This window comes from Pithys albifrons, chromosome 2, assembly GCF_047495875.1.
Source record: "Pithys albifrons albifrons isolate INPA30051 chromosome 2, PitAlb_v1, whole genome shotgun sequence".
Classification (NCBI taxonomy): Eukaryota; Metazoa; Chordata; class Aves; order Passeriformes; family Thamnophilidae; genus Pithys; species Pithys albifrons.
The window spans coordinates 102305529-102366525 of NC_092459.1; the positions used below are offsets into that span (position 1 = coordinate 102305529).

At 43.6% G+C, this 60997-nt stretch overlaps 1 protein-coding gene across 3 annotated transcripts; it reads left to right on the forward strand.

The window, feature by feature from the left end:
- Positions 1-26466: 26466 nt before the first annotated feature.
- On the forward strand, positions 26467-59664 carry FOXN2 (forkhead box N2). 3 transcript variants are annotated; one of them, XM_071580293.1, is made up of 6 exons: positions 26467-26523; positions 39613-40163; positions 47069-47193; positions 51369-51433; positions 54240-54308; positions 54756-59664. In XM_071580293.1, exons 2-6 carry the CDS (start codon positions 39627-39629, stop codon positions 55271-55273), a joined length of 1314 nt encoding a protein of 437 aa, XP_071436394.1. In that variant the 5' UTR covers positions 26467-26523; positions 39613-39626; the 3' UTR covers positions 55274-59664. The 3 variants fall into 3 exon arrangements, with proteins under 3 accessions (XP_071436394.1, XP_071436384.1, XP_071436403.1); XM_071580283.1 differs by lacking the exon at positions 26467-26523 and adding an exon at positions 26789-26831; XM_071580302.1 differs by lacking the exon at positions 26467-26523 and adding an exon at positions 26789-26831 and having other exon boundaries at positions 51372-51433.
- The last annotated feature ends 1333 nt before the right edge of the window (positions 59665-60997 follow it).

Genomic DNA, 60997 nt, shown 5'->3' on the forward strand with positions numbered 1-60997 from the left:
ACTTCTGCACCAAGGGCTGCAGCACTTTCTGTGACATGACTTGGTACATGCAGGGCTGAGCAGATGTTCGATTGCTTATGGGAACAATGAGAATACCCCCAGTTATATCAGATGAGCTGCAAACTAGATGTGAGGCAACTGCCATTAGTCAGGATTTCAAAGGAAGCTTCTCTGGATGGGACATTCCCTCTTTGCCTGTTTTCAGGCTTTGAGTACATAACCTAAATCCTCAGCTATGAAACCTGTCAGTTTTTGTTTTGGCTAAAAGCATAGGATTGACTCAGTGCACAGATTACCCTGTTTGGTATAGATTCTACAGAGACAGGTAAAATATTCGGACATTCAAATATTTTCCATGAAAATCACTCAGTTGAGGTTATCTTTGATCAGTATGTCAACATCCACCATCACATAGATAAACAGTGACCAAGCAAAGATTTAGACAGGCCGCATCCCTGCCTGTCCAGCCATGCTCCTCTTGCACTGATAAAACATTCCTGCATCTTTACAAGTTCAAAGAAATGGATAAAGAGTTCATATCAGCAATGTGGGTTTAGTCAGATGGTTGTGAATAGTTTAGGTACAGGATCCAGACCATGAGGTCTCAGTTTCTGAAATATTTGCACAAGCAGAATATCAGAACCATTTCAAGTTTGGGTTTAGTGTCTCAATAATGAGGCACAGTGAATTTTTAGACATTTTAGAGATCTATCAATAATAACATTTCTCTGAGTGTAAGTGTGAGTGAACCACAGAGCATTGATGATGCTGGTGTCCTTTTCCAGCACATGCTGCCTGCACTCATAAAGTGGACCAGTGTGTATCTCCTGAGGATCAAACCAGGCTATCTGCACATAAAATTCCCAGGTCTAGCATTCAAGTTTGGTTATATTATTAGCACAGCCTGTTTCTTCTTTTAGCATAGCTAATTGAGAAGCTGAAGCAAAGCTGTCTTTTCCTGCATTCCTAAAACTGTAGAGGTCCTTTTTCCTTTGCAGCATTAATTGAGAACATGTAGTAAGATTGTCTCTGAGAGCAGTGAGTTATTAAAAAGCAGGTTTTGTGACCTATAGCAATGAGTACTGAGTACTGGTTTTGTGAGCTATAGCAATGGTAAAGGGCAGACAGGTGAGTCTCTTATGTAGAAACCTCAGGCTGAACATGACCTGTTGCCAAATGCAGCTGTTTTAAACTCATGGATGTGCCTCAAGTGTCTTATTCTAAAGTCCTCTTTATGACTAGGAAAGGGGCTTGTGCAACCAAACTGATGGATAATTTTCTTTCTGTGTGGGTAGTTGCTTTAATAAAAGGTGTAATATCTTCTTACAAACTTTGTTTAAAGAGCTGCTACACAGGTGGAGTTCCCATGTCAGCTCCATACCTGCAGCCACTAAAAATGCAGGTTGTGGAAAGGGTGCCGTCATAGAATCACAGAATAACCTGAGTTGGAAGGGACCCACAAGGATCATCAAGTCCAACTCCTGGCCCTGTTTCAGGACAGCCCCAAGAATCACACCACGTGCCTGAGACAATTGTCCAAACACTTCTTGAACTCTGTCAGGCTGGGCTCTATGACCACTGCCCTGGGGAGCCTGTTGCACCGCCCTTCACTCTCTGGGTGAAGAACATTTTCCTAGTGTCCTAGTTAAAGCAGCCAGAACCAGTTTATCACTTTGCGGGTGTAACCAAAACTGTGTATTCTACACCCTCTACATAGTTTCTTATAAACAGTTAATAATGGACCATTTGCATTAGCTGCCTAGGGCACACCTGACACCTCAGGCTACAAGCTGGGTGTTAGAGAACCCTGGGAGATAAGGGACTGTTTCTTTATTTTCACACCAATGTGTGATAACTCCTCTCCAGAGAGGCATTAGCACTTCACACCCAGGCTGAGGGGTCATGTCTACCAATGGGCCATTAGGGACTGGCACAATAGACAGTTGCAACCACCTAGAACCGTCAAAGATTCCCAAAAGATCTCATGAGTCAAATCACCCACTGTGAAACTCCCTGCCCTGGGGGGAGGTACTGGGCATTCCCACCTGAACCTGAGCATATATAATCTTCAGGGTTTGGGACTTCAGATACCACTAGTCAGATCCAGAGGAGGACCAGAACCTCAACAGGGCTGCGACTGCCACTCTCAACAAGACTGCAACCATCATCCTCACCAACAGGTTTTCCTTTCCTTTTGCTTTGTACTGAGGGGGACCATGTGGCACTCAGCACAGGGGATAACAAACACCATTCTGTTCATGCCCCAGGGTGCTGGGTTATACATCTGGTTTTTGTGAGTTAAAACCAATTTTGCTCTGTATCACTGTATTTATTGTAATCTTTTTAAGTAAATTGTAACTCTGACTTGTAGTCTCTCTTGAGTCAGGTTAATTTCTCCTGTCAGTTTACCTTTAAACCAGCACACCTAGCCTGGAGAAAAAGAGGCTCAGGGGAGACTTTATCACTCTCTACAACTGTCTGAAAGGAGGCTGAGCAAGGTTGGGGTTGAACTCTTCTTCCAGACAACAAGTGACAGGACAAGAGGAAACGGCCTCAAGCTGTGCAGGGGAGGTTCAGGTTGGACATTAGGAAGAATTTATTCACTGAAAGGGTTGTCAAGCATTGGAATGAGCTGCTCAAGGAAGTGGCGGAGTCAACGTCCCTGGAAGTGTTCAAGAAATGAGGGAATGTGGCATTTAGTGCTATGATTCAGTTGTATGGTGGTGTTTGGTCAAAGGTTAGGCTTGATGATCTCGGAGGTCTTTTCCAATTTTAATAATTCCATGATTCTAATATCTAACCTAATCCTCCCCTGACACAGCTTCATGCCATTCCCTTGGGTCCTGTCACTGGTCACCAGGGAGTAGAGGTCAGTGTCTGCCCCTCAATTTTCCCTCATAAGGAAGCTTTTTGCACGTGACCTGGGACAACTCTCCAAAGACTAGTCTTGATGCAGGATGAAGGTGCAGTTTGTGCACCAGCCTTCTTCCATAGTGCTGTCAAGTTGAAGTGACTCATCCTTCCAGCCCACTACTACAAGAGAGAAGGGTTTTGGTTAGTCCTCACCTGGTCATTTGAGGGTTTGGGTAAAAAAACTAAAATATGAAAACAGCAGCAGACCAGCCTGGCAATGCCATCTGTACTTGCCACCACTCACCAGCTGGGATCTGCACTACCGTCTGCAGCCACCATCTGCTGGGGAAACTTGTGAGCTCCAGTTTCAGTATTATAGAGAGAAAATGACTATTGGAAGGAAAAATCCTATATCAAAGGAACCTCAAAACCAAAACAGGAAAGAGGGTGTCACCTGGAAACATTCTGAGTCTAAGTGGGCTGGGAACCAGACATCCAAGCTGAATGGATGGAAGTTGCAGCACTGCCTTACTTGTGCTACCCAAAGGTCTTGCCTTAGCTCCTGAAAGTGACGCTACAGATCACTCCAGCTCAAAGTCTGCAAGATGTGACTCTTGAAAAATAAGGGCAGCAGGCTTCTTTCCTTCCATGAAGTAGTTTGGTGGCTTCATTGAACCTCTGGAGGTATAGCATGGGTGAAGTTGACTCCTGTGTTTAAAGTCTTCACCTTACCGTTAAGATATTATAAATCCCAGTGCCAATTAAGTGTTTTGATAATCTTATTCTGATTGTGTCTTCTCCGAGTGGCTGTTAATTTAAAAAAAAATTAGTTTTATTATAATTGTCCTTGCTTATCTTTCTCACATGGAATCAAATCCAACTCTTTCCTCTGGTTATATTACTGAGCACTACTATAGGAGGTAGTTAAGGTTTTTTAACTGGCAGCTACAGAATTATCACTTTGATTGCACAAAATGTGCGATGGACATCAAGGACACTTTCAATTGTTGTTTGCCTTGTTTGATTTGTGTGTCATAAATGTAATGCCATCTTTACAAATTATAGTAATTATTACTTTCTCTTGTATTATGGAAACAGAATTAAGAGTTTTTATAGAATATAACAACTACTCTTTCTCATGTCCCATGTTTTTCAATGTTCAAACCAAACATCACATCGGTAAAAACATGAAAAACAGCTTCACTGTTACAGTCATTATTGAGAATACGTAGTTTTAGTTGTTGAAAATGTGCTATCTGCATTAACATACATCTTAGTGAATGTCAAAAGAATTTAGTTAAAAGGACCTTGTACTTTCAAGCAACTGCAGTGTTACAAATAACCACAGTGGTGATAACATGTGCATTTGCTTCTGTGGTCTCGGCTTAAATATACTTTCAAGATGAATGTCTGAATATCATCAGATTGATACAGATTTTAAATCTGTATTGTCATAAATGTGACTATAGTTTGGCTTAGCAGCTGGGAAAACTATTTAAATAGTTTATAGCTGGGGAAAATATTTAAAACTGAGAATAAATTAATATGAATAAGAGGATGTGTGAGGGAGCTGTTTAATACTGCAGGGAGCAGAAAGATTGAGTCTCTTCAGTTATACAAACAGTACATTTGCATCCACATCTTAAGATAGGGAGACAGAAGTAACTAAAGGTTATTGTATAGGCTTTCTTTTTGGTTGGGTTTTATCAGCAAAGATTGCAGTAGAGACAATGCTTGTAATGATAAAATTCCTCTTCTTGCTAGAGAGCTAAAGATCCTCCAAGCAATGTAATAAAAAGACTCTACTACTGCTCTCTGTTCAGCATGTGTTGGGGGCTACTTTGCCAGCATTGTTTCACCAGTGGGAGAGCGTTTTTCTTGCCCTTGGGGCTTATTGCTGGAGCCTGGCACTGCATTTGCTCAGTCACCCTGAGACCAGGGTGAACTTTGGTGGGCAGAAGCATCGGGAGAGAAGCAAACACTGCTCATGGGGAGAGCAGCAAGAGACACAGAGTAGCATGTTACACTGTTATTTGTCCTTGGTGTGATATCTGGGCAAGTAAAAGCCTTTTGGCCAGCAATTCTGCCTACTCATGAGAAAGACAAGCCCTCAGCCTGGAGTTTCCACAATACTATAATCTGGCATTGTCTATCACCAAGAAAGGCAGTTCCACTGCTCTCCCACCTCTGTGCTCTTCTAGTCTCTGTTTCACAGCAGGTGCATGTTTGAGTCCACACAGGACAACACCAAAGATAATGATTTGCTCTCAGCCTTTAGTTAGGCTGAGTTTCCCATCAAGCTCTTTGTTGTGTTAAGTGAATCCTAAGAAACTTCAAAATAGGGGAAAGCCCCACCAAGCAGGCTTCCACTGAGTCCTGTTGTCCAGTGCACATGCACCACCAAAGACTAGTTTCAAAGTGTGGCTTTGACCATGGAAGTCTTCACCTGAGCAGCCTGGAGGTGGCTGGGTAGAGCTGATGCATGGTCACTTTACTGGGACAAAAATTTAGCTGCCTAAGTCTGAAACATTATTAAAAGTGTGATAAAGCATTAAGCTTTGTTTTAGTTATAAAACTTAATGAAACAATGCCACAGAGGTGTTTCAGGAATCCTGCTTGCTTCCCTTGCTCTTCATAAAGTTCCTAAATGATCCTCTGCTTTGGTTTAATTCTCATGGGAAAAGCTTACCCTTTCCGTTTCTCATAACTCATTAAATGCTGGTAGCTGGCATGACATTGTATAAGACATGGGAACAGAGAGCAGGAAAATTCAGAAGAAACATAATGGAGGATGTACCCACCATGGTAACTAGAAAGCAGCTTTAAGTGGTGAAATCATGGGACTTGCATCAGCCTGATGCTTCTTGGATAAGTAAAATGAAGCTAATTTACACCAATGAACAAACTGCATTTCTGCAGAGTCCTACTGCAAAGTTTCCATTTGCCATCAAAGTCAGCATCTTGGACTCATACATGTGATATCCCCTGAAGACGGGAGACTCAGATAACTGAGCAAGGTCAGCCTTACTTTCTTTGTGAGCCAGCCTGTCGTTTCACAGTCAGACTTAGAGCGGTGCTGGTCCTGGTGAGGCTGTGGTGGCACTGTGATGTCATCCTCTGCCGCTCCAGGGGCTGAAAGCAGGCCTGATGCACATCGATAGTGTTGATGTTATGTCTGATTTGTCACATGTAAGTAACTCTGCCCTGCTCGTCCTTGCATCAAAACAGTCTCTCAGTGTGACATTTCTGGACTCTTTTTCAGACTCCATCCATGGAAGCAGTAATCTAAGGAAGCTGGGAGACAGAGGTGAAGTTGATGCAAACACAAATCCTTCTAATGAGCTCAGTGGAGCTGAACTAGTTATATCAGCAGAAGAATTTTCCCTTTCTTCCCATGTCAGAAATTGCAGCCTGCAGCCTTGCTCACCCATACCCAGCCCAAGTGCTGTCATTTGCTCACAGAAACATGTTTTCTGTGTGTTAGAAAGGGATGGTGGAGGTGCTCGGCCCAAGGGAAGAGCTGGGGCTGTGGTTGCATGGTGGATAGGAGTTACAGCACCAAAGAGAGGAATGCTGTCAATTAGCCACCTTGGGAGCTGCTGGGTTTCTTCCTGGCTGGCTCCACATGGCAGAAGATGAAGCACTGACCTGGTCTCCTGTATGGCAAGAACACATGGTATCAACCAGAAAAGCCTGGATATATGTAATCCTTTACAGCTCATCCATCGTCTTCTTAGTAGACACTTGGCTTTTCTATTATAGGAGGTAATAAATAAATAAATAAATAAATTTATATTTTTATATAATCAGCAACAACAAAGCTTTGGAGATTTCTAAGAATCTGAAAATCTGATTGTAAAAACAATCAAAAAGTACATCTCCTAAGGTTAAAACTCAGGGCTGTTCTTTGAACTATGGCCACATTTTTTAAACAAAGTCATCAGCTGTGATTGCATACAATTTGAGATCATTGCCATAATTAATTTTAATTAAAGTATATTTAATTTCAACGTTGTAAAGGGTTTTTTCCGTGTCCTTGCATAGCACTGATATTCATGTGTGATAGAACATCACTCACATGCAATTTTGCAGTTTGATATTGACTCATAGAGCACCTGCTAGCTTAGCCAGGCTTTGAAAATTCAAAATACGCTCCAATACAATGGTTACATAAACAGAGGAATCTACTGGCATGTGTAACTGCAATTTTGTGAAATACCACATCACATGTGTCCTCACACATGCCAGTAGATTTTTATGGCATACAGTGGATTGATTCTTCTGTACTCTTATCAATCTATTCCATGAGGATCTCGGTTTGAGGTGGTTATGCAGGGTGGACAAAGCTTTGATCCATTTTTCCAAAATCTCTATAACTCTGGCCGTTTGCCTGGCAAATTTATCTCCTGCTCTCCCAAACAGGAGCCACCTTTAAGCAGTCGCTGGCTCCCAGCAGCTGCCAGCCTCAACTGCTGTGTCGTTCACTTTTGGGAAGCTGTGATAAACAATGAATAAAGCTATAACTGACTTAAGAGTCAGAAACATTTGGCATGTTAATAAAAGTATTCCTGGCAGAACAGAAGAGGCCATCCTAAGAGTTAATTTGCTTTATTCTCACTGAGTGATATCTACATATTTCTTTGGTAACAGGCTGCAGGGTTCCAGCAGGAGATATTATTCTCTTCAGGCCTCATATAAGGAGATCCTGGCACAGAAATCAGAAAACAAGCAAGTATGTAAAGATGTGATGCTATTGATTAGCTTATGAAAATACCATTTGGATTTAGTAGAAAATGAAACAAAGTATTTCTTCTATATACCTGAAAAAAAACAAAAAAACCCATAGACAAAGTAAATTATTTACTATACAAATCTCCACATAAGCGGGTCCCTGGGTCTAGATAAGGCTGAAACTAATATTAATTGAAAAATGCATGCTCCTTTTCCTGAAATTTACTGGCACCTTGAATTAGTATTCCTCATGGTAAGTGCTTGTCAAGCACATGGCCAATAAATAACATAGGTGGTGTAAACACAGTTATGTGATCAGAAAGTTAAAAAAGGTTTGCTAATGCTTTTGGGGAGGTCTTCCTGTTTCTCAGACAAAGAGTTTTCCTGCCGAGAAAAGTCCAAGTTATCTGTATGAACCCATGCTGGCTCAGCCAACAGTTCACCTCTGTTCTGCAGATTTTAGCCACATGAATCATTTCCAGTTCCGCTTTCCAATTGCCACCAATTTTCAAAAGGGAGTGGGTATAATCAAGAATATCCAGTGTTACTATTGTTATTGCTAAATCAAAAGGGAATAAAGTTGAAAAAGCTCTTGAATGGCCTCCTGGAAGCTGCTGTTTAACTCCTGTTGTTGAGAAATACAGGTTTTTCTACACCCTGGTAAGCATCCAATACTACTCTGCATCAGAATTGCTAAACAGACTGGACTTTGAGATTGAGCCAGAAGATTAATTCCTACTTTCCTGTCACAGCCTCCTTCCTCTTGCAACTGGAAAATGAGCCAAAACCCCTAAGCAGTGTGTCTGGCCTTTGTTGTTGGCAGCCCATTGGCTTGTCCTGGGATCCCCTGCACCCCATTCCCATCCCTGGCTGCTCCTCACGTGCCAGCTCAGTGTCCCTGTCTGATCATGGGCCTGCAATACAGGATTACATCATTCACCACCAAGCTGCTTTCTGGTATGGCCTCCTGTTCTCATTTCTTGGGAAATCCACCTTAGCTTCCCTTTGTTAAAAAGCAAAGTTTGTTTTGGATCATTCAGAATACTTTATTATCAGTATAACTAGGGAACTGACTAGCCTTTCTCACATAGATATGGTCTTTACAAAGAAGGATGTTCTAATTTTGTACAGTGGACAGGGTGGCCTATACTCAACTGCTACCAAATTATATGTAGGTTAACAAATAAACCAGGTTCAGGACAAAAGGAGGTGGTGCTCCATAAAAGAAGTGATGGACTTTAGGACCTCAGGAAGTCTTTCCCAAAGGATGGTGTTTGGATGGTGTTTTATGAGTTCAGAGGGAAGATGGCAAAGTGCTTGGAGGAGAGACCCTTTGATTACTGAAAGACAAAGTGCACCAGGCTCCAGAAGCCCTCGCTCCACCTATGGCCAGGGCAGGGTACAGAATGATGGGCCAGAAGGGTCTTTGATTGAAGTGACTGTGACCTTCTTGTCACCGCATCAGGGGAACAAAATGCAGGCTCTGAATGGTGGCTCACAGGCAGAAGTTACCCCCTGCTGAAGTTCCACCTCTGCAGAGGACAAATTATTGCATTTCCACGCTTACTGATTTAGTCTTCAGAATAGCATGGTTTGGGGCAACACTGCTGCCTTCTTGTGTGGATCCTGGGCAACATGAAGTGCTTTGTTGATAATTGATTTGGATGGATTGCCTTATTGGTGGCTCAAACTTTGGGGTATAAGAACAGTGAGTAACAGCAAATTTTAACTTTATTTGACTGAATTTTTGCTTAAATATTAAATACATCCATCATCTTTATGAATTAGAAGTGATCTTTCAAAGTTAATAGAGCAAAATTGCTTGTTGGTGGTGGGTGTACTTATAGATCTATGAATAAAGTTCTGCACAAAAGCCTAACCCTACTTTCATTGCGATTTTACTCATGTACATTTCTTTAGGTTAGAAGTTACACAAAATAAACTTGGTTTGTCTAACTTATCCTTCATAGGTTCCTAGAATAGTCAAATGAACCCTTAAAGAAGGAGTATCAATTTCTATGCTTCATCCTGATCCATTGAAGCTCCAAAATCAAAGTGGAAATAAAAAGGAAAAGCAACAGCATGGTTTCATGCTGCCTCAGAGATGCCAGTGGAACAACATTATTTCAGTCTTCTTGATCATCTTGTTCCCTGTTTCCATGTCAAATCTCACTTCAGAGAGACATCAATTCAAAGAGAATTAAATGCAGTTTTTGTTAAATGTGATAATCAATTAAAACTGTTTTTTCTCTCAGTCACCTGAGTTTGAGATTTTTCTCTCAGACAAAGAGGTCATGTCCGGAACTGATGTCAAAGTATAACAATGTAACATGAAATGTTAAGGATTATTTGCATTTTATTTTGGTTTTCACCATGTTTCTCATCAGGTTCTCATCTCCCCACTGACTTTCGCAGGATGAGTGTGTACTCTCCATGTGGGCTTGGGGCTTTCTTCCACCCCCAGGTTTTGGCCAAGGCACCTGCAAGTGTCTGCATGCCTTGAGCCCTCTGCAGATGCAATTTTATCCATGCAACATCCTTTATATGTATTAAACAGAAATAGGTGGTTCCTGAGCTATTGAAGAGGCTATCCCCATGCAGATGCCAGAAAGTATTAGTCCTTGGGACAGCTGTAATCGGGTCCAGGCAGTAATCCCTGACAGCTGTTTGCACAGATGTGCCTGTTGGAAGCATTTATAATTGGGAAAACTCAACAAGCACCATCTAAGAAAATCCTCCTCTTTGCCCAGGGCACAGCCTGCCCCCCATGGGTTGTAGTACCAAACTCTGTTGATTTCTAAATAACGCTGTAAATAATATGAATCTAAAATATTTCTGGCAATAAAGTGCAATGGTCTATTGAAGTGAATAGCTGGTTCATACCTCAGAGTCTGATTTTAAGTTATGCTGTCCAAGTTATGCTGCTGTGATTCTGGAGCAACTTTCAAAAGATTAAGAGAGATACAGCAGAGAAAGGATGCAGGAAGCAACCCACTGAACAGGTACAGCTTGCAGGTTTGCCACCAGAATTGCAGAGTAGGGTCACAGCGGTGGCTGCTTCTCTGCAGATGAGTTGCATGGTTTTATGGCAGCTGCTCCTGTCCTGTGGGAGAAGGACGTCTGAAAGGTTCTCTAGTAACTATCCTGGGACCCCAAACTTAGACTGACTGGGTGAAAGGGTGATGAAGCCTGAGGTCTGGTCCCTTCTGTCTTCTTGGAAGGGACAGAGAAAGCCCCTCATGTTGTGCTGGCAGAGGGGATCCTCACCACACACAGGAAATAGGTGTGCAGAAGGTTCTTTTGACTTTATGCACCCAAGTGGGGACATTCTCACAGAGCCCAGATGGGAAAGAAATTGCTCTGAGGCAGATTCTGTCATCCTAAACCAAGCAGGATGCTCAGAAAAAATCTGGAAAATTTACTCAAATGAGGATTATTGCGCTTGAGCCCAGTCATTTTTCACTACTCTTCTTCACCTTGTTGCAACCCCAAATACTCTAAACCTGAACACAGCCCATTCTCTTGCTGGACTCAAAGCATATCTATAACAAAGTAGATTTATACTGAATATTTAGTGTACTCTTAAGAGTTAAATTTTATATATATATATATATATATATATATATATATATAAAATATACATCTATTCACATGTAAAATATATGTACATACATGTTGCAAATAAGTATATATGTACACACATATATACAATCATCTAAACTTCAAAAGACAAAACAATTTAGAGGTGGAATTCAATCAGTAACTCACAGTGTTTCTGAATGCCTTATATGAGGATAATCCTGGATATGTTAGACAGAACAGCTCAGGAACACCAGCTTTGATGTTTTCAGTGGCATATGGAGAAAATTTTCTGCAATGATTAAAAAGTTGTCAACTGCTGCTGAGCAGTAACCAATGCTACATGCAAATGCAGTAATTGCTTGTTAAGTATAATGTTCAGTGATAAGTGTTTTGATTACAGTCATTTTAGGGAAATCTGATATATGGCAGCAGAGAGGTTGGAGGAATATTAATCCCACCTTGGATCATCTCAAGCCTTGGGTCCGGCAGAAGATAGAGAAAACCTTTTTCTCCTGGATAGCTTTAAGTTTTATACAATTTTAAATTACTTTGTTTTTTACAGGTGAAAGATCAGAACATCAAGGTTATTAAAGCCTGTGAAAATCAGAGTGCAAAACCACCCCCGTAGCAGCTGCAGGCATGGAGGATACACCAGAAGCTCTCCAAAACTCAGCAGGCAGCTTCACTGGCCAAAAAGTAATCTTGCACTAGAAAAAGCAAGGGAAATCCTAGTCATAAACTCCCAACTTTTTTCCAAGGATATAGAGGCAACATTTGTTACAAAACTATTTTTTCTGAAGACATTGGAGATAAGATGCAAAGAAATGCCTTCTGATGAGGGACTCCACAGCTCATGAATCAAGCTTGCTGGAGCACAGTGCTAAATCTTCCTCCTTGGCACCAGCTCTGTGCAAAATGTCCTCTTAAAACTGGCTTTGCACAGATTATGTACTGGAGGAGAGTCTATGTCTCCTCCCACCCTATCTGTTCTCCCAACCTGGACGGAGGCTTGAGGGCCTCTTACCAGGCAAATCCCAGTTATCAGATGCTTCTGATCTCTAACTTTTTAATTTGGATTAGATCTCTGTGCTGGTTTAAAGGTGAACCAGCAGGGGAAATGAACTCACCACGAGAGAGATAAGTCAGAGCTAAAATTTAATAATAATATTACAATAACAACACTGACACAAAAGGGAAATTGCTTTCAACTCACAAAACCCCAGCAGTATAACCCAGTGTCCTGGGGCACAAACCCAAGGGGGTTTGTTTGCCCTTGTGCTGAGACCCTGTGGTTCCCCCAAGTCCAGAGCAAAAGGAAATGAAAAATCTGTTGGTGCAGGGGAGGGCTGTGGTCTGGGTGAGAGCGGTGATCTCCTCCTGTCGAGGTCCTGCTGCTCCTCTGGATCCAATGAGAAGTTCCCAAGGTCTTCTTACCCACCACTTATGTACCCACAGAGAGCACCCAGTCCCTCCCCCTGGGCGGGGACTCACACAATGGGTGATTAACTCTGGGAGCCAGGGGGTATTGAACTGTTGGCAGCTCTGCCCCCCCCAGGCTGGGTGTGAAGGTGATAATGGCTCCCTGGGCAGCTGCTGCTAATGGTCCATTGTCCTTGGGAAATGAATAGAGGGGGTAGAATACACAGCTTTGATCACCCTCACACAGGGTTAGCTGGTCCCTCCTGCTGAACTAGGACAATCTCTAATTCAATCTTCTTTTTTTTCTTCCCACCACAGATTCTTACAAGGACAAAACATTTCATTTTTTAAAAAGTACAAATGAAAAGTAAGTAACAGAATGTGAGGAATATACATTGCTAATTCCTGAGATTTTAATTAACTCAGTGGTCTCATCCCTTCACTGAGCAGCTCTGGTCAAAGCAGCCAGCTTAAGGCAATGACCAGTTCATAAATGAATCTCAAACAACTTTTTTGTGGATTTGCATTTTTAACCCAAACTGTCTGCCCAGTGAACAAAACAAAGGGTTTAAGGACTATCTTTGACTGGTCACCAGTATTTTGTCTGCCCCTAAAGAGTGCCATCAGTAATAACCCAGGAAAGGAGAAGGAAAATGACTATTCTTTGGATCCTGACCAAAACAAGCTTTAGATGGGGATGTCTTAGTTTGAGAGAAACCGAAATGTTTACCAAGACCAGAGAAGAGGATTCCTCCTCAATAACCCTGTCACCCCTTATTAAATTTAGAAAAAAACAAAACTTCAGTTAGAAAATGTATATAAGAAGGATAACTGTTCTTGACTACTATATATAGATAAAGATATAACTATGAACAGATCAGAGCAAACTACTTCCCCAGCACAAAAAAAAAACCCCAACAACCCCTCAAAACTGTAGGTTCCTCCTGGTGCAATTATATTTACGGACAGTGTCAGTGTCACACCTCAGCTGGCTGCAAGGTGAATTCTCAGTCTTTTCCCAGCAAGGCAGAGACAAGGAGGTTGTAGGACTCATATGGTGCAAGATGGAGCCTTTCCCATGGGGGAAGAGTAGACTCTCTCTCTTCTTGTCCTTTGTTCAAAAGAAGGAAATGCTGGGAGTTGAGAAGTGGTGGTAATTCCCAGAAATCTCCTTGCAGCTGAAGTTGATCCCCAGGAAGAAAAGGTCTGCAGTGTGTCCCTGTCACATGAAAGGGAGGAGGGAGACAGAAATGCAAAGATTTGTAGTCTTAACTGTATTAATTAAAAGTTATTAGCCGTAAGTGCTTCCAGACAATCAGATCCTTATAGAATCATAGAATCGATTGGGTTGGAAAAGACCTCAAAGATCATCAAGTCCAACCCTTGGTCCAACTCTAGTCCATTTACTAGATCATGGCACTCAGCGCCACGTCCAATCTGCGTTTAAAAATCTCTAGGGATGGTGAATCCACCACCTCTCTGGGCAGCCCATTCCAATGCCTGATTATCTCTCTGTAAAGAATTTCTTTCTGATATCCAACCTGAACTTCCCCTGGCAGAACTTAAACCCATGCCCTCTTGTCCTACTGTATGTTGCCCGAGAGAAGAGACCAATCCCCACCTGGCTACAGCATCCTTTCAGGTAGTTGTAGAGAGTGATAAGGTCTTGCCTGAGCCTCTTCTTCTCCAGGCTAAACAACCCCAGGTCCCTCAGCCTTTCCTCATAGGACTTGTGCTCAAGCCCCTTCACCAGCCTCGGTGTCCTTCTCTGGACCTGCTCCAGCACCTCAATATCTTTCCTGAACTGAGGGGCCCAGAACTGGACGCAATACTCAAGGTGTGGCCTCACCAGTGCTGAGTACAGGGGAAGGATCCCTTGTCCTGCTGGCCATGCTATTCTTGATACAGGTCAGGATCCCATTGGCCTTCTTGGCCACCTGGGCACATTGCTGGCTCATGTTCAGCCTCCTGTCAACCTAAACCCCCATGTTCCTTTCTGCCTGGCTGCTCTCCAGCCACTCTGTGCCCAGCCTGTAGTGCTGCAGGGGGTTGTTGTGGCCAAAGGGCAGGACCTGGCACTTGGCCTTATTGAACTTCATCCCATTGGAATCAGCCCATCTCTCAAGTCTATCCAGGTCCCTCTGCAGAGCCCTCCTGCTCTCCAGCAGGTCGAGACTCCCTCACAGCTTGGTGTCATCAGCAAATTTGCTAATGATGGACTCAATCCCCTCATCTAAATCATCAATAAAGATGTTAAACAGGACTGGACCCAACACAGACCCCTGGGAAACACCACTGGTGACCGGCTGCCAGCTGGATGTACCCAACACTGTCTTTTAACTGACAGCACACAGGATGGAAGGGGTTCTGATCTCTGATGTGAAGCTTCACTTCAGCCAGGGAGAAAATTATTAGCAATAAGTGCTTCTAGAGAATCAGAGCCTTATGTTCCCCAACACTGTCTGTCTTTTAACTGGCAACCCACAGATTAGAAGGGATTCTGACTTCTAATATGAAGCCACACTTAAGCCAAAAAAGAACTTTTCTCACAACAGCTCCCAAAATAACATTTATTAATACAAATGTGTGACAGTTATTGTGGGTTCTGCTTTGCCGGTGATAATGTTCAGCTGCAAGATTGTAAAAGACCCCAAAAGAAACCAGCATAAAACACATTCTACAAACACACTAAACTCAAGTTACAATACAGCAATGTATCCCATTTTCACAACAGACAGAAACCAGCAACAAAGAACTACTAACTAAAAACACAGCCATCTAAAACATTTATCCAGACACTCTCTCAACAACATAGGACAATAAAATATCTTGCACATCACTCTCTCTGTAATACAAAACAAAAGGGAAGAGCAGAGCTGCTTCTTATCAACATACATGTTGAAAAAAAAGAAACTACACCTTGAAAGTGAAGCAAGTTACTATAGAGCAAAACAGAGCTGGTCTCATAAAGCAAGGATAGCAAAAAGCAATAACCAATATAAAGTAGCAAAGTGTGAAGGAAGTTACTGTTAATAGTATTAAGGTAGCAAAACACATTTAGTAAAAGAAATGCTTATAAAGTAAGAATCAAAGTGAGAAAGAAAGAAAGTAAAGTTAAGAAAATAAAGTTAGAAAAAATCGAAAGCACATGGTCTCCTCACCCCTACATTGTTCCAAGAGGAGCTGCAGCAGTTACCCTCACAGAGACATTGGCATATTTCCCTCTCCTCTGCTGGAGTTTAAACTCGAAACACTTTTCATACCTTTTTTTTTTCTTTCCTGTCGTTTGTGTGTCTCAAAGTCAATCTGTTGGGGAGAGTGATTGTGATGCAGATGCCTGAGGTGAGATGGCTCCTAGAAGATATCACAAAGGGAGGCCATGCTATTTCTTAACACTTCACCCTATGTTAATATTATCAGTTTGAAAGCCTTTGTCCTCAGACAGGAACATCCCTCCAGGGAGCTGAGATGTCTCCCTCAACCCATCAGGCCTTATCAGAGCCATCACTCTACAGTCTGGAAGCAGCTGTAACCCCTCTCTTTCTCCTCTCTCTAGCTCAGGGTGCCCAGAGATGGAGGGGGGAAGGCGAAGAGCAGAGCCAGAAGGACCTTTCAACAGCTCAGCAAAACAGTGGCTCGCTCTCAACAGCTGCCCAAAATGAAGTGAAGCCAGCACAAGGAAAAGCCTCTCCCCCTCCCAGGTGCATTGAGTCTGTTTTCTCACCTCTGCCCCACCATTCAGTCGGAATCTGGGGCCATCAACCACTCCTTTGTTCTCAGTCCTGGCACTTCAACTCCCAAAACCTTTGTGTTGGTAGGGTGAGAAAAATTCCCTGAAGGAACCCTTTGACAGGGGATTAGGACATTTTCTAGACATATGTGTGACCTTGCACAGAATTGCTTTCTATCCCTTCCATCCTCTATCTGCTTTTTTGCAATTTGTAAATTCCCATTCACATCTGGAGACGTCTCTGGGGAGCTTCCATTTGCCACTTCTTGCTGGATGCCATGGTGATCTGTGTCTGAGAGGTTCTGTGTTGCAGAGGGACCTGCCAGCCTCCTCGAGCTGCCAGCAGGTGCAAAACTACCCAGCTGAATAGCTGGAGATGCCATTTGAGTATCTCAAGGGCCATTCCACAGCAGGATGTATTAGCCTGTGTAGAGGTCTACACCACCAATTCTAAAGGGCATCATTATTAGCACAACTGCTTCAGATACCCAGCAGATCCATGATCCACAAGCTTAAGGTTGGTAAACCAGCTGTAGGTGCTTTGATAGTGAAGTGAATTAAAACCTTGACAATCCATGAGCGAGGGGTATTGGAAGTGTGCCTAAAAGGTGTGGCTTCCAGAGAAAAGGCTTCCTATACTCGACCAGGACCACTGGTATCATATCACATGTTTTGCTGGTCACAATGAACACATGAATACGTCAATCAAACAAAATGTTGTGTGGTCACTATGCAGTGCTTAATCAACTGGAAGGTGCCTTCCTGAGTGCCACAGAAAAATGCACCAGCTGGTGTTAAATAGGCTTTTTTCTCTCCAACTACGTCCATAATCAACAGGACATCTGAGTCCAGATAATTTTCCAAGACCTTATCCATCTCGTGCTCTGACTCATGAGATTCTACACACCATCATTGCACTGAAGAGAACAAATTTGATTGTGGCTAGGAGTTTCAACAGAGCTAATCCTTCTGCCCAGCACATCTTGCTCAGGCAATGAAAGAATGAAATAGTATTTTTTGTCTACAGAATAAAGAAGCCATTTCAATCACCCTCTTCTCCCATGCATTTTATACTCTGAGTGATAGCAATGTCACAGGTTGATACCTTTATCTACTTGGTATGCCTTCATTTCATTACTCCACAATAGCCACTCAGAAACAGCCAGCAGGAGCCTTGCCAGCCCCTAGTACTTGGTGATTAGGACTTCAGTGAACCATTATCTATTCAGCCTGGAGCAAAGGATACTGAGGGGAGATCACAGTCTACAACTTCCTCGTGAGGGGAAGAGGAGGGACAGGCTCTGATCTCTTCTCTGTGGTTGCCAGTGACAGGACCCAAGGGAATGGCCTGAACTTGTGTCAGGAGAGGTTTAGGTTGGATATTAGGAAAAGGTTCTTCATCCAGAGGGTGATTGGGTACTGGAACAGGCTGCCCAGGGCAGTGATCACAGCACCAAGCCTGTCTGAGCTCGGGAAGCATTTGGATGATACTCTCAGGCACATGGTGTGACTCTTGGCAACGGTCCTGTGCAGAGCCAAGGGCTGAACTTGATGATCCGTTTTGATCCCTTCCAACTCAGCATACTCTGTGATTCTGTGATCTTTCTAATTTTTCCAGCCAGAGCTCCTGTCTGAAATCCTTGACAGGAACAGGCTGCAACTTTTCAGGCTTGGTGATGGAATATAATCCATGTGAGAGTGACTTTTCTTAGCTTGCTTGAAAAACGAATTGAGAATTGGTTTGCAGGTATCAAATCAGCCATTGCTATTTGCCTTGTAACAAGGACCTTATCTTTAGTTTCTCTTGTGTGGAGAGATTATCAAGCAACTTCAGGAATGGAGGGAAATTCAGACAAAGGGTGAATTCCCTGCAGAACCAGGCTGCAAAACCACAATTATCAATGCAACTGGAGTCTCTTTGAACTTTCCTCATAAATTCTTATAACATCATGAAGATGTTGGAGCTGGTAACTTGCACTGCCTTGATCAACGCTTCAATACCAGTGACGGTGTAACTCTATAGCAATCTCTTGACATAAAAGCATTGCGCAAAGTGCCTCATATATAATATATATACATAAGAAATATCTATAGGAAATATGCACTCCTGCTTGCTCCATCTATAATCCCACTTCTTGTCTCAATTTCTTTTCTTCACCCTTTATACATTTTCCCAAACATTTTGAACTTCAAAAGAATAACATGCCGGTTCCATGTACAATATTTCTGTCTGGAATCCCTTAAATTACAGGTTATGGACAACAAAGATGGAGAGTCAGGGAGCTATGCATGCATGTCAAGGCTATGTCCTTACTGTCATCAGAGCCCCCATCACTGCCATTCCTACTGCCTCTGTCTCTTGGCTGAAGATTAATTCATCCAACATCAGAAGCTGCTTATGGAGACTGGTGGTCCTTCCTTCCCTCAGACCTAGGCAGTACCTATTTCCTCACCTTTGCAGTGCCCAAGAAGAATAAAGGAATCGGTAGGCTGATCATTGTTGTCCTTATCTTGTGGTAGGTGCCCCTTGGTTTCTTAGTGTCATGTACAAAAGGGGACATTCAGAGAGCATCTCCTAAGGCTGTCCTCCCAACAACAGCTTGAAAAGCTTGTGCAAAAGTACTGTTGGCTGAACATGAGGATGGCATCACCTGTAAAATGAGTCCAAAAATATCTAACAGTAGAACCACAGCTCTTCTCTGCTATTCCTAATTCAGTCAGAACACATGGTGATCGGATAAAAGAAAATCTCTTTGGGAATTATTTCAGAGATACTGAACCCCAGCCCACCACTGTACAATGATGAGATGCAGTTCCCATCTCAGCTTCCCCCTGTACTAACCCACCTATCTGTTAGAGGAGATTATAATAACCTGCTGACTCAGTTGGTGTTTTGAAACTAAGCACTTGTAAATGCTTGACGATAGTTATATTAAAGATAGGCTAAGGAAAACTGGTATGAGAAGTTTTCCTAGTTCAGCAGCCAGGACCAGTTTATCACTGTGTGGGTGTGACCAAAGCTGTATGTTCTCCACCCTCTATGTCGTTTCTCATGAACTGTTAACAATGGACCATTTGCAGTAGCTGCCCAGGGCACACCTGTGAGATAGGAGCTGTGATAACTCCACTCCGGGGAGGCATTAGCACCTTCACACCCAGCCTGAGGGGCCATGTCTGCTAATGGGCCATCAGTGATTCCAAAAATACCCTGTGACTCACAGAGTTAGATCACCTGTTGTGGAACTCCTCGCCCTGGGGGAGGTACTGGGCATTCCCACCTGAACCTGAAGGTATATAATCTTGGGGTTTGGAGACTTCTGGGACCACTGATCAGATCCAGAGCAGGAGCAGAACCTTGACAGGACTGCGACTATCATGTGCACCAACAGGGTTTTCCCTTCATTTTACTTTGGACTCAGAGGAACCACAGCGGGGGGGGGGGTGTCTCAGCACAAGGGCTAATGAACACAATTCTGTTTGTGTCCCAGGGTGCTGGGTTATACTTCTGGGTTTTGTGGGTTAAAACCAATTCCTCTTTGTATCATTGCATTTATTGTAATATTCTTATTAAATTGTAACTCTGACTTATAATCTCTTTTGTGTTGTGTTCACTTCTCCTGCCAGTTTACCTTTAAACCAGCACAGAAGTAAAGCTTATAACATGCAGGAAGATTGGGGCTAGCTTTCAAGTTTTTCGCTGGGCTTTAAATCATACTTTTTCTCTTGAATAATAATGTAATACCATAAAACTTTGTTACTGAGAGGCACCCTAATGAGTATTTTGCATTGAAATCAAAATACTTTCTTTTAAAAGTACTCAAGCTCTCTTCAAACTGCCAAGTCCTTAGTCAGATATTAACCTCAGATCAGAACTTGAACTATTGGCATTTGCCTGAAAATTTTAAGCATCAGGATAAAAGTGAACCACAAATAAATTCATTTCAAGTACTGCTGAACATAAGTTGAAAGTCAATTGTTAAACAAGCAAGTACTCTGCTAATCACAACAAAGAGTGCCATAACACAAGGTGAAAATAAGCAGAAAGCAAACAGAATACACCATTGATTGAGTCCTTCATTATCTAGGATAGCTTTTAATGGAGGAACCGGCCTGTGTTTCATTGTTGTTATCTCTCCAAAGGCAGTAGGCATACACTGTAAAAATCAGTCTCTTCATTTTCTGCTTGAAAAGATCATTGTGAAAAAAAAGTGTCAGGGAGTGGAGGTCATGCTGATTTATTGGCAATTAAACCTGCAGGATTTCTGCACTCCTTTCAAAACAAAGTATCTCTGGGTAATTCAGACTGGCACATTACATAGTGGGCTAGATGCTAAAAGGCATGAATCTTTTTGTTTGTGCACAACAAAAACAATTGACTTGGTCTTATTTAGGAAGTTGCTACTATTTTCTGTAAGGTATTTGTGTTAGTCATAAAGACAGCGAGCTAAGTTACCTCTTAACAATGCAAGATTCTTTCCAATAGTAAAGATGCAGATTTTATTCCTCATCTATAGTTGAGGATAGCAAGTCTACAGATAAACTTTCTCCCATTTAAGAGTAAACAGATGACATTGTTCAATACATAATGTGTTGCAAAGGTAGACCACATTCGCTTTACTCCATGGTTGATTTGTCCATTCTTGAGTAAGTTCCTCTGCACAAGCTTTCATACTAGGCTGAATTGGCCTGGTCTCCTTGTGATTATTTTCCAGCTATATCATTTAGAAGTCTGAAAAAACCCCAATCCCTCATCTTCAAGTGACACAGCTTAACTGGCAAAATGTTCACTATTCTCTTTTGGTGGAACCATCTCATGCAGGTTTAGGATTACATCATTTGCTGAGCTAGCCTAAGGCATACCCTACAAACAGGTGCAATTAGGATTGATATTCCCACCCAAAGTGTTTCCCAGGGTAGCAATATGCACAAACTCTTTCTAATAACTTCTTATCTCTGCAAACGTTTTTGGATATCCAGTATTGAAGAGTCTTAATGTTTTGATGGTAACTCAGTGAATTTAATTCAGTTCTTGGACGCGCAACATGTGGTGTAGGAGGGATACTGCAACCAGCACTGAATATTTTTCCAATCAGTGGTTGTATGGTTGAGAAATCATCTAATTATTAATTTTGCCAGGTAACATTACCCCCACAACTTCCTTTTTAGTTACCTGCTTGTCTGAGATCTGGATCTATACTGCAGAGATATCCATGGAAGAGTGGGTCTCAGGAGATGTTAACAGATCCCCCCCTCTTAGGAGGAGCTGTTAAGGAGAAAAGAAAAAAGCAGAGAGCACTTCAATCCTTAAAATAAGGGACTTTGGACCTGCCTGTATATAGATACAACAACAGAAAGAACTTCAGGACCGACTCCAATTCAGGATGTAGTAAGAGTTGAGAGAGGGCAAATGTGGCAGGCAGCAGGATGGCAGGAGAAGAAATGCTGTGAACCACATGCTGCACAGTGTCCCTCCTGGTTTTGCATAGCATTAGAGAAGAGATCAAATGCTAGACTAGACTGGTGGTAGGAGAAAACAAAGCAGGAGACATTCCCAGACAAAAACTGCAAGCAGAACGTTGCAGTGTAGGAGCTGAGCAGGTAGACACACCAACCTGCAAAAATAGGAAGTCCTTTTGAAGTTATTCAAATGGGTTGTCAATGCAAATCAGAGATGCTGCTTGCAATAAGAAGACCTAGAAGAAGCAGGTGTTCAACCAGCGCTGGGGCAACATTTCTCCCACAGCATCGCTGGGAAGAAACAAAGGTTAGCCAGAGCTCTCAACAGCTGCCTGATTTGCTCCTGTGGAGGAGACAATACCTTTCCTGGATAGATAAACCTGACAAACTTTTCTTATGCCAGCTTTCTGCAGGGTGATATACCAATTGTAGGTCATCAGGATCAAAGGGCCTCTGGTTTCATGATGAACAGTGCTGAGACACCATGAAACCCAGCTGACTGTTCACACTGTGACAGAAATCCCAACACAGTAACTGGTACTCACTGGCTCTCATGCCACACATCCATGCCACTGAACCTCCTGCACTCACCCCTCTGCTTTTTAGCTGTTTCTTTCTTGCCCTTCTCTGCTCTCCATGCTCTTTGATGCATGTTCAGTGCTCTTAGGTTGCACTAAACTAAAGAAATAAATAAATATACAATGGAGGAACTGGACATCACACACAGACCAATGTGATTGAGTGAATGCTGATTTATTATACACCATACATGGTTTATATAGGGTTAAAGCTCCACACCATTGGCTAAGTTAAAACCTCACACCACCAGGATACAAACTTTAATTGCTTATAATCCATATCTCACAAGTCCAATGTTTATATTATCTCATGCTCTATGTTTTCAAGCACCTGCAGAGTCTGTGAGAAACTACTGTGTGAATTCCTAGGGTGTAACCTCCTCCCTACCACCTAGCAGCAGCTGTGCTCCTTGCTGCTTCTAGTTGGTTTCAGTCTCACGGGATCCCACATAGATCTGAATTGCTCACTTTTCATTTTTCTATAGCAACACCTAACTTTAGATGACAGGTTGGGTGAGGAAGTGCTTTCATGGCATGGGAGATGTTCAGCTAATGCAGCCCTCAGAAGGTCCCCACTGTGCCCTCTCCTCTCAGAGGAGGCAAATTGCAATTGCCAGGAAGCATGTGTCATCTTCCCAGTGGGCTTGTCCTCCACATAACAGGTTTGGATGACCGTCCTTGGTGCCCAGGGAAAGTCTTCTCCCAGGATGCACATATAAATGCCATTTATCATCAACACCTTGGATTGAAACAAGAGAGAGGGTCTGAGCATATTGACTCTGACATGGGAAAGGTGGAAGAGCCTCTTTTCTGCACAGAGCAGAAAAAAGCCCAACAAAACCACTTAAGGTTTTTCTGTTTGTTTTCTTGCATTTCACCACCTGTGGTAATGGCAAGTCACCCAGAGCTGTAGCTGCGCCCCAAAGAGGAGAGGACAGCCAGGCTCTTACAGAAATCATGCAGAAGCCAGGAATAAGGGCTGCAGTGATGTACAGCTGCCTTGGCAAAGCAGGCACCGCATGTCCTTCAGTGGGCAGTACATTCAAGGACAGCCTGGAGCTAGGCCAGGAGGCACCAGCAGCCTCTGCTAAGTCTGTTTTGGCTCAAAGCAGGAGGTAGCAAGGGTAGGGTGGAGGGCACCTCCTGCCACCTCCTGAGCACCTGACTCCAGCTCTGTAGCCCATTTTCCCCATGCCTCCTGCCTGGGGGGGAGCTGCAGGAGATGCTGCATGGACATTCTGGGGAACTGTGTGGAGAGCTGCAATGAGTACCATGACTAATACCTGTCCCACCTATTTTAAAGGCCTGTATTAGAAAATAGCACCATGTCCTTGTCATATTTATTGGATGAGTTCTAATTTTCTTGGTCGCTGTTTTGATGTAGGTTTCCCTTGTAATTCTGGTGCTTATGATGTCTCCAGTAGAAAATGGACATGGAGCAATAGGGAGACCAAGACGATATGTGGGCTCAGAGTGCTGGCAACCACAGGCCTCCATTGTGGGACAGGGTATGTTGCAAAAAAAAATTGTTTAGTGCCTTCAGTCTGAAATCTGGGAGCAAGCAGCTTTCAGGGATTCTGCACAAAGCAACTTGGCAGGGCATCCTCCACGCCATGGCTCTCCAGCTCCTCGGGGGTGAAAAAACACCAACAGGATGACACCAGTGGCCTTGGCTTTGCCTGATGACATTGCTTCCAGCCCTCCACCACCTGCTCCCTCTTGCCCTCAGAAATGGCATGCAAGATATAGCAGGCAAACTGGATCACAGTAAAGAAGTGGGGGGCAAACTGGATCACAGTAAAGATGTGGGGAGCAAACTTGATGTGGACACTCAGCAGAGGCAAACGCAGTTGTCTGGATTATCTGTCAGCTGCCTGATGCTGCCTGAGGCTGGTAGTCAGGAGTCAGTACAGGCAGGGCCAGGCAGAGCAGGCAAATATTAGGAGAGGTGTTAGTGTACCCCAGAAAGCCTGTAGTGGAAGAATGTCCCTGCCTGTTCATGAAAGAGGCATACCCTTCTCTCTGGCTATGTGTTTCATGGGGAACCAGAAGGCCTGGAGTTCTGCCCTGCCCTGGCTCCTGTGTGAGCTGCAGGGATGGATCTGGGCTGCTGCTGAAAACAGGGTGGAAATGAAGTATTGCCCCCGGGTACAAATTGTGTTTGGGCAGGAATGTGCTGAGCTGCTCCTGGGGCCTGTGGATGGTGGGAAAGGGAACCCTCTTGAGGAGTGACTCCCATCTCTGCAATACCAGGGATTTCGAATCCTGGATCTGTGGCACTGTCCGGTACCTGTCCTGGCAATACCCACTCAAAATGGTCTGCACCCCAACTGGACTCGGTTGGCTACAGGTCCTCTAACAGTGCACGGACGAGCTGTTGCAGGACTACAACCACACGTGCCCTGCTGGGAGACGTAATTTTGGCTGCTGCATGTTATGGACGTAAGTACAACATAAGGCAAAAATTTTAAACCTCTCTAGGGGTTGTGCTGTACTTTCTTTTGTCCCCTGTCCCCAGATGCACTGCTGTGGCCACTGCTGACTTTACAGGCTGAGTGAAACTTACTGTGGTTGGACTTGGAGGTAAGGGGGAGATGCAGGAGGCACTCCAGAAAGTCTCAAATCTTGGCCACTGTCTTTATTGATGCAAAATCGATGGACTGTGAACAATGTAACACAGTTCAAAGCCAAAAAGACCTAACATGGGTATGTTGAGAATAGTCAGGACCCAGGAAGATAAAAGTGACTGTTTTTCAGGAGGTGTGGAAACATTTCACATGAAGTGTTGTGCTACAATTTCTTTTAAATAAAATGCCAATTCAAAGTCCAAGTTGGATGGGGGTGGGGGTGGGGGTGGGGTGGGGTTGTGGGTTGTGAAGGGTGACGACTTCAGGGCACTTACACCTTTTACGTTTTTAATCACTGTTTGGTTTTGTGGTGCATTTTGTCCTACCACTAAAGTATAAAGGGTGAGAGAGTGTGTTCCTACTGAGCCCAGATTGCATTTTTAAGGGGTAAATAGAAAAAACCTGTAAGCAGACCTGCTTTAAAGGCCAGGGTGTAAACGCAGTCAAAGGTTGAGAATAGACACCACCTTCTGTGGCCCACGCTGAACCTTTCACATAATAAGTTGAAGCCGAAGGGATCCTAAATCCAAATGTCTCTCTTTCAGGTTGCCGCCCAGCTGGGCAAAAGTCAGAGCAACACACCCTGATCCCAACGGGCAAACAAGGCTCAGCTCAGCCCTGCTCCTCCCTCTGCCAAAGCAGCCGAGGTGTGGAAGGCACACTCATGCACTTTCTGGAGGATAGGATTTTAGGCAAAAGAGCCTCTTACGGGCAAAGCATTGCTAGTACCAGCAGTCTATTTTTAATGATTTAGGAATGAAGGGTGCTTTCAGCATTAGATGGCTTTACTAATACATAATTAATATAAGTGCATTTCTGTTGTCCACCCAGTGGGTAGGAAGGCCCTGGCTAACTTCTGAGCTGTAAAAGGAAAGGTTGAGAGAATCATAATACATTCAATCTGTGGAAATTAGGTAGGAGCTAAATGAAAGTTGCTGAGAATAATTTATTCTGATCAAAATTGTATGGTTAGGCTCTGTTTCTGAAGCTGGTCATGCTTCATGGTGCAGTCAAAGGCACTTCCCTGCCACTGGATTCCGTCCTCTGCCCTTGGGGGAATATTCTGCCAGCTATAACCCTGAGCTTGATACACCCTCACTCTTAAAAAACCCAAAAGGTTGTACTCTGAAATTGTTTCAAATAAAAAAAAATACCAAACCAAACAACAACTGGTTCTTCCTAACGTGGAGTGGGGGAATTTCCTTTAAACACATTCCCATTGCTTCTTATAAATAAAATTACTCTAAGTCATCATGTGGTAATCCACCATGTCCTTCAGAAGGTGAGGAAACCTTCGAAAAGTGAATAAACTTTTTAGCAGTCGAATATCAGATCCAAAACAAAATTTCTCCCTGTGAGCGACTTCCCGAGGTCCTCTTTACGATGTTCTAAAACCGCAAGTGCCCGCAGGACTGCACAGCCCCCTGAGCAAACAGCAAGCGCTTGCCCTGGGAAGCTGAAAGCCGAAGGCACGAGTGGAGGACAATGCGATACAAGGTAGAGCAAACACGGCGGCGGCTTCATTTTTGTTAAGAGGAGAAAAAGAGTAAGTGTAAAGAAGGCGAGAAAAGGGAAGCGACATTAAAGGAGGATTTATGTTTGAAATTTTGTATTTTGGAGGGAAGGGGAACTTTTATGAGCCGGCGAGGATGCTCGGGGTGGGATGGCAGCCGGCGGCCGCGGTGCCAGAGGCAGCCCCGGCGCCGGGGGAGCGGGGGCCGTGCTAGTTCCCGGTTGCCATGGGGAGCTGGGGAGGGCGGCGCCGCCGCCGCTGCGCAGGGAGCAGCTGCTCCCTGACACATCCCCCCGCTGCCATATTGTGTCCGCCGCCGGCCGCACGGCTTCATGACCGCGGTGAGTGCAGCCCGCTCGACCCCGCTGCCCTCCCTCCCCCGCACCCCCACGCCTGATTTTGTTGCTCCTCCCTCCTTTTTGGGTTTAGTTTTCGGGTTTTTCGTGGATTTGGGGGATGGGGTTTTTTTGTTTTTGACGCTCCGGCGGGTTTCCGTGGGGGAAGGGGAAGGCGCGGGTCCCGCCGGGGCGGGTGGCGGGTGCCCCCCTGCCCCGCGTGGGGACAGTGCGGGGGCGGCGCGTAGGGAGCGGGTTCGAGGGGACCCCCTTTCCCCGCGGACCCGCTCCCCGCACCCCCCTTCGCGGCTCCTCCTCCCGGCGCGGTTCCTTGGAGCTTCGGCACGCGGGATTTACGCGGGTGACCCCCATCCACCCGGCAGGGCAATCCCGCGCTTCCAGGCGGTGATGGAGAACGGGGCCAGCCCGGGGTCGGGACCCGGGAGCGTGGCCCCGACGTGCCCCTCGCCTCCGGGTCATCCCCATGAACCCCCCCCACCCGCGCTTTACTTAACTCAGTAAGGACCCTTTCGGCGTTGTCCGCTGTCCCCAGACCGGCGGCAGCCCCGCGGGTGTGTAGGGGGGTTGTGGTTTGCAGTGGGAGAGGCGACACGGGGTTCCCGCGTTTTGGGTTAAAATCCAGGAAACGGCTGATGAGGGGCCCAGGGTGAGGGTGGGATCCGCACGTGGCCCTGGAGTTCTTCATCTCTTTCGTTTTTTTTTTTTTGGTGAAGTTGGGCAATGAGTTGATGGCAGTAGAGGGGCAGCATCTCACTGCCCTCCCGCCTTATTCCTGCTTGAACACACCAACGTGCTTGGTTGCCCACGTTTGATGGGAGTGGAAACTGGCTTTTGTTAGTAAAGGCTTGGATTCTTACAAGGCCCAAAGAAAGAGTAAAGAGGACAGAGTAAAACCAGAAAATAAGGGGTAACCTTGAGGGGGGCCCAATAAACTCACTTTCCTGCTGTGGTGCCTGCCTAGGGATGGATGCTGTGTGCAAAAGGTGAAGTTAAAAATGCTGAATTATGGTGAACTTAAGTGCTGAGAAGGTAACTTGATTAGATGTGTGGCTAACGTGTGAAATCAAGCTACCTATATATAATGTACTTTGTGTACATGTATTTATACTCTCCATACTCTTATTATTGGTAGACTTGTATTTAACAAATTTAATAATCATTAGGTTGTAATATAGTGACATGTGAATCAAATGATCAAACTTCTGTTTGTTTTGTGTTTCTTTTCCCTCTTAGAAGTCTGGTGTTACGCTACATCTCTTCAAGAAAAATTAATCTGCTGTTATCTATGTCAGAAAACTTGAACTAGTTTGCAGGTTGTTTGGTTTTTTGGCAAATGCCAACTTGCATTTCCCAAGCTCCACAGAAGGTACACAACTCTGGACTGAAAGCTCTATAGTAGCAATTAATGCAGCACAGAGCTTGAGCTGATGAATTTAGCCAAATGCCAGGGTATGTTATCTCTGAGCTTGCTGCCACAGCACTTCAGCTTCTGCTGGGGACTCATTTGTGTCCAGCGGTGTGACTTGACTTTTGTAGAAATAGAGAAGAGATGTTTTTATCAAATGCTCCCCTACACTGAACAGTGCTACTGTACATGGTGTTTACACCTGCGGACTGTGGGGGAGATGCTGGGATGGTTGCCCTGCTGGTCCTGAGGGGAGCTGGAGGTGCTGACCCCGTATCAGTCCAGGCATGTGGCCCTGAGCACTCTTAGGGACTTTGTTGAAATAAAACTTTGTTGATATCTTTGTTGGCAGCATCTAGACCAGAGGATGAGGTGGTGACTTGATTTGGGTGCTGCCACTGAGACTGAGCTGAGGGAGCTCCTCAGGGTTTTTTCAGCCCAGAAGTAAGCTCCAGCTACCACAGGTTTTCTGCTTGAGGAGCCTTCCCGTGTCTTCTGGGGAGCTCCAGCATGGGCAGCAATTACCGCAGTCTCAGGACATGTCAGTCCAGTAAGTAATGGAGGAGGTACAGGAATGTGTAATGGTCCCGTTGAAGGAGAAGTGCTGCCTAACGAGTGAGTGTAGTGCCTGGGAAAGAAGATGGAGGCTTAGGGACATGTCAAGCTGATCGTTACCGTCTTTATTAACCACCGGCTCTGTCCACTCTGCAGTGGACTTGAAAACCTGATGTGTTGAGCAGAAGCAAACTTTTGGTGCATGAGATAGTTTGGCATCTGAAGATGCTGTGTATGGATATAGTTTAAACTAGTAAAAAGCCACATAGTTCTTGGGCAGAAGTGTTAGTTCCCATAAGACCAGTGGAAATTTTTATGTTGATTTCGCTGGGGTTGTAATTCCACCTTCCTCTCCTGCTGTTACTTCTTGACTACTCATTGTTGTGGTTAAAAGGAGCTGATGTTTTAGAGGAAATATCCCAAACACTCAGAAGACTTTTTCCATGTGCAGGTTTGTGATACCTTATCAGAATGAGCTGCACAGCAGAATTAGAGACAGGGAGGTGGCAGAGAGTATGGGTGTTGGGAGGAGTGATGGTGTGCCCACGGCCACCACTGCCATGCATCCTTTAACACTGTTCCCCTGCAGTGGGGTAGTCTTACTGCACTACTGTGGTGCAAAACAAGCTGTGTGAAACACAGGTTTCCTTTCCTGTCTGCAAAAATATGAAAAGCAGCCTTTAGTGCCCATGAGTAACGGCTGTCAGCAGTTTGGATGCATGTTCACTACCTATTAGCACAGGTGTAACTTCTGGTTTATTTCTTTTGGCTACCCAAGTTTTCTTGCTGTAGCAGTTGCTGTTCCTCCCCTCCTGATAAATGAGTGTATTTTGTTAAGCTGGTGTATAGGATGTCACTGCACTGATGGTAACCTTGAGGGAAGTAGGTGGAGGCAGTGAGTGCCTCATCCCAGTGTGTGTTGCCACTTGAGACAACTGCAATGGTGTTGGGCAACTTCCTGTGCTGAGGCACTGCTGTCAGCAGCATTGGTGACTCATGTCAGCACTCGATTGTGCCTTGACAAGTGCATACTTGCAGACTGCAAGCCCTGTCCATGTCCTGTTGCAGCACCAAGAGGTTCAGTGTGGGTGCATGTGGGGTGTCTCTTCTCAGATCAGCAGCTGTCTTTGGCTCCCAGAGAAGACACACACAAGTAAAACAAGAAAACCCAGAGATGCTGCCTGGCGCTTTTTCTGGCTGGACCTTTATGTGTGACACATGTGTATTTGTTCCCTGTCATTTTACCTGTGCCTTCTGACTTAGTGCACATTGTGTGATGGTGAGTTCTACATCCCATCCTCACCAGGAAAGGTAAAAGCACGCAGTGATGGTCCAGGGTACTTCCAAAATACAATTTAAGTCAGCAAGTGGGAGACAGCTCAGCTGTGCTTTGGTAATAATTACATGAAATGGAAGTGGTGCTGTCTGATGCCAGCCAGTCTTTATGACCCCTGGTACTCTGCCTCCTGCCTGTAAAACATCATGGCTGTGGCAGTGTGAGCGTTGGGTCACTCTTCCATTTTAAGAGTGCTCAGTGCCAAGTGCCTGCAAGCCTGCAACCAGGAAACCTGGATGTTGTGTCTGGGACAGTAACACCTGTGTTACCGAATGATTGCTGAGTGGTACCAGGACTGTTTTAGGATAAGTCTGGAATTTATGCACCTAGGAATATTTATACCAAAACTCAACAATGTGGATTTTGACTTTTTTGGTTTTCCTAATGCATTCACTTTTTTGTGCCATTATGTTCAGTCTGGACTTGGAGCTCCCCACTTTTTCCTCAAAGGTTAGGGTATGTTAGCGACTCCACTAAATTGACTACCGCTGCTGCAGAAATCATGCCCCTCTGCTGCCCTTCTACACACTCTGTAAGGATTAGATTATCATTTGGAAATGTTTTACCCAGTTCCTTCTGGCAGAACACCCTAACATGATTTTCTCCGGTTAGTGGCACCTGTGTATGCTGACTGCCTGGCAGGATGGTGGTTGTGGTCTAAAAGTTGCTATCACTGTTTCACTGAAGTTGCTAATGGGGTGGGTTTGAAGTGCAGTGCTGGGCTGAGATCAGGTCTACAGTCTCGAGCTGCGATGCTTTTGGCTGTCTGCTGGCCTTCTGCTCTGGCCAGCAGCAAACTTGGTCTCTGCACTACAGCCACAGACCCACACACCTCAATGGGCCTTTGAACAGCACCGTTGATACTTTGACTTTATCAGCTTGACTGCATTTTCCATCAGTTGAGTGCTGGATGGGTGGTATGTGGGTGATTCTGCTCCACCCTTGTGGTTTTTTGCTTATGCATCCCTGTGTCCCACCAGTGTGTGTCGTACAAATTGCCATCATGTTTTTATTGTGGGCTTCCTGATGTGTGACTGGATGTATTGCCGAAGCGCATGTCCTGGAGCAGTGGAGCAGCTTATCTTGATGCCACGCTGTCCTGCTGTCCTCGTTCCTTCTCTTATGTTATGTTCAGTGCATTCCTATCTTGCAGTTTGTAGCTACTTTTTGTTTCCTGGTTCGAGTGCAGTCCCCTGCTTGCTTTAACTCTCACTGGATTCCATTGTGCTTAGATTTGGGGCAAGTACATGGTTGCCTAAAACCTAGTTACTGTATATGGAGAGAGTTTAGTGTCTGGAGAAATGGCACAAAGTAGAGCTGAGGGAGTGGGAGTTTGGGAAGCTTGCAGCCAAGCAGCAGCCACTCATCTCATCCTCTGGACCATCACCAGATCACTTATAAGCCAGTTTGGTTTTAGTTTAGGGATGTTGAGTAGTCAAAAGTAGGAGCTTTTTTTCTTTTAAACAACCAAGTTCAACACTTGTGAAGTAAAATTAAGAGCAAGTTGGCCGGGGGTGGGGGGTCAGCATGGCAAAGAGCACCGCTTTGCCTTTCCTGGAGCTGTGAAGGAAAACTTGCATTTACGGAGCAGGAGTTGGGAAACAACAATTCACAATCACAAGGGTGTATCAGTAATGTGACGGTGGCTTCGTGATAATAGCTCTGATGTTGCTTTCAAATTAAATCTTGCAGAAGGGTCTCTTGGGGTGAAGATTCAAATTGTTGGTTTTCAGCTGAAAATTGGGAGTTTTGGTACTTCAAAGCTGAAGTAGGCAGAAAAGCTGGATGTAAAAGATAGTATGTTTTCTAGCATTAGTAGATTGGTATTGACACCAGCTGCAATGTAGCTGTATTCACTTCTCTCTCAGGAGGGTGGTAGAGAAACACGTGGGTTACCCTGGAAAGAGAATTAGCATCAGAATAATTTTGCAAGGCATTTGCTCTAATGGCTCACTCCTAAACTTATCAGTGGCTTACATTTTTTTGCATGTCAGTCCATTTAGCAGGCACAGTACTGAATTTAAAGAACATGACCTGTAGGCATCTTTTGAAAAGCCACTATTGGCAGAGAAGCATTTTTCTTAAAAGCACTTATTCCACCCCTACTCCTCCCTTTCTCTGACAGCAAGGGTTTTTCTTAATAGTTTAGAGTTCACTGCTGGTTTGGTTTTTTTTTTTTTTATTTCCCAGTTTCTCTGTTAGATTGTTTTCATGTGCATGTTTTAAATCTGAGGCACAGGGAACCACGTCCAACAGTGACTGCAGCCTTTGGAAAGGTGTCATGATTGCAAAGTCTCTGAAGGCAGTACTGGAATAAATGTCCCAGAGGCTTTGGGCTGTGCACAGGATCTGGTTTGAGGTCTGGGCATGTCTAAGTTCACCTGTCATTTCCGTTTCAGATACTTATTTCAAACACAAATCCACTTGTGTGTGTGTGTATATGTGTACTTAATAAAAAAAAATAGAAATTTTTTCATCCACGTTAGATCAGGTGAAATCTTTCTCTTGCTTCCTGCCCTTCCTTGGGCTATGATAAGGGTTTAATACCTTCCCTTTTTAAATTTTGCAGCATTTCTTAACTTTTCCTAATACTCGACCTTTTAATTGGTTTTAGTTACCTTCCTCCTCATTCTCCACCTTTAATTATATCACAGGGTGCAGGAGAACGTTGACATTAAAGGGCCATTAAAATGAGAGAGGCTTAGAGGTATCTCAACAAATCCCTAAAAAACCTCTCTTCCCCTTTGAGCCCACCAGTGCCAAGTTTAAAACGAAATCCCTGAGCTTGTGGCTCGTCCCATCCTTTGGGTGGTTAGTTTATTTTCAGGCTGGATTTGAGAAGCCAATAACTGCCATTTTAATGTTTTTTTTAAGCAATTCTTTTTAATTTCCCTCCACTTTGCAAGCCAGGAGGAGCAGGAAGGGCCCTGCCTGTTGTAGGTGCTATCCCAGGGAGCATCTCTGGGTGCCCTTTGTCACCCGGGGGTGCAGCTGCCTGCTCGTCTCCTCTGCAGACAGTGGGCCCCAGCCTGCTAAAATCTATGGATGAGAGATGGTTTTGTCGTCAGGAGACTATAATGCCTTTAGTTGTCTTGGATACATGACCTCAAATAGCATTATAATCAAATATAGGCCTTTCTCAGGGGGGAGAAAGGATGGGGTGAGGATTTCAGCTGACTTCCAGCCCACTGAACATGGGTGTGAGATATGTATGTATAGATATGTATGTAGGGTATAGAACAGGGCAGCCTGAGACATAGGAGAGGGATGGGGGGTGGACAGGTTGAATTAATAGGGAGGAAGATGGAAAGAAATGGTCTGTTGTCATGCTTTTAATGCTCCTGGTCAAGCAGATATGGTGCTTTTTATTGATGGCTTTTCACTAGTAGTACCAGGATCTATTTTTTTTGTTGCTCTTCCCTCTAACATGCAAAGACTTGTAGCTGGTCCTGTTCTGTTTGAATGTTGGGTAGGAAGTTTATCCCCAACTTGTGTAGGTGAGCAGTGACAGTCATTTATTTGTGTAACTCTTGGGCTGTTTTAATAACACAGTATACACACTGATGGATTTAAGTCTGGACAAGCCCTGGTGTCAGTAACCTCATCTATACAAGGGAATATGAAAATCAAAAGAAGAGGCTGCTATGGGAATAGGTGCTTGCATGCAAAAGCACCTACTGGTCATTTTAAATAGTTTCACAGAGCCTGTTTGTGTTAGTATAGAAGTTGTGTATGAAGCACACAGGTGCCTGGCTCTGTAACCAACAAGCTGCATGCCCTGAGCTTGTTGCAGAGAGGGCGAGTGCAGAGCTGCTGTCATTAACCCAAGTGTAATATGGCTAAAAATCTTTTTTCCTGGATCAAAATTATATTCTACTCCTCAGACTTGGACAATGCATGGTAAGATTTATGTTTTTATTTTTCTAAACCTGGAGAGAAATCACTGTACTGTTGTCAGGTTCCAGATCTTCCCACTATTAGCAGAGGTGACCTGGTTCATACAGAAATAAATAGGTGCATTTAGTCGTGGAGAAGGTTGTCCTAACCAGAGGCTCTGATTTTGTGCAAGTGCCAAATGGCACCTTTCATCTGATGCCACTGTAGAATAAAGAAGGATCAAGCAGCAACAGCAGCTTTGTTCTCATACTAACTTGGCACGGACAAGGCTGTGGCATCTTTTAACTAAAAGGCTTACTTCTTTCTTGCTGGGTCAGTGAGTCCAGGCATGGTGGCCACAGTATTAAAATGACATTTGTGCACTTATACCTGCAGTGCTGCTTGATTTGGAGGTCACCTTTGGTGATGGTGACATCTGCTTCAGCTTTGTCCTTTGGACCTGTACTCTGCAGGAGCTAAGGCCTCTTTGAGAAGGGCTGCTGCAAAGCAAGCATGTTTCCCTGCTTGCCTGAAGATATGCCCAAGTGAACTTCCAGTTTTGTTAAACAGTTGGACTTCATTAAAGCAGTTTTGTCTTCATGAAAAGCTCACATAAATATTCGTATCTGTGTCAGAACATATCAGTGCTCAAGGTCTTCCATCAAAATGAAGTTGTAGCTGGAGATGCACATGGGGGCATACAAACCTGGTTTCACCCCAGGCATGCTCTGCTAGGGTGAAGATCTTGCAGTCCCTGCAACCTTTCCCAAAGTTAGCTCTTCAGTGAGTTTTAGAGAAGACTGCAAAAAATATCATCTTGTCTTGCAGCATGGAGATACTGAGTCTTCTCCAGCCTGCGTGCTTCTCTGAACCAGACTGCTGCCTGAATACACCTGCAGCCTTAATCAGCCCCTTTGGACCTGGGCTCTGCTGTCCGGGTTGTGAGTGGCCTGGAAGAGCAGGTCTTCACTGGGATTTCAGTGCTGGACTGGCACATATTAGCAGGGAGATCTGCTCCTGGCTTTTATGTGTTCTCTTAAGTGATGCCAAAAATCACAAAGACTGCTGGAAAGAAGGTTGTCTCTCTTGCCACTTTTGTCATGTATCCAAACTTTTATTTGAGCAACCTCAGTTGACTTTGCGGCCTTTTTAATCTTCTTACCCCAGAATCATAGTCCTCTGTCTATAATTACCAAGCAAAATAATGCGCACCTCCACTGCGATACTTGGAGGAGCAGATGTTTTGGTTGGTGTTTCTTTTGAAGGTGCTTACAGGAGATAGATGCTTGAGTTCCACAGGGTTTGGATGCATTATGTTCTGCTTTCAGTTGCTGTCACTGTGTACTTATTGATAGGGTAAAGCACATGGGTCAGAGCACAGACTCTTCCACATTTTTCAGATGGGTATTATTTTTGCATTTACATGGCTGGAGTTTGCCTTCTAACTCTGCTTGTGGAGCTGGGGCTGTCCCCATGGGACTTGCAGCAAGTCTCTGGCCATTCAATGCAGAGGTTTGGTAGATGGTTGCCATCTACCATCCTCCTTCGGTAAGAAGTGGATCTGGGAGAGCCATAGTAGAGGGATGAGGAGCATGTCTCAGCAGCCGAGGAGGAGGTGCCTGTCATTTGTAGGTGGTTTTCTTGCTGCTCCTGGAGTAGTGGAAGAGGCAAGGAAGGTGACAGTAACGGAATAAAGGAATGGAAGGTGAATTTCACTGGGTGGCCTGGCGGTGCTTATGCTCACTCTTAACCTTACCTTTTGGCTGGGTTTTCCTCTCCCCTTCCTCCCTGTTTTCATGTTGGTTCTGCTAATTCAGCTTATCCAGGAACCCTGTGGAGAGCAAGTCCTAGTGGCGACCTCTAACCTTGTTTGCATCAGCTCTTTGAGCTGGTAACAGTGAGAAATATTAGGAAAAAAGTCTGAGAGTCCAAGCATATATGGTTTTATCAAACCACCCGCACTGGAGTGATTCTTCTATGCTCTTTTCTTCTCACAGTCTGCTCTCCTTGCTCTTACTGTGATTTTCCTGCTGGGTCATCCCTGTCAACCAAACCCTGCCATCTTACAGCAAAGATGGCTTTGGTGAATCCGTCGACCTTTATGTAAAATACGAAACCCCAAATACTGGAAGTGGTAATCTTGAAAATGACAGCTTGGAAGCTGCATGCTCACAATCCCATCTGCTTATGGCCAAGTAGAGCACATATGGAGAAAAGAGTTGTGAATTTTGGGTGTGATTAGGGGTTTCTGTGAATGAAGAGAGGCTCTGGAGGGCACGCAGGCTGACCGCTTGTGTGCCCTCAGATATGCTGCAGTGGCACTGGTGTTGCTCCCCACCAGGCTGCTACAGGCAGAAAGCAGTGCTGTCTCAGATGGTCCTGTGTTCTGTGTGGCCCTTGGGTACTCGGGAAGGGAGGAGGTGCTGTGCTCCGCGTGGTCCTTGGATGCCTAAGAGGCAAGACAGACATTAACATGTTTTGGCTAACGACCCCTTTGGGGTACTCCTTGGAGTTGTGGTTGTTGATCTTTGTCTAGGGGAAGAGCCAGCTTTTGATGACTTGCAGTCGGAAGTTTGCCAGTGTTGATTTCTTCTTCATACTGATGCAGCAGCAGGCCAGAGTAAACAGGACAGAATTAGAGGTTCTGAGGCTATATTCTTTATTCTGAGGCTGAGGTGATGCTGTCTCCAAAAAAGCAGTGTCAAAATGATCAGCTGATGGTTCTCAGTGTCACCAGTCTTGTTACTGTCATCACAAGGGAGTTAAATTCTTCATTAAAAAGACTTCACTGTTGCATACTTTGCTATCTCTATATTTCACTTATTCTTGATGCAGCATTCAGTGTAGACCACTGGAGAACGCCCTTTGAAAACTGCAGCAGTTTTGGAACTGATTTTATTTTTTTCCTATTCATTAGTTGATTATAATCTAAAAATGGCCTTTATAGCTTTCTAGAAAAAATATTTTGACTTCTAATGTGTTCATGTAGAAGTTGTGCAAGGTGGTGAACTAGGCACCAAGAAGGTAATGAGATGGGTAAATTTTTGTAACACATATACTAAGAGAAACATGACACTAACCTGTATTATTTACTGTAAGTATATTACTTGCAAATAATATTTTTTAAAAGTAGGCTGTTCATTATTCTAATGATTCTCTGCTAAAACATAATAGCATGCAAACAAATAGTCATTGAAACCACAATGATACTTGATACGAAGTGCTGGTTTAATAAGTTAATATTTTTTTCCTTCTATATTTTTGAGCGTGCCCAGGCCATGTTTGTGTTGAAAACAGACTTCATTGCCCCTTTTCACCTAAGAAATAAATACAGTGACCTCAAACTTGCATGTGTGCATGTGCACATTCTTGAACTACTGTGCTGACAGAAGATTTCCAAAGGGTATTTCATGCAACATGAACCAAGAGCTAAAATTACCAACACAAGGCTGTGAGGTGTAAGCTTAGTATGTAGCTGGCTAAAGAGGTGCTGAACAAGGAGGTAAAGTTAATCTTTATAAGGAGAGCGGTACAACTCAGTTTGCAGCAGAGTTGGAGTTTGTTTCTCTGTATGAATTTTATCACTAACTCTTTGTTTGGGTTTGGGTTTTTTTAAATTCAAGCATGGATTGAAGAAGTGACATAAGCATATGTATATATGGTTGTGTTTAAAACCAGCCATCACTGACTGCCAATATAAATCTGCTCTGATGGCTTGTGGGGGGGAAGTAAATTGTAGGGAGAGCAAAGCTATTTTTGACCAGCTATTTGAGCAGCTCACTTTGCTTGAATTTTTTTTTAATAACTGAGCTGGTAGTTAATCATGTCTGTCCCTGCATTGAATAGAAATAAAAAAATAGAAAACAGAAAATTTGGGGTTGGGCATGGTTTCCAGCACTGCTGCTGGTAGGCATAGGTGTAGGTGCTACTGTTGAAACAGCTTTGTAATTGCTGGCACAAGAGCATATAAACAAATAAAGAGAGGAGCTAAAATTGCTGATGGGAAACCCAGTTTGTTTTCTGGGGGAGACACAAATTCTGCACCCAACGACTGCCTGGCACCAGGAAGGGGCTGACAGGACTCTGGGCCCTGTTGGGGAGCGTAAAATGGATGTATCCTTTCTAGGTCACCACGTCACTCCTCCAACACACACATCACTCTCCTACTCCCAAGTAAGAAGGCTGGGCATGTCCATCTGCAGCAGGCTGGGCAGGGTACTCCCATGGATGTGGTGAGGTTGTCGGGTTAGAGCTGGTTAGCTCAGGTTTTGTAGGTGGGACAGCCAGGAGTTGTACATAGGCTGGCCAACTCCTTGCCTCTGCTTGAGGAGAAGATGCAAGTGCTTGGAGCTACATGTTTACTGAAAAGTGCTGTGAGAAAACATCCAGTAACTGCACAGAGCTGTCTGGTGAGATCTGATATGGAAACTGTCCTTGTCTTGCAGTTGAGCTCTTGCACTGGGGGTTGACGTGTGAGACCAGAATGATAGCACATGCTGGGACAAGCAACTGGATTGGGTTTTGGGTTTTTGTTTGTTCGGTTTTGAGGATTTTTTTATGGTTAATATGAACCTCAGATTTGCTGGTAAACTGCATCCATAGTTGGAGCATCTTATGTCTACAGTATATGTGTGTAGGTGTGCACAACTCACATCTGTGCAGTGGTTTTGTTGGTCTGTTCTTCTCGTATAGCTGTTTTGGCCAAAGCTGTGGCAACAGTGAAGCTCTAACATGGTCACATCAGCATGAAAAAACTAGCTGTTCCCATAACATAGTTTGCTAGAGGATCCTGTTTAAAACTCTACAAGCAAGGTGGTTTTTGTTAGTGTAATGCCTCTAAAGCATGAGTAGCCTGTTAGATCATGCATTCTGGGTGACAGGTTTTTATAGATAATATTTTCATGGTTAGGTTTTTAATGTTTTTTTAATCTATGCTCTCAACCATTATTCTTGCACCAGGTCTGAGCTGCCACCCCAGTGGATTGTCTCTTCCTGTTGAGAGCTGGTCCCACCACCCTCTGTTCTGCAGGGGAGCCCAGGGTAGGGCAGCAAGCCCCTGCAGGAGGGGAAGAAGATATTTTGGGCCCAGGCAGCAATGTAGAACCCAGCTGATGAACTTGTAGGGGCTTGTAATGACTTCATTTGCACTGAGACCACAAATGGACTTTATGCCAATTTAATTTTTGTAACTTTTTCACTCTTGGGCACCAAAGGCAAACATTTCTAAACAGGGTCAATTTACAATATACTGAAGTCTTAATGTGATAGGTGAGTGGATTAGATCCTACCTATTAAGGTCTTTTCCAGATTTCAGATGTTGACGTGAAAATAGCTGTTCTTTCTGTATCTGATTTGGTGTTTAAGGTGGATACAGCAGTTTTCAAATGCTTACTGTGAGCTCTGATCACAAACTGAGGAGCAGTAACACACGGCTTATGAGATTACTGGGAGGCTCCCATTGGACTCTGACTCTCCTCAGGAACTGGCAGTATTCTTCCACAGCATGGGGATGGTGCTTCCCTTTGTTTGGGTTTGGTGGGCTGAATGTGATTTTGATGATTTGCAATGATTTCTGACCATCTCCTTTGTTGCAGACCAATAAAGCTAAATGGGTCCAGTCACTGGAATGACTCCGGATAAGAAAGCTGAAACAGCAGGAGCAGAAAAAGCTGCAGGACTACGGCAGTGTCATGGGGTGGGCAGCTTGCCCGATGCAGGCGATGCCGGCAAACCAAAGGCCACCGTGGTGGACAGAGATTCAGCAGATGATGAGCTCACAAATTTGAACTGGCTGCATGAAAGTACTAACCTTCTAACAAACTTCAGCCTCGGAACTGAGGGCCTTCCGATCGTTAGCCCCTTATATGACATCGAGGGTGACAGCGTGCCATCCTTCTCACCATCCTGTTACCAGAACCCTGAAAAAAAATCCTCCACTTCCAAACCCCCTTACTCTTTCAGCCTTCTCATTTACATGGCAATCGAACAGTCCCCCAATAAGAGCTTGCCAGTCAAAGAAATCTACAGCTGGATCCTGGACCGCTTCCCCTACTTTGCCACAGCCCCCACTGGCTGGAAGAACTCGGTCCGACATAACCTCTCCCTGAACAAATGTTTCCGAAAGGTGGAGAAAAGCCATGGCAAGGTGAGACCTGGCAGGAGGGAGGTGGAGTGAGTTTGAAATTCAGGGGGAAATGGAAAAGATTCTGTTGTTTTCAAGGATTTTTTTTTTAATCCCTCCATGTCCTCTAACACTTTATTTGCAGCTGGAGATGGTTTGAAAAAGCTGCTTGTGGCAAATCACAAGATGACAAAAGTCACTTGGTTTTGTTATTTATTGCTGACCTGGGTCGAGCTAGCTGTGGTGCATAATTTTTAAATCTGGCAAATATGCAATAGTAAAGGACCCTGTTTCCACTTAGCGTTTTGTTAGCTTGCAATAGCCAGACTGAAATTTCAGATGTCTCTTTTAGGCTGTCTTTCTGATGAAGCTTCTTAAATCAATGCTCTCTTTTATTTTCCAATGCTGCAACTTCGGTTTATGTTCCTCCATCCCTACTCTTTTAGCATAGCCATGTCTACAATCACACTGGCAAGTAGGAGAGATTGGGAGATGCCAACCAGCTTCCCTGCTTGGCTAGCACAGGTGTTGCCCCTCTGGGTGCAGATGTGGTCATCTGGAAGGTCCCCTTAGGGGCACACTATATAGAATCATAGAATCAGTTGGGTTGGAAGAAACCTCTGAGATCATCAAGTCCAACCCTTAATCCAACCCCACTTTGATTACTAGATCATGGCACTAAGTGCCACATCCAGTCTCATCTTAAAAATCTCCAGGGTTGGAGAATCCACCACTTCCCTGGACAGGCCATTCCAATGCCTGACTACTCTCTCTGTAAAGAATTTCTTTCTGATATCCAACCTGAACTTCCCCTGGCAGAACTTAAACCCATGCCCTCTTGTCCTACTGTATGTTGCCCAAGAGAAGAGACCAATCCCCACCTGGCTACAGCATCCTTTCAGGTAGTTGTAGAGAGTGATAAGGTCTTGCCTGAGCCTCTTCTTCTCCAGGCTAAACAACCCCAGGTCCCTCAGCCTTTCCTCATAGGACTTGTGCTCAAGCCCCTTCACCAGCCTCGGTGTCCTTCTCTGGACCTGCTCCAGCACCTCAATATCTTTCCTGAACTGAGGGGCCCAGAACTGGACACAATACTCAAGGTGTGGCCTCACCAGTGCTGAGTACAGGGGAAGGATCCCTTGTCCTGCTGGCCATGCTATTCTTGATACAGGCCAGGATCCCATTGGCCTTCTTGGCCACCTGGGCACATTGCTGGCTCATGTTCAGCCTCCTGTCAACCCAAACCCCCATGTTCCTTTCTGCCTGGCTGCTCTCCAGCCACTCTGTGCCCAGCCTGTAGCACTGCATGGGGTTATTGTGGCCAAAGTGCAGGACCCGGCACTTGGCCTTGTTTAAACCTCATCCCCTTGGAATCAGCCCATCTCTCTAGCCTATCAAGGTCCCTCTGCAGAGCCCTCCTTCCTTCCAGTAGGTCGACACTCCCTCACAACTTGGTGTCCTCTGCAAACTTGCCAATGATGGACTCAATCCTCTCATCTAAATCATCAATAAAGATGTTAAACAAAGCTGGGCCCAACACTGATCCCTGGGGGACACCATTGGTGACCGGCTGCCAGCTGGACACAGCCCCGTTCACCAGCACTCTCTAGGCCTGGCCATCCAGCCAGCTCTTAACCCAGCAGAGAGAGCCCCTGTCCAAGCTGTGGGCTGCCAGTTTTTCCAGTAGTATGATATGGGAGACAGTGTCAAAGCCTTTGCTGAGGTCCAGATAGACCACATCCACAGCCTTCCACTCATCCACCAGGTGGGTCAGCTGATCATAAAAGGAGATCAGCTTGGTCAGACAGGACCTGCCCTTTCTAAACCCATGCTGGCTGGGTCTGAGCCCTTGTCCATCCTGAATGTGCTGTGTGATTGCACTCAGGATGATCTGCTCCATAACCTTGCCAGGCACCAAGGTCAGGCTGACAGGTCTGTAGCTGCCCAGATCCTCCTTGCAGCCCTTTTGTGTGGATTGGTGTGACATTTGACAGTTTCCAATTATCTGGGAGCTACCCAGGGAGCCAGGACTGTTGGTAGATGATGGAGAGTGGCTTGGCAAGCTCTTCTGCCAGCTCCCTCATCACCCTAGAGTGGATCCCATCTGGTCCCATAGACTTCTGAGGATCCAGGTGTTTTAGTGTATCACTAAATGTATCTTTCTGGAATTCAGGGGGCTGTCATTTTCTATCAGCTCCAAAGGCCAGTTGTCCTGAGGGCCACCTGTCTTGGTGAAAACTGAGGCCAAGTAGGTGTTAAGTACGTGGCTGAGTGTTTCTAGTCCAACAGCTTTCTTAAATATTAAACTGAGTCCTTCACTTGTGATCTCCTGTTACACTTAGCACAGCTATAGCTTTCCAATAACCATCTCAGTTCCTGCATGTAATGTACTCAATGCTTTAGTCTATTGTAACATAACAGTGTATTTTCTGTACCAGTTTTTTCTTCTTTTATGATTTTACTAGTGATTGTCTTCCTCCCTCTCTCATTTCCCATCCTGTTCCTCTAAGAGCTGGCTCTGACTTAAATAAACTAACAAACCACATACTAGAAGTCCACGAACAAATCCTGGAGCCCTATGTTTGGAGGTCAGCCTCAGTGGTAACACTCTTGTTATCAGAAACGCCTGTTACGCCTGGCATGCTTGACAGCCTGTTGCTGTAGATAGTGGTCCTGGAGCTGAGTGGGCATTGGGAAGGACTGCCTTGTACTGATAAGACTGAACACCACTGCTTCTCAGTATTCCTGCTTTTATGTTAAATTGATAGGGTGCTGTTTGTCCAAGCAGCAGCTTTGCCCTGAAGAAGTGACTTTTTGCTGCAGTGTGACTAGTCCAGTACCTCCCCCATCACCAAGTCATGCTGAGTGTTGGGACAGGTTCTTAGTGTGGCTCCAGGTGCTGTAATGGAGTCACTGAGATCCTGCAAGCTGTGCCTGTATGGAGGACTGGATCTGAGCAGGGACCACACGCTGCTGCAGGTGGCACAGGTGCCCTTAAAGGACTGTGTGGCTCTGTCCAGGAAGGTTGACATGAGTTTCAGAAGAATTAGAGCAGGAAAGAGAAATCTAAGTTGGTATATGATGTCTTGCAGTCTCTGGATCTGCCCTTTAATGCTCATCTGTTCCCAGCCTGGAAACTCACAGGGGTTAGGAGTTACCAGGCAAACCTCTTGTCTTGGCATTTGTGTGGCAGGAGCTTGAGACTGCTTGGTCCCCTGCGTGCTCTGGCATCTCCACCAGTGATGCTGGGCTCAGAAGATGCTTGCTGATCGATGTGACATCTCTGGTAGGAAGAGCAAAATGCAGAACTGCTACCACTGCTACCAGCAAGGTGATGCTGATGTGTTCTGTCAGTGTTTTTCCAGGGCTTCAGAGGCCGCACAGCTCTCTAATTCTAAAGAACAGAAACTGCATTTACAAAAAAAAAACCCAAAAAACAAAAAAAAAACCAGAACAGCCCCTCCTGAAACTTTGCTGAAACTTCCTCATTTCCAAATTACAGTGGTTAAATCTTTACCCTATGCCTTGCTTAGTGAAGGACCAGACGAGGGTACTGCATCATGCACAGAGTTCATGGGAGTTGATGTGGTAGATGATGGAAATGCTGCAGACCCCTTTGGATAAGCTTCTCAGGTGTCACTTCTTTGAGCAAGTAGCAGCGGCTTATTTTGCTGACCCTGTTGTCAGTAACCGTCTGCTGACTGTACCTCTGGGTGCTTCCCTTAGACAGCAAGATAATTTTGTAATTTTTTCCATTTTTTTCTTTGGTAATGGCATTTTGTATCTCAAAGGAAGGGAGCATGCAGTCAGCTTTCTTTTATCCCAAGTGCCTGTGGAAGCAGAGAGGTCCATGGCATGTATCAGAGGAGCATGGGGTTTTTTTGTAATGTCAAGGTAAGAAGGGTTTCAAAGCTTTTCAAATGAATCTGGGCTCTTGTGTTGGAAGAGCATAAATGTCTGACAGGAGGGGACAATCTGTGCCCCTGCATCCCTGGGCAGGCTACTATCTGACACCTCCCTGACTGTTGCTGCTGGTTGTCAGCTGTGAAATCATCTCTTGGAGGTCTGGCAGCAAAAGTAGGTAGAGTCTGTCCTCATCTTTGCTGTAATGCTAATAGATTGGTCTGGATTGGGAGTGCATATTGAAGTGAATCCCCTGATTTTTTTTTTTCCCACTTACCCACTGCACTGGCACTGCTGGGCAGTTTCAGGATACTTGAACTGGTTTCGTTTGTGCTAGTGCTGACCTGGAGGACTTGCTGCAGTAGCATGGTTACTGTGCCATGATGGCTCTGGACGTCGTTCATAAGACACTGCTGGAGCTTCCCTGCTGAGAAGGCTGTCCTTACTTGGACTGCTGGAAAAAATTTATGTTACAGTTTTCTTTTGATGAGTTGAAAAGTACTGAAGGGAAAGTGACTGCCTTGAGATGCTTTGTGAGCCAGCATTGCAGTCGAGAGGAGGAACTTCTTAGGACATGGAAACAGGATGTATATATGTCACATCTCTGCTCAAATACATGTTACCTTTCTGAATGCATGTAGCAAGACGCTGCTGTATCAGAGTGGCTGATGTGAAAAGCAGTTTAGAGCTGGAAGCCCTGAAGAGCCTCCCTGCTCTTTTCTAGACTTGTTTTTACAATTGTGTCATTAGGGTTTATTTGTTTATTGATACCACTGGGAAGAAAAGGTGTGAGGAGGCAGGAGTGGCATCTGCATCAGTCATCAATTTGGCAGGCCACTGCTACCATGGATGTGGCCCTGCCACGGTTTCCTCTGAAGGCTTGAATGTCAACAGATCTCTCTGTCTTCATGGTAAATATGTGGCTTAGGGTTTTTTTTCTTGTAGTGTTTGTCTTGTTTTTTTTCTTCTTCTTTGACAAGAGATGGTGGTAAACAGTCCACGTAGCTCTTCAAATATTTGGGCAAAGAGCAGGGCAGGTCCCATCCACAAGGCTGTACAGGCAGGAGAGAGATGTCTATTATCTGATAAACCTCCTGGTCAATATATCATGTACCTCCATACACACAGAGACTATTTTCTACCATGTCTTTGCTAAGCAGAGGGTGCAAGCAGAGCAGTGCACAGGAGCAGCCCCATGGGCATCACCTCTTTTGCTCAGTGTCTGCTTTTAGTATCTGTAGTGGTGGGTGGAAATGTGGTTTCGCATTACACATAACCCAAAGAAGAAGTCACCCTGTTTACTGTCTCTTGCATTGGGTCTGTCAGTGTCTGCAGGGCTTCAGGTTGTGCCTGGATTCAGCTTGCTGTTGCAATACCCTCCCAAAATCCTTGTTTTACCTTGTCAGGCCAGCAAGCTGGTGGGAATACCTGGCTGGGAAAATGAAAGAGGGATGCAAAAGTTCTCACCTGAAGTAGCAGATAAAATAGTTCAAGAGCACTGGTTTGTTGGTCAGGGGGGTTCCTGCTGCTTCCTGGGGGCTACAGCCTCAGAGCTACCAAAGGGAGGGGAGAAAAAGAAAAAGCCTAGGGTAGGGTTGGAATGCTGGAGAAAGGGATCTGAGAGACGTTCAAGAAAGGAATCAGGGTGTAAGGCTATCATTGAGATGACGAATTGAACCATTTCGGGAGGATACCCCCTGTTAGTACCTAGGTGTCTGCATCATCCTGGCAGCTACCATGGCTGTTGAATAATTAAAGGTAAGCTTGTTGATAAGTATCTTAAAGGCTGTGCTTAGTTTTAGCATGAAAAGATGAGTATAAAAAGGATTCAGGTTAAAAAATACATAACTTGGAGAGATGTGTCAGCTCAGAGAGTGACTTCATCTAAAATTATGGAGTGGCATCTCTCTTTCTCAGCTGGGGCTCTCTTTTCTATTGACAGCAAGGTATCTCCTTTTCTCCAGAAAAAAAAATTACTTAAACAGAACCACAGACTTGCATGCTTTTTGAGTACCTTTCAGCCTTGAGTAGGTCATAGAGCATCCATCCATAAAAGGGTATTATTGCCCCCTGTGATACAGGCAGGAGGAGGCCAGCTGGCCTCTGTGAGTTCGCAGAAGGTGCTCCAAGCAGCTTTAGCTTCTGCTCTGAGAATCAGGCCCCCCAAAATCCTTTAAAAGGTTCTGAAATGGTGTAGAGCTGCCCCATCCTTCAGCCATGTACATGACTATTTCTGTAATACCCGTTTTCCCAAAAAATGTGGTAATACCTGTTTTTCAAAAAAACAAAAAAATTGGTGCCACTATCTGCAGATATCTGGTCTATCAGGTTTTAACTTTCCTATTTAATTGTCTTCTTTATGTTGCAAGAACTAGCAGGCTCAAAAAAGCAGGTTTTTTTCTTTATTTGGTAAATTTTGGAGGAAATCTTTGAGACGAGCAAGAGGTACTTTATCTTGCTTAAGTTTCAATATACCAAATTTGGTATCAAAAATGGTAGTGCTTATGTTGTTAGGTGTGTCAAAAATATGTTAATTAGGCTTTTAGATTTTGAAAAAGAGGGAAAATGCTGGGCATCCTGCAAGCTCCTTTTATAGGATGCTGTAAAGTTAAATGAGTATGTGGCCATATTTAAGCAAAAGGAAAGGTGCTTATATTTCTTAGAAACCAATTGATGGAAAGGCTGCTGATCAATTTGCCAGTGCTTGGACAGATCCTTAAACACATAGGTGTGTTTACCAAGTCTTAAAATAGGGTTTACAGCTTTCAGGGCACAAATGTGAATGGAAATGGGGCTTTGGAGATGTTATCCCAAGCTGCAACATGGGATGCTTCCATAGTGTATAGCAACCATTTTCTTCATTTGGGAGCATCCACTTTCCATGCAGGTGGATGTTGTTTGTCAGTTGTACAGGGATGTATGCATATGTACAGTCATTGCACTGTGCTACAATTTGGGAATACTAAATTAGAAAGGACTGTAACAGTCTGGCCCTGGGTTTTCTAATTTGCCATGCTTCTTTCTTGCAGGTGAATGGAAAAGGGTCGTTGTGGTGCGTTGACCCAAAATACAAACCTAATCTTGTCCAAGCACTGAAAAAACAGCCTTTTTCCTCAGCACTTGCATTTTATACTCCGCCGGCGTCACCACCAAGGTAGGTGAATTTTCTCATCCGAGTATGGCACGTGGTCATGTTATTCCACGTGGCAGAAGAAATGCCCACACAGGTGTTGATCTGTTGTTACAGTCTGCCATCCAAGAGAAGAATTTGAGTGGGGCTTAGGTGAGACTAGCTGGATGAGGCAGGGAGATGTAGTCAGCTCAGGGTTCCTAGACAGCACATCTGAGTGTGTGTCCAAGTCATCCCCTTAACTGTGGGAGAGTTTAAAAGAAGAAGGTCAGGGGTGTTCTGAGTGCTTATGGTTAGCCCAGTTTCTCCAGGAGGCAAGCAGTCCTGGGTACAGGGCAAAATCCTCTTTCAAGCGCAGTTCAGCAGAACTGATACAGTGTGCCCGGTGCTGTTGGCTTTGGAGGTGTGTCTTCTCTTGTAAGCCACTTGTCTGGATGTAAAATGTACATACTTTATGCTGTTGTCAAAAACAATCAACTTTTCTACAGTCTGAAGTGATTAGAGAGGCTGGTCTGAGAGGGTTGTTTTTTTTCCTCCAGGGCTGTTAAAAGGATTTTGCAGCAGGAATGTCAAAAACAGCCTTTGCCATAAATATACTCTGAGGTGGAGCATGCAAGAGTTCTGAAACCAGGCTTCCTTACCAGAACATTTTAAGATTAGGCAGCAGATCTGGGGGAATTTGAAGTCAATCTCATGCATCCTCAGTAGAGGAAGAGAAGCTGTGTCAGCCTGAAGAGGCGGGGCAGAGAGGAGGAGTGAAAAGCAGAGGAATGCATTTGGTGAGCTCAGTTCCTAGGTAGGCATGTGGCCGGTTTGTCTAGTTCAGGAAAGAGTTTGGGTGAGATAAGAGATAATTAAGGTCTCTGTACATTGACCTATGCCTTAACCTTACTGTAAGGAGTTTTCTTAACAAACAGGAGGAACTGGGATTACTGGACTGATAACGTTAAGCAGGCATTTCTCAAGGTCCAATAGGAATTGACCCTGAGAGCTGGCACCCCTGTGCAAGCCTTAGCTGTCTGCCAGTGGCTGAAGATCTTTGTGTGGCATAGGCTTTTCCAGTTGTGCTTGTAACCTACAAGATACAGCCTGCAGTCTCTGGTCTCCAACCTAGGGCCATCTTGGGTTGGAACAAGGCAGACAGAAGTATCCTGTTTTCCAGCTTTCTGCTGGAATGGGAGCATTGCTAAAATAACCCTGAAGCATTTAAGTATTAAGAAATAGTCAGATTGGAAAGTATGAGATGACTGGTGGTATTGCTTGGTTTTATGGGAATAAAGATTATTGAAATGACTGTAATTGGGCTCTAGAGGATAATGCTTTTACAGGCTTTAATGTTTCTATGTAAGGGCATAGACTTCAGTTTATTTTTGTACAACTCAGGTGAAGGTTTGGTCCTTGAAAGCTTTAATACTGTGTCTGTGTTAGCACAAACTTCAAAGCATGGCAAATAATGCAGGTGGAATGGGACTTCTAGGTGTTGTCTGCCCAACCAAAGGCATAGAGGATCAAGACAGACTGAGCCTAGGACAGGGCTTTCAGAGCCTTGACAAGTTAAGCTTTTAGTATCTCCAAGGTCTTCAAGATTAGTCCAGCTGAAGTTATGTTGAAGTGTAGTTTACTTAGCTTGTATAAATACAACATACTGAAATTAGGTGTAGGGAAGGAGAGATTTTGTCTGAATGCTGAAGTACTTGGAAGATCATGACTTTAATTTGAAACTATTGTTTTTGGTAACTTTTTTTTCCCTTCACTGAAGGACTAATCAGCCTTGCCAACAATCACAACTATAGGGAAATCCTGGTTCTAATGAAGCCACATGGCAAAATTCCCACTGACTTCAATACAGGAAGGGTTTTGCAGTGCTTGTATTTGAGTGCAAGAAAATAAAACCCAACATTTTAAGATACCAAACTTCTCCCAAATTAATATTTTTCTTTAATCATAAAAACATTTATATTACTTTCCATCATGCACAGGAAAACAGATTCTTTTTTTCTTCTTCCATGTTTAAAAATTCTTGGATTTGATTTAAATTCTGGCCTAATTTTGGGGAAGTGCACCTGAGGTCTGCCTTGTTGAAGAGAGAGAGAAAGCCCAGAGGTACAGCTGGAGAGCGGCTGGAAGTATTGCCCAAATTTATCTACAGGGTGATCCTAAAATTTGACTGTGAGAGTCTCTGAATTTTTCTGTGGGAAGGCTAGTGTTCATAATTATTTTACAGTTTGTGTGGAGTATACCTGTCATTCAGCAGGATTTTAAAATAAAATTAAGCTGTTAGTTTGAGCAGACGCTTTCCAAAACTGTAATCTCTGTCTAGTGACACTGAAATTTGTATTATCATAGATGATTGGCATCCCTGATGCATTTTAGTTCTGCACAGCTTGTTCAACAAGTTGCTGCGAAGCTCTTGGCTACATTTTGTTTCTAGTACTACATGTATTACAGTGCTGGATTCTGGGGATGGACACAGTCTTCATCTTGCATAGACCTAGGCAGTAATTTGCTCTGGGAAGGGTCTCTGTGGATATGATTTTTGAAGGATCTCAGCTTAGATAAAAGGATGAAGATGTTTGGCATCTCTTTGTACAATGGACCTGTGGGCTACAGAACCTGTCATGTTGGGATTGGATCATTACTTTCCTTTTATTTTTAATTACTTTTTATTTTTTCAACCCATTTTAGGAGCTGTTCCCTTTGTGCTCGCTAGCTGCTACTAAAAAAAACATACCAGTTGATGTTAGTGTTCCATTTGTTCCCATTCAGCTGTGCTGGAACTTTTTCCCTTTGGTTACCACACTGGGAGATGCTCCTTTTCTGTACCTTTGGTTACCAGTGCCAGGCAGGCTGTGGTGCCGCAAGACCTTTTTATGTGGCTCGGGTGATGCATTTCAAGCCACCTTGCTTTGATTTTTTCCCTCCTACACTGTAGCAACCACTGGAGCTGTTGCAAATGGCCAGCTGAGTTTGGATAATATGATGGCAAGTTGGAGCAGAGAGGGTATTCAATGGGCATCCCTTATAACATCCATGCAAGGTAGCTGATCTCAGGGTGGCTGAGATATGTACAGCCTCAGTACCAGCCAGTCACCAGTGAAATGTATTTTCTTCAAAATTTATCTTAAAGGGTGAAGATTTTAGTTTTAAAAAGGTATTTTTAAAACTGAAGTAATTATTTGGGGCTTAATGAGTGGTCTGAACGAGTAATTAAAATGTTAAACATTTAACAGCTTTGTGATTTTGAAGGGTTTTGTGGCTGTACCTTATTTTGGAAAATAAAGCTGTGTAAATGTGATAAATACAAAAGGTAAAACACCTTAAGGATGAAAATCACCTCATTAATCCTGTGAGGTTTCTGTTATAGGTTGGGCTTGAAAATTGTGCTTATCACCCTTCAAATTCTTCCAGCAACACTATAAAAGATGCATGTTGCTACATTTCATGCAATTTTAATAGTGTGTACTATTTTTGTTGTATTTATTTCCAACTGCTTGCTCTAGTGTATTTATAATGAACTGAATAATTAGGGCTGGGTGTGTAGCAACAAAAGCCATGTGAAAGCTCTAACTTGCCCTTTATTCTATAAGGGATTTAGTGGTGCTTTGCCAGGTGCAAAGCTGGTCTGACTATGATAAAAAACTGGGATAGCATCACCAGAACAGCCAAGCTTCAGATAACTGTAAAATCAGCTGGTATCTTGGAGTTTTTTGGTTCTTCCTCAGCTTTTGCACAATACCTTTTTTGTTAATTGCTCACCACTGTTTGGAAGAGCACACAGGCACAACTGCTCTTGACCTGTTCTGTTGCTCCCATGCTCTAAGCATCCCTGTGTAAGCTAGTTTTGTTCATACATAGGTTTTTATGTACTAAAAAATACATATCTTTGTTTAAACTTCAGCCTTTAGGCAACTACATAAAATCTGTAGAAGTCAGTATCTCTTGCCAACAAGATTTTTGTTTAGTATGTGTGTTCGGAGGTGTTTTCCAAATGCTGATGATGGCTTAAATAGTGCTACACAAAATGTCAACCAAAATGTCAAACCATCTACCAAGGGCAACAGAAATTGCTGGTCCACCTCTGGCATTAGGGTTGGTTTTGTTTTTACCCTTCTATGATCATAAGTATTGTGTCTACTGTACTTTGCACAAATCATTTGCCTAATGAAGTCTTGCCTTTGAGCTGTTGAATTTCTTTTCAGTAGGTCATCGTCCCCTCACTACCTAACTTCAGTCCTTCAGCAGAATCATGGCCGATCACTCAAAGGTAAACATTTCATTTTCCTTCACTCTGCTCCCCTGGTTTTAGTCACAAGCATGTACTGCAGCCCAGCTGATGTTGTCTGCTTTGAAGGGTGTGTTAGATGATAAAAACCTCAGATGTAATACAATGTGTGTGTATTATATTAGCCGTTTATGTGTTAATTATTAATCCCTAAGGTGAATTTCAAGGTGTAATTGGGGCCATCTTGTTCTGACAGCAAACTATTTAGCACACATATCACTCCCAAATATGACCTACTTAATGAATAGTTCAGTAGAAAACAAATCTGAATGCTACACTTCTCTGTACTAGTTTTATTGGAGGCCAAGAACTGACAACCAAAGGCAGCAAATTTTAATGTATAAAAGTTCTCAGATGTAGCCACAAAAGTTGAACATAACAGAAAGTGAGCATGTGTTGTAGAGGAGTGTTCCTAAAGGTCTTCCAAAAGGACAATGAAAGGCCACTGACCAAGTGGGTCCCGAGCAGCACAGCAGATACACAGCTCCCTAGTTTTGATACTGCTGTGGGCTTAGAGTGGAGAAGATTGCCTTTAGTTCTGGCCACAAACCAGCAGCTTTAGTTAGGCAGCAAATGCAAGGCTTTTTAGAGACCAAGCAGGTGCCTGGCCCACAGATAAGCACCAGGCACCCAGGTGGAGGTTTTATGGTTGTTACATAAGTGGCGAGGAAGCATCCTTGGCTGGCTGGCTGCTGCAGGGCCGATAGATCTGGAATTCTTAGGGCTCGCCTCAGAATATAAGAAACCCCTCTCCTCTTAATGATTTTGCTGGTGTGTCCTGTGACAGGTATGGAGATTTCCAGTCTGATGCTAACTGTTCCAATTACCCACACCAGAGGTGTCGAAATAATGATGTGTATCTGTTTTCATTTAATTTCTGCATCTCAGGGATCCTGCTCAGCACATCTCTGGCATTAGAGGGAAGCCATTAATGTTCCTGGGGTTGCATGGGACAGCTCTTGTGCAGATGAAAGAATCCCTTATAATAAGGTTCTTCCTCAGCCATTCTACTGGGGAAGCATAGATTTGGGAAATACTGCTCTGTTGAGGAGACCAGTCACAAATGAAGCCAAGGCACCTTAACAGTGACACAGACTACTGCTAAGAAGTCAGTGCAGAAGTGTCTCTCTTTCTTTAGGAGTATTAAGGTGCAGAAATACTCTTTGCAGGTAATAATCCCGTGTTGCATTAATGCCTCCAATTATTTGCCTTTTTAACAAGGTGATGCTTATATGCCAACATTGGGAATGGGAGTATTTCGCTTTCTGATTACACTAGTGGAACAAAGTAACTCTCCATGGATAGTCAGTTGTCAATTGGATACATGTGACCTATAAATGCAGGGGCTCTATTTCTGCCAAAGAAATTAAAAAAAATAATCTCATGAGTACAATGGGATAGACCTTAAAGTATGGTGGGTTTAAAATGAAAGACATTGGAAACAAGGCGGGAATGTATATGTTTTATAGCCTGTGTTGGAAACAGCAGGTCAGTCCCCTTCCCATGTTGATACAATATTTCCAAGGTGTCATGTTTTTCAAATTTGTTCTTGACCAGGAGTGAAGGTAGAGACAGTTGTCAAGATAAGGAAGCCACACTGGCAACTCTGCAGTCCCTCTCCCAGTACTAATGCTCCCTTCAAATTCAGTAATATAGTTAATGCCTGTAATGTAGGGGAGAAAACAGATGCCATCAAAAATTAGGTTGCTGATGTTTCACTTCAACAGTTCCCACCCCAATTCCAGTTCAGCAGAACTGAGAGCTGGTTCTCCTTGCTGCTGGTCCCTTCCAGCACATTGTCTTCCAGCCTCTCTTTTCCACTCACTGCTCATACATATGTACAAATCTCAGATGTGATCTTTCATTCTCAGACACCAAGGTTCCTGTGAGAGATCTGCTTTTCTTTTGCCTGATTAGTCCACTATATGTATTTCTGTCCTGTATAAGGAGTATTTATTTTCCATTGCTGAAGTGAGCCAATGAAGACCTTGGATTTCCTCTCCTTTAAAGTGCATGAGCATATCCTGAAGTGAATGGGAAAAGCATGCTTGTTTCTTTTCCTTTTCACCTGATTCTGGTTAGAAATGTCATTCTTTGCCCTAATATCCTCAAGGTGCTTTTCAGAGATGCAAGCAATCCACTTTGGGCAGCAAAGGATGGCACTTTGCAGCAGCACTTGTCACCCCATGTGACAGTGCTGCAGTTCACCTAAGCCTTTTTTTACATGCCTATTTATTATTTAGATCTCTGTGCTTTCTAGATCAAGCAGTTCAGTGCCCTTTCCCCATCTCCTATTCTCAATTTCTTCCATTTGACTTATTAGTGTGAAAAATACTGCTGGGGGAGGGAGGTGTGCTGAATTAGTGCTGCATTAACAGGCACAGTTGTTCTCAGCCTTGCACATTCATATAACCAGGGTATGAAGTTGCTGAGATGCCTTGCTGTGCCATGTGTCTAATCTTTCTCTCTCAACTGGTACAAAAAAAAGGCACTTGTTAAGTATAGCAACAGCATTGTCACATGAATGTCTAATTATGTCACTGATTCTTGGCTTCAGTAAGTGCAACATGAGAATTCATCTTTTGAATATCCTAGTTAAGGTATGACACTGATGTGTAACAGTGTTATGATGTACAAGTCATGCTTGGTCTGAGTTTGTATATTCCACCAGCCTCCACTTTTTATTGTAGGCCAGTGTAGGCAGATATATATGTTCTTGGTATGTTTTAGGGGCCTCATCTTGTCAGGCTTACCTGAGATCTAATGTTTTGCTGCTTCTGCTTCACAGAATCTGATATTGATGCTGCTACTGCAATGATGCTGTTAAATACTTCCATTCAGCAAGGGATGTTGGACTGTAAGCATAAGCCATTTTACTCTGTTTTCCTTCTCTGCTCAGTAGCTAAAGGCTTTCTCTATAAAATTTCAGGAAACAAGTACGGTCTAGTTTCTGAATAGTAAGAGCAGTCAAGAAGTAATTCTGGTTTGATTGTTCTTTCAGCTAGCATTGCAACACTTTTATTAGAACCACCTTCTTTTTCTTTTCCCAGTTAATTCTGGGGTTTTTTTCTGCAAAGTTTTTCCCCTGCCCTCTCTGTACTAAATGGTAAGAAGAGTTTCTTGGCTACTTCTCTGTTTCTGTAGCTCTTAGTTGCAATTAGCTGAGGACTGTTGTTCTCTGTGGGTGACAGTAAATGTGCATGAAATACTGTGACTCTTAACTGCTGACGTTCAGCTCACCTTGCTCATTGTGCAGGTGATCTCATTGGAGTATTTGCTTACTGACACATCTTGTTTTTAATAGGTGAGAAACCTCAGCCTCTGAAGACCCCCAAGAAGAGGAGTTATGGCAGTGCTTTCAATCCTCCTACTTCCTTAAATTTGCAGGAAAATGATTCTGCGGCCACCAATATTGATCCGAATGAGGATCACAACTACAGTGCCAGCAGCATGGGTTCCCAGCGCTGTGCATCCAGGTCCAGCGTGTCTTCCTTGTCCTCCCTTGACGAGGTGTATGAATTTATTTCCAAGACCAGCCATGACGGAAGCGATGGCAGTGAAGGATTTCACAGCGAAGTGGATACAGACGTTGACTATGAAGATGATCCTCTTGGAGACAGTGGCTATGCATCACAACCTTGTGTAGATATCTCTAAGGAAAGTGAGTCTAGCAAGAAAGCACTGGAGGAATTATGTCAAGAAATTGATGAGGAATTGAAAGAAGCAGCAGGGTCTCTGCTCCACCTTGCTGGCATCCAGACGTGCTTGAGTTCCTTAATAAGTACTGCAAAGACCCACTGTCACAAGCAAAGGAAAAAGTAATATGTTTGTCAATGTTGAATATATACATATATTTTTTTTAATTGTGGCAATACTCTTCTACTTTTACCCTTCACAAGGGAGATCAAAGCCATAAGAGGACTCACTGCTTTTTTTATTTTTGGCGCAAACTATAATTTAGCTTTTAATTTTTAAATCACCACCTAAAAAATAGAATATTTAATCTTCTCAAATTAGAGATGCATGACTTAAGAAAACCTGAAAGCATACTTCTTAATGATCACGTTTATTTTTTTCTTTTTAAGAGCTGACTTTATTTTTTTCAGAAATATATTTGTTCAGATGCACACTGTGGATCATATTTACATCTCTGCTGGGCCCATCTGCAGAGGTGAATTTTGTTCTGTCTAAGGGCTATGACTTCCGTGTAAAGGATTAAAAAAGAGGAGAAAAAGAAAGAGGGAAAGAAAAGGTCCTGACCTTGGTTGCCTCCTCCTATCCATCTTCTCCTCATTTTTTAGACAGGTCCTAGTGGAAACACAGGTAAAGCAACTCTGAGTCGCTGCATTTTTGGCCTATCTGACACAGTGGCTGAAAACCTGTAGCACCACAGGAGCTGCTTTCAGCAAGATACTAAATACCCCTGGAGGAGTGGGATAAGGGGTAGCTGAGGTGGGTACCACCCACAGTTTTCTTTTTTTCCCCTCCTTCCCCCAGATCTGCTGTGTGCGGCTCAGATTCCTGAAGGAACCTGGTTGGTTGTTTTGTCCTAAGACATTGTGGGCTTTTTTGGGGTGGGGAGTTGTCCTTTTCATGCAGATACACGCATGCTTACACATGCCTTGAATGTGGCCAACAGTGACAACTGCTGCTTCCCAAATCACATGTTGTCTTCATGTTACCACCACTGTTGATTATGTAGTACTACATGGTCCTGCTCCATCTACCCTTCTGCTTCCTTATACCCATTTGGGAGAGGAAAAAAGAGGCCAGCAGTTGATGGTGGTGGCAGTGCAGATGAGGTGGAGGGTTTAGTTGGCAAACAGCTGCTATAAAGGGAACATCTTGCCACCTTAATCTGAGACAGAATAGAATTGCTTCATTTTGGATCTCTGAACCCTGAATTAATAGAATCATAGAATATGCTGAGTAAGAAGGGACTCATTGGGATCACCGAGTCCAACTCCTGGCCCTGTGCAGGACCCCTAGGTCCTTTTCCACAGCGCTGCTCTCCAGCCTGTCGTTCCTCAGTCCATAGACACACCCAGGGTTGCCTGTTCCAGGTGCAGAAGCCAACACTTGCCCCTTGTTAAAATTTATGCAGTTGGTGATTGCTAATTTTTCTGATTTGTCAAGGTCTCTCTACAAGGCCTCTCTGCCCTCAAGGGAGTTGACAGCTCCTCCCAATTTAGTCTTGTTGAGGGGTTTTTGCCCCTTCCCCCAGTGTTTGCTGTTCTTGTCACGTGGACTGTCCATCCATACCTTTTGTTTCCCATATCACTGTGCCTTGTGCTGTGAACCCCATCAGCCTCCTGCTGCATATGGGGCATCTAACAGGCAAGGCTTTTGCCTTTGGATGTGCATTGAGGCTTAGGAGGACCTCTGTTTTAGGAATAAATTCCTTCACAATTTATTTTGCAATAAGAGAATCTCTTTATAGTTCTAGACGTCCTTCAGCCAAAAATATTTTGTGGTATGTTGAACTGTATCCCTACTTCTTTTTTTTCTTTTAAAGTCAGTAGTGATTTCTTATGTCTTCCTGTAGATAATGGCCTTTTTTTAAAAAAAATTCTGTTTAAAAATGGGTGGGCAGTTCTTTTACAGTGGGTTTTAATGGTACTGTACATACAAGGATGCCTTAAGTATGTTGCAGAATTGTATACAGCTATCTGAGGTCATCTTTCCTGTTGCTGAAAGGTAGCATGATGTGCCATAAAGGTTCTCACCAATGTGAAGCTATTGCTTCCAGCAGGTGTTGGGCAAGCTGTTAAAAATTAGGAGCAGAGCCACCTGGGAAACCAATGTCCACTGTTAAGAACAGTGCTGGATTCAGCCAAAAGTTAACTTTTCCCTTAGGGGGTATTTTCCTGGCTATTTGGATGCCTTTCTTAGACTAGTGTGAGGTTTTTTGCCCTTTTTTCTTTTTTTTTTCATATTTGTCAGTCTCTTCATGAATACTGTCATAAACTGTCTACTTTAAATACAAACACAGCCATGCTGCTGAAGGTCTGTTGCTCTGAGGGCCCATGCCAGTGCCTCTTGAAGACAACGGTGGTGCTCCTGCTGACTCAATGGCTGTTGGATCAAACCTGAAATATTTGAGGTTCTTTGTGTGGAATTTAAAGCACAAACACTAGGAGAAAAAGGTGTTTTGGTTTTTTTTTTGTTTTTTTCCAGTTACTTAAGTTTTAAGAATTATTTGTTTTATTTCTTGAAAGGAAAGGAAAATACTCTGCTTTATTCATGCTTTGTGTGAACACCTGTTAGCCTATGCCTATAACAGGGCAACAGGTGCAGACGTGTATGTCTTCTGGCTGTCACAAGTGCTGCATTAGCCAATTAGATCTGATTTTGGATGTGTTACTGATGGATGGTAGGGGTAAAACTTGCTATTTAAAGGAAATTTAAGTACCAATAGTGGTTCTTAGGATTTCAGGATGTGAAGATGTGAATCTTGGTGGAACTGCTTTTTGCTCATCAGTTGTTTTTGAACTTTGATGGAAAACTGCAAAGGGCAGAGTTTGTGTCAATGTGAAAACAAGGATTCAGATTCACCTAAATACTGTTAGCAGCCTGGGATTTTTGCTCAGTGCCATGATTTCAGTTTCACTGTTGAAGAGAGGGTGCTGCCTTGCTCCTGCTGAAGGTGGTTGCAGCTTTTCTGTAGCTTCCAGTGAAAGCTGGATCAAAGTCCAAGTATTCTGTAAATTTGGTGGTCACAGTTGACTCCACACTTTGATTTGGTTCTGAATTACTTCATGCCTCAAATAGAAGTGGAGAAGGTTAATACTTACTTGGAGTGTGGCTGTGCTGCTCTTAACCCTGAAAGCTGGTGGTAATGACTTCAGCATATCTGAAGCAATGTGGTTGGGATGGTAACAGTGCAGTTAATTACCATATGCAATGACCAGTAAAAACCAATTACTAATCAAAAGTTAGCAGCAAAAGGTGCATCCATCCTTACAGTTTTCAGCCTGGGAGAACTGGAATTGTGAAAGTGGGGAAGCAATTGCAGCATTTCCCTGGGACTCATAGCAAAGCTTTTCCTGCTTTGCTGTTTTTTCTCTCCCCTTCTGAAGGAGAAGGCAGACGATCTGTGTCCCTGACCTGTTCCACAGTTTTGTCCCAAATCTCTGCTGGCACATTCGACAGGTAAAGGCCGACAGCTCGGATGTGGAGCCACCCCGCTGGGAGTGGGAGAAAAACTGCCCTTCCTTTCTTTGACATATCTATTGGGTTTGGGTTTGTTTGCCACCTCAGTTAGAGACCCTGGTGTATATAGTATAAATGGAGTATAATTGAAAGTTATTTTGATTGTTGGGCTTTGGGTTCTTTTAGTGACATATGTAAAATGTTGATGCCAATGGTTGACTTGGACACATTTTGGGAAGAAAAGTATTAATGAACCACATTCAATTCTTTAAATGCAGTGAAGAAGTGTATGAGACTTTTGTCCATGGGAGATTGCTCTGTTCAGGGTAAATCTGATGTGAATACTGTACAAACCTATATTGGCCTTTCAGATTCAAGTCCTAAATTACTGATCTGCAGAAGTCACATCAAGTGTTTTAAAATCCAACTGTGAAATGGAAGTTGTGTGATTTGCAGCTTTTCGTCAATCTGAGAAGTTCAAGCTTTAATTAAAGCAAAGTATATTCATACACATTAATAATGATGTGGTCAGAATATTTATTGGAAAAAAAAGAGTATTTTAAATGTTGCACCTGTTATTTTATCGTAAAGCACATTCTTCACACCTAACTGCCAGTGCCATTATCAAGTCTGTTTTATAAGTGTACATTTCTTCAAACTAAAAGTGCATAATTACAAAGTATTATGTTACTGCCATATAGTGATATAAAACATTTTATAATTGCCAATTCATTGTAACTATTATTTATTTAAAAGTGAATTGTAAGAATGCTTTCTGATCAAATGAACCAGAGTTGGTTTGAAACCATTCCCGTTAGATTGTTTCCAATGTAGCATAAGCAATGTCCTTGGGTTTGTTTAGAATAATTTTGCCAGTAGGTGACCAATTCTAACCCTTTTTCCTCTGGTTTAGTCCTTTACCTGTTTTAAAGACAATTTACAGAAGTTTAGTTTTTTGTATACTAATCTCTGTTAATTAAAATGTTTATAAATTTTATTTTTACCAAAGAGATGCAATTCATTATGACAAAATATTGCAGAATAAAGTTTGTTTTATAACATTTGTGACTTTTCTGACCACATTTTTCATTCAGATGATCAAAGGGTCTTTTCTAAAATAAACAGCATTGCAAACAGAAAGTGCTGTGTTCTCTCTTTATCTACAGACCCTGGTTCTGGTCTCAGATGGTGCTGAGTATTCCACCTTCCCATTTAATCTTCTTCCATGAGACTGGACCAGTGTGAAAAGCCAAATGTGTGATGCATTGTAGGCTGGTTAAGATGGTTGCATGCGTATGGAAGTCATCTGTAAAATACCTGCCATTCCTTAGCAGGATTTGCTTACAGTCAGCTTCATCCCTAGCTGGCCCATAATATTTGAAGAGCATCTTACTAAGGCAAAGATTTCGCCCTTTAACCTGGAACTTAAGGAATGTTTTGACATCTTGGAAATTGCTGAAATACTACTGTGTAATATTTGCCCTGCTGTGCAATTCATTTGTTTAAATAGAAATAACTTGTGTCTTTTGCTGATGAAACAGCTGTGATTATTTACTCTTCTGTGTCTGTTGCTGTGGCCAGGTTGCTTGGATGATACTCAAAAGATCAACAGCCTAATACAGGAGAGGTAATTTAAAAAATGTGTCCCTGGATAAAGCTACATAGGTCTTGTTTGGTTTTTTCAGTGTTTACTTTTTCTAGATAGGATTTTTGATGTCTGTTGGTTCTCTATACAGAGAATTGTGGAATGCACACAAGTGGGAATGCCCCCTCTTCACTAGCCAGAATGAAACACTCCCCATCCCACTTCATACATGCCTCAGCTTGCTGCTCCTGAGCCAGATTTCCCCTCAAATGTACACATGTGGCATGTGCCCTTCCCGTGCCTGACAGGCAGAAGGACTAGAGAAGGGAAACAAGATGTGACATGATGCTTATCTCTGTTGAAAGCAGACATGGTCCATCTCTTCTATTTTTATTTGTTTAACCTACTTGTATCCTAGAGTTAAGCTTGCTCTGTAGGATCTGATGACAATGCAACTTTCTCTATATTTGAATTGATAGAGAAGAAGTTAACAAAGACTTGCTTTCATTGCTGTATCAAATAAAATTAAATCACACATTACACATTGGTTTAGTGTTCATCTTAATATAAGAAAATGACTGCTCTAATTAGTTTGGACAAAATCACAGCTATGTATGTTAATGATATGTTTCTATTTGGTATTCACTATATTATGCTGAAAACCTCTAGCTCGTTGTTAAATTTCCCAAGACTTTTCCTCTGTATGACTTTGCTGGAAATTACCCTCTGTCTGAAGCCATAACTCTCAAAGCATTAACTGAAGAAATTAGGCACTTACATCAGCTGCATTTTAGGGACAGTTGTTGAGG

Coding starts and splice junctions, on each gene's coding strand:
- FOXN2 (XM_071580293.1), top strand. CDS start 39,627: ATGGGTCCAGTCACTGGAATGACTCCGGATAAGAAAGCTGAAACAGCA. Junction 51,434..54,239: donor TCATGGCCGATCACTCAAAG/GTAAACATTTCA, acceptor TCTGCTTCACAG/AATCTGATATTGATGCTGCT. Junction 54,309..54,755: donor TCAGCAAGGGATGTTGGACT/GTAAGCATAAGC, acceptor TGTTTTTAATAG/GTGAGAAACCTCAGCCTCTG.